General features: G+C 48.2%; 1 protein-coding gene across 1 annotated transcript; it reads right to left on the reverse strand.

The window, feature by feature from the left end:
- Positions 1-212: 212 nt before the first annotated feature.
- On the reverse strand, positions 213-49,178 carry LOC141974881 (alpha-2-macroglobulin-like protein 1). The gene is made up of 37 exons (XM_074934915.1): positions 49,111-49,178; positions 46,206-46,389; positions 44,875-44,916; positions 44,254-44,398; positions 43,451-43,503; positions 41,640-41,660; positions 41,019-41,187; positions 40,250-40,334; positions 39,098-39,221; positions 37,465-37,579; positions 35,761-35,870; positions 34,556-34,720; positions 32,370-32,603; positions 31,802-31,865; positions 28,962-29,107; positions 28,580-28,726; positions 27,435-27,623; positions 23,581-23,695; positions 18,915-19,035; positions 18,061-18,286; positions 17,253-17,379; positions 17,003-17,124; positions 16,624-16,675; positions 16,162-16,245; positions 14,767-14,943; positions 13,891-13,972; positions 13,611-13,767; positions 10,756-10,830; positions 9,001-9,163; positions 6,344-6,549; positions 5,697-5,912; positions 3,855-3,979; positions 2,672-2,762; positions 1,763-1,831; positions 1,416-1,518; positions 729-770; positions 213-238 (listed from the first exon to the last, which is right to left on the reverse strand). The coding sequence occupies exons 1-37, from the start codon at positions 49,176-49,178 to the stop codon at positions 213-215; spliced, it is 4,440 nt and encodes a 1,479-aa protein (XP_074791016.1).
- Positions 49,179-71,290: the final 22,112 nt, after the last annotated feature.

A 71,290-nucleotide genomic window follows, 5' to 3' on the forward strand; every position in this document is an offset into this window, starting at 1 on the left:
ATTTGGCTCTCCTGGGTTACAGCCCAGTTCCACACTATTGTACCTCAAGTCAGGTTTCCCCTTGAGAAGATGGGTGCAGATCAAAAGAAGGAGAGAAAGCAAAGGGGACCAGAAATGAGCCTCGCAGGAAAAGGAGGCCAAAGCGGGAAAGTTCTTCCCCTACCAGCGGTGATGCCCAGGTTGAGGAATTCAGGGCCCAGAGCCAGAGGGCTTTACTGGGAATCCTCCTTCTTGACATCTGCAGAACAAAAGAATAAGAACATCCACGATGCTGGATGAATTTAAAGGACTCGGGGAATGAGATACTCTGTCTTCGCTAATATCCATCTGGCCAGTTCCAGTCCTGGGCTAAGTTGGGATGGTGTGGGACTGCATCGTTAAAGTGGATTGGAAATGGGGGACATAGTCTTTCATCTCTAGGTGGCATGTTCAGATCCAGCCCATTAACCAGGTCTCAGGGGCTTGGATACAGATCCCATAACGTCTCCATCACTGGTTGAAATTCAGTCCAACATCAGAGAGGACTGAATGGCTAGGGTCATGCAGGAATGAGATGTGGAGCTTTGCACCGCTAGGGTACACATCATATGGGGAAACTGAGCAAAAGGAGGTGCAGTGATGTGTCCAGTGGCAGAGCAAGGAATAGTACACATTTGTTCTACTTCCGGTTCCCTGCTCTAATCACTCAATATGCTGCCCCTGCGGGGGTGTATCCATGCCATACCTACCTGAGCTGCAGGGGGCGTTGTATTCTGTAATCACACTGTCACCTGTACGAGGGAGGATAATTTGCTGTGAAATGCAGAACTGCTCAAGACCCCAAGCTTGCACCCCTTTAGGACAGCAATCCCTAGTGACTTCAGTTCCCTGCCACATTCTCTTCAGTGCCTAGATGGCAGGACAAGCATCTTCCCAACATCCCTTGGGAAAGGAGACTAATCAATGGTCACTGGGGTGACGACAATACTCATGAGAGGCATAAATTTAAATTCTGCCTCCTGATTGGTCAGGGTTTGCAAGGTTAAAGGCCCCTTTAAATGTAAAGTCCCATTCCTGTCTCATTAAACAAAAGCCGAATATTGCCAGGAGACCTGAGGAGCTGGAGGTGACAGAGCAGATTAACGAAGAAGCTCCATTTGTACAGAGACCTGAGTTAAGAGCCAGAGCAGGCCACAACTGCATCAAGTTTGGTTTTCTCCACATCACAAAACCAACATGGTGACAGCCTGCCTGCGCTCAAGAGAGGAACAGGACATGATCAAGGCATTATGCAAGTCAAGTCTGGGAGGTTGTATGTGAGGGCCCCAGGACTGGAATAACAGCGGGGCTGCAAGGCAGGATGGAGAGGAAGGGACAGAGCTGTGTGTGCGGGCAGAGGAAAGGGTGGTGATTTATATCTGATAGAAAGATCCTACCTGGTTGGTAATAATCATAGACCGTCACTGTTGCTGGCTTCAGGTTCTGCACTTCGATCTCTTGTTTCACTGAGATGGTGAAGCTGAGCGGAGACTTGTCCAGCTACAGAAGGACAGTGAAGGGAATGGGAAGATTATGATCATGCTCACCCCATCCCCAATCCCAACTGTATCTCTCCCACCCCCAAGAAATTCCCCTCCGCAGAGTCTCCGCAGAGTCAGGTCTCCCATTCACTCTTTCCTGCTCGCCCTTAGCCCGAGCTGTACCCACCACCCTGTGCACCCTGGTTGTCTCATGGGCACTCGCCGACTGCAGGTTGAACTGATAGAGCCTGCACTGCACTCACCTCCTCCAGGTAGATGGTGACCTCACCGGGCTGGACCTCTGTCTTCTTCACCAGGGGCATCTTCTCCAGCTGCCAGGGAGCAGGAGAGATGAGCGCAGTTTAGCATCAGCTCATTGGGCTTTATTGTGAGCTCACACATGCCAGTGTGAATGAGGTGTCCATGGTGTTACATAGGTGTAAAACTGCAATGAGTGACATCACAGCCAGGCCCAATGAATCTCATGGCCCTGGCCTATGGAGGGTGTGACACTTTAGAGCCTCTCCCTCCTCCATGCCCCCCGGCCTCCCATGACTGTATTTCGCAGATCCCTTTGCTCCATTAGATAAACAAATTCTGCCTCATGGATGGGGGAGGGGGCAGCAAGTTTTCCAGCACAGGAGAGTGTGCTGGAAAACTTGCTGCCCCCCCCCCCATCCATGAGGCAGAATGTGGCCTCCCTGATTACGACAGCACTGGGTTTGCAGTGAGAACATAGGATACAAGGTGAGGGCCTCTGTCAGGTTTAGAACATACCCCCATAAATAAATGCAGCCCAGCTCGATCTCTTCAGCAGGAGCACACAACAGAGCTTCCTGGTTTCCTTCTGATATAGTGTAACTGCCTTGGACTCAGTGTTGCCTCAGGATAAATCCCTAGACATTGTGACAGACCGCATGGCAATGCTGACTTTCGGAGATACACTGGGACGTGTCGTGCTGCAACTCCTTTGGACTCAATGTTGCCTCATGATGTAACTGAGAATATGGCCCCTCTCTGTGTTTAGTGGGGTCTCAATACACAGTAGGTATCATGGGTGTAAATCTCTCCATAAACCATCCTGAAGGGCTGGTGGTTTCTGACTGAGCCATGCATGGAACATAGGGTCCCCATATGATCAGGGAAGGACTGTTGGGGTAGAGACATCTCACCTTCTTCATGGACTTCTTCATGGGGACGAACCCCGAGAGCATTGTCGCCTCTATCAGGGCCATGTTGCTGCTCTCTCGATCTCCGACGTAGCTGAAGGAAGATGGGAGAGAAGGTGCAATGAGGGGGACGGTCAGTGTAGCAGTCCTTGGAGTGGGTGATGAACACCCCCTATCACCCAGTTCTGGAAAAGGTGACCCTGGTTACAGGGTAAAAATGGGATCCCTGCACCAGACACAGGCTGGTTCCACCCTGACATGGCAACCAATCGTCCCCTCCAGCCAATGGAAGAGAGAGCAAGAAACCCCTCCCTCCTACTCTCTACCCTGCCTGATCAGTGTGGGAGAGGGTTTGTCCATTTTGAAGTAACATTGGTCAGTCAGGGTTTGTGTTTCACTCTCCCCCATCCCAGTCTCCATTTCCCAGGGACGGGGTCACCAAGCAAGAGGTGATAAGAGATCTTAGGCTCCATAGCTGGTGACAGGCCTGGTCCCCAGCCCCTTGCCTCTTGCCATCTGGCCTCAGGAGGGAGAACGGTTGAAGCTGTTTGAGGTCAGAGCAGCCAGTAGTCTCAGGAGCATGGGAAATACGGACCAGGATACTCCCCATCCAGCAGATTGAGGGTGGGGGGAACTGGACTTCCCCCTCCCTCCACGTGTTCCCTCTCTTCCCCAGTGCTCTCATGGTTCTCAGACAGCAGCGGGGTTGCTTGAGGACTCCCCTGAACAGCAGTGTCCTGCCTATAGACTCTGGGCTGCTCCAGCCCGTGCTGCCATAAGCTTGCAGCAGGAGGGGAGCTCCTGCTCCTAGAGGCCCATTACAAGCGTGATGCTCTTTGCTCAGGGCCCCAAGAGCTGCTTCATGCTGACTGAAATCTCTGGGAGGTTACTTGAGACCCTCAGCATGATGCAAATTGCCGCCTTCTCCTAAGTAAAAGGAAATCTGCAGCTGCTGTCCCCTACGCACACCCCCCGCCCCAGTTCTGAACACATTACAAGGGCTGACGTGATATGGGAGAAGCAGGGGAAGAGGAGAAGGTCAGGCAGTGCATCTCAGGCCCCACTGCCATAGAGTTCCATTGGGTAGCTTTTCACAGGGTTGCCAATGTGCTGGCCCCAGCCCTGTTGCAAAAAAGGGAGCCAGGGGAGAGACCCTCAGGAAGCAGTGCAGGCAGGGATCCCGTACCTGACTTGCACATTGAGGTCAAAGTATTTCCTGGCAGCATGGTTGCACTCCTCAGGTGCCGTCTTCACATCCAGGACAAAGGTCGCTTTGCTCTCTGGGGGAGGGACATTATAGCGCAGCGTCGTCTGGGGGGAAGAATTTGTCTATGTAGTGCCCTGGGGGCTCGCTACGTAAACAGACCCATCTACACCACAGGCTTCTCACTGGTTTGTGCCAGCTGGTACCTGGCTGACCCCACACAAGGGTTTGTGTCCATATACAACATGGTTAACCTATGGAGCCAAATACATCCCTGGCATAAGGCCTTTGACTTCAATGATTACACCAAGGATAACTCTGTGGTGAAGCTGCCCATGAGCCTGGCTTTGCACAGCTGTCAGATGGTAGCCGGGGTCGAAGGAGATAGGCAGGACTAACTGTGTTAGTGGATCAGGCATTGTTGCAGCCATGTTGGTCCCAGGATATTAGAGACAAGGTGGGTGAGGTAATATCTTTTATAGGAAATTAGGTTGGTATCATTAGGTTGCTCAGGGGTGTGAAAAATCCACACCCCTGAGCAATGCAGGTAAACGGATCTAAGCCCCGGTGTAGACAGTGCTACATCAATGGGAGAATGCTCCTGTTGACATAGGTACTGCATCTCAGGGCGAAGGAGTGCCTACGCTGACAGGGGAACCTTTCCTGTCCATGTAGGTAGCGTCTTCACTGACACGCTACAGCAACGCAGCTGTAGTGTTAAGTGCAGACAAGCCCTCATAGTGTCAGCTAAATACAAGAAGGAATTGATAGTTTAGCATAAGTAGTTAACACATATTTCAAGGGACCATTCAAGGTGAAGTGGCCAGTGAACACCTCTCCAGTCATAGGTGGGAAAGGAGAAGAAAAAAACGGAGTGGGGGGAGGAATTAAGGATTATAGATTGTTGTAATGAGGCATAAATCTAGTATTTGGATTCAATGTTTGTTTTTTTAGCATCTAGCAAAGTTATGAATTTCAGCTCCCAGGCTCATCTTCAGAACGTGTTGTGCAGGTTTCCTTTGAGGACAAGGACTGAGAGGTCAGATACGGAGTGACTGCTTTGTGAAAAATGGTTTCCCACGAGTGTTAGGGTGTTTTGTCTTTTATCGTCTTCCTTGTGAGTTCATTCGAGAGTGTAGTGATTGACTGGTTTCACCCACATAGTTGTTATTGGGGCATTTAGTGCACTGGATGAGGTACAAAACGTGTTGTGATAGCCATATGTAGGACCCCGGGATCTTGAAAGGTGTGTTGTGGGAGTGCTACACAACTAAAGATACTATCTCACCCACCTGGTCTCTCTCAGTGTATCAGGGTTAGACAGCATTCCTCCATTCCCCATCTCTGTAAAGGATGACATCCCCAAGGGCCATGCACCATTGGAAAGGTAGACACAGTCCTCAGCCCCATCAGCAGTTACAAGGATTACTGGGACTTGATGCAGGACCCACGGGTGAAATTATATGGCCTGTGTTCTTCAGGAGGTTTATCATAGCTGCATAGAATCGAGGAATAAAGAACTGCTCATATTCACCCACAACACACCAGGGCACAACATAATAGTTGTGGATGGGCCAGCAGGGCTGACACATGCTCCTGCAGGGAAATGATGTCGTGTGGAGGCACTCAAGCCATGTTCGCTGTAACTACCTCAAGTGAGCATGCCAAAGCCCCCTGAGGCTCAACCTTTAGCATAGACAGGGTCAAAGGCAGACCCAGACACAGAATAAAGACCGAGAGATACACAGAGTGAGTTGGGCCAAATCCTGCTCCCTTGGGAGTCAGTGGCAAAACTCCTATTGACTCCAATGGGCCATCACTCACCTGCACATACACACAGCCATTCCCGACTGCCTGCACCACGTACTCCCCTGGGACTTGCTGGAGAGATGCCTGCTGCAGCACCAGCTGGTTATTCTTATCTACATGGAACTCCTGCTGGGAACCCTCCTTGGATTTCACCGTCACCTTTACCCCTTCTGCCTCGTGGTACGTCAGGGCTGCGTATCTGGCCAAGGCCTGAAGGGCAACCACTGTGTCCTGGGGAAAGAGAGACAGGCACCTTGCTGTGTGTGTTGCTTCTTTGCAATCAAGAGTCAAAGCTTTGGAATGAGGGGGTCTGTGCGCTGTGGGGCACTCGCACCAGCATGCACACTCCAGCCCTGCCATGTGGTGAGATCCGCACCCCTTTCAGCACCAGTACCAAGATTCCAACTCTCAGCTCCCAAACAAAAAAGATCTACATCATCCAGGCCACAAGCTGCCAGATTCCCACCCCCAGCCCTCATTACAGTGTGATCCTCACCACAGGTCACCAGCATGGGGATTGACACTCCAATCCTCCAAGCACTGCAAGTTACTTGTAACCCCCCCACCTTTAGGGTTTCATTGCCAGGTTAGACTCATGGCCCCTGATTCCCAAGCATGCAGTGTCTCTCTCTCCCTCCATTTCTGAGGGAGCTGGGTGGTACCTGAGTGGAGATAAAGCCCCCATAGGGGTTCCGTTGATTGGTGAGCCAGCGCACAATCTGGGAGGTAGCTGTGATTTCTGCAGCTGACACCTCTGGTTTGGAAATGTGAGCTAGGAGGATGTAGGCCACAGTCTCAATTGATGACAAAGAATCTTCCATCACCTCTTCAGAGGAGTCCTCATCTTTTGCCTGGGACAGGTACCCTCCTGAGGGGGGAGGGAAAGAGTGACAGAGAACATACGTCTGACAGAACAGCAGCTCACTATGTTCTGGAGCCCCCCAGGGGCTGAGGGTCCACTTCCCACCTGCCTGGGGCACTTCCTATTGCAGTGACTGTAGCTCCTCCTGAACCTCTTGTTATTACATTGCACACTGCTGGGCCTGGTTTCACTTGTCCCTTGAGAGCACCGATCCGTTCACTTCCAGGGCCACACAGGTAGCTGCTCTGGACCCAAATCCAGATGATAGTGGCCTTTCAACAGAGGGTTGTTTGTATTAAAGTGCAGTTCTCTGAACAGTGACTACGTGAAAATGGCCCCTTCTCACTCAGGAGCTTTGCTTCATGACTTCAGTGGTAACAACAACACGTTTTTCATCCCCATCGGCCCTGCAGAGCCAGCATGGCTCAGACAGAGAGAGCAGGATTCCAGTTCTTCTCGGGCAGCCATGGAATTATTGAGTAAGGTCTCTTCAGGGACACGAGAGCAAACCCACAAAAGATTAGGGAGCTGCCCTGGCATCAGCGAGGGCAGAGTTTGTCTCACTGGACCTTCGTAGCAGATGATGATGTGGGAGAAGGAAAGGGCCCAGCTTGACTCTCAGAGCCAAGAGGGTGTTTGCAGGGCTGGCAGCTCAAAACAAAAACTTTGACATGGAACCCATTTAATGCTTAATCACTGAGAGACAGACATGGGAACCTACAATGCGAACAGTAGAGTCATTATTCAGAGCAGGCCATGCACTTTAAGAAAGAGAGAAAAAAGAATAAAAAAGCTTTTACAGTGACTCGTTTAGGTGAAGGCTGTGCAGACCTCACGACGACAAGCTAGAAAACAGAGCTAGAAAGGGCGGAAGCTGGTAGCTCTCTGGGCCACATTGTGGTCTCAGGGTACGTCTGCACCACAATTAAACATGGGCGGCTTGCCTGGGTCAGCTGACTCGAGCTCGCAGGGCTCAGAGTGTGGGTCTGTAAAACTATTGTGTAAATGTTTGGGCTTGGGCTGGAGCCCAGGCTCTGGGACCCTCTCACCTTGTGAAGTCCCAGAGCTCAGGCTGGCTGTTTTATTGTAAAGCCCAGTAGCCTAAGTCCCTCTTACCAGCTCTCCCCTCACTTCTAAGGAACGCTTCAAGAACTCCATGTGGGTAAGGTAAGAATATGTGGAATCTGGTAACACCTATATCTGGACATCGTTAACTGGAGGGTCTTTGGGGTCAGTAACTATAGTCACACCTCGGCCAAGACATGGAATTTGATTTTAAACTAACAGAACCCACCAGAGATTTTAATCAGCCTGTAGTCCATATAACAACACATCCCCAGAGTGATTTCCATGTGGCCTTTGTTCACACGGAAAGGACAGAATCCTAAGGAGCTGACCCTGCAATGCGCAGAGTACCCTGGCCACCATTAAAGTTGATGAAAGTTGAGGGCCCTCTCTACCTTCTAATCTCCACTTTCTAACCTGACGTTTTCATTCAGGCAAACCTCCCACTGGCTTCACTGAGCATTTGACGGAGCAAAGACTACATAAAAACCAAGTAAAGACAATATGGTTTGGCCCACTGACTCTAGGTACTGTAATTTGCTTAATTATATTTATATGGGATATTTACCATGGCAACAAATAATGTTCTGGCATGAAAGATTAGTGATTAGTTACTTCCAAGGTGACACAAGCAGAACAGTCTTTCCATGAAGCAGCAAAGGGTTTTCTGGAGCCGATACAACTCATCTGACCCACAGTTTATCTCTGAGGTCTTTCAGTAAGAGGCTCTGGCTTCAACTACTTGGGTGCCAATTGTAATTATCGTCATTAAGTGAACAGAAACCACCAGCGAGTGAAACCAAGGGAGGAAGAGAAAAAAAGGTTCGGTTTCAGGACAGCAGTGGATACAGCCCTCAAATGTAGTCTAAGGTCTCTAAAGATTACCCGGGGAGCACTAAAATGCTTGGATAGACTAGGCAGAATACACAGTCAGAGAGCTAGGATTTTCTCCTCTCACATCTGTTTGACTCCAGTGTAACTCCATTGTTCTCGGTGGAGGTACTCCCAATTTAGTTCAGTCCAAATGAAGCTGAATGTGCCTGTTGCTATTTAATTATATGGTGTATATTTACAGTGTGCCACATCCTGTAAATTCAGTTCTTTATTTGGTTCTTACTGGGTGGGATTTTCAGAAGAGCCTAATCAGGAACACAGAAGTCTAACTGAAATTCTCCAGCTCTTAGTCCTTACTCAGGCAGAACTCTCACTGACTTCACCTCAACGGGGGGTTTGCCCAACGAATAGCAAAACAAACTGAATAACGACCTCAGGATTTGGCCCACGGATACCCCAGGAAGTTGCCAGTGCTCAGAACTTGTCAGGATCAGGTGTTACCAACAGCCAGAGTAATTTTCTTTGGGAACAAGTAGCTACTAAAAGAAGCCACCATACCAGGTTTGCCAGCCTGTTGGTCTAATGGTTCCAGGAGCTGCTGCCTTGTCTCCATGTCCTTGGCCAGTGTGAAGACATAAGCCATCAAGGCCTGGGCGTAGGTGCTGTTCACATCATGTGATGCCTTCTTGAGGCAGAGTAAAGCGTCATCCACCATTGTGCCCTTAGAAAGGAACATGAAGGCGGTTAGGCCACGTATAGCTTCCAGGAATTGTTCTCAATCCCCCGGTCATGCTAATACATCTAACGAACATGTCCATGGAAGGATCTCCCCTCACGGCCCTGAGTAAAGCTTGGAAACAACTGAAGCAGAGTATGTCTCTGTTGGAGTTGGAGGTGTAATTTCCTATTTGGGTAGACATATTCTTACTAGCTCTCATTGAGCGAGCACACCAAAAATAGCAGTGTCGTAGCCAAAGAGGCATGAGTGGTGTCCAAGTCCGTATCTTGGGTTTCAGGTGGGATCACATGTGGAGCATACGCAGATTGCTGCCCATGTCGCCACGGCAACACTTCTATTTTTAGTGCACTAGCTTGATCAGAGCCAGCCAGGTATGTCTGCTCGAGCTGGGAATCATACCCCGAGCTCCACGTAGACATACCCAGAGACACTGCAGAAAAAGAATCATCCTGGGTTTTCCACGAGAAGCATTGTAACCTGGGACAGGACTCTGGCCGTGTGTGGTCACTTCTGTACAGCATTCATGTCAGGTGGATGTACCCAGTAATGCTCCTGGAAAAAAGTTTTCAAACCTGCATGTCTAAGATGAGGCTCCTAAATAGAAATGACCTTATTTTCAGAGGCACTGAGCACTCACTGTGCCCTTTGAAGTCAATGGGAGTGATGGGAGTACTGTAGCTTGGAAAACTGAGCTTTTTTTTATTAAGGACCCTAACTTTCAGCACCCAGGTTTGGAAGTTCTGTTGGCTGGCTCTTTAATATTGAGTCAGAGGGCCAGATTTTCACGCCATCATTAACTGAGTTTCGGGTTTTGTATCTGCAGTTTTACGGGCACATTTGAAGATCTGAGCACCTGACTGAAGCCAGTAGCTAGATGTTTAAATGATAGCCGAACGTGCACCCCCACATAACTGTAGGTAAAAACTATACTTCTGATTATTTACACTACAATTTACAGGTGCGAGAATGAAAGCCAGTGCATGACAATCTGGCCCATGGCCTATTAATTCCAGCCTCCCAATAATGTAGGATACTAACAGTTCCCATATTTAATTAAGGTATTTCTCAAGGAAGCGTGGCTCAGATATTGCATCTTGCATTGGGTAGGTGGATACTATTTGTATGATATTTCCCAAGGAAGTTTGACTCACACACAGAGTCTGGTTTCCAGTGAGGGCCCTGCTGTTTATTAGGGATAGGGGGATTTCTTTTGGCTAAAGCACAGGACTGTGAGATAAGGCCACTGCAGTCATGTCCTGACTCTGATCAGATTATCTTGGTCCTCCAGTCCCATGGTGACAATCAGCAGCTTTGGGGGGAAATGAGAACCTGGGACTTTGAATTTCACACAAAATCCACCAAGCAGGGGATTGGCAGATTCTTCCCCAAAGAGATGCTCTTCAGGTCTGGATCACCAGCCCTTTGCTTTCTCCATACTGGTGACGTACAAAGCAGAAGTGAAATGGCAGTGGATTTCTCCAACTCGGGCCGACCATTCCCTGTACTCTGGGGCTCTGGAAGGAGGACGGGTGGAGGGTTCCCCCAACTCCTGTGAACATTCAGGAGCTACTCACATTCTTCTCCAGGTGGAGCTCCAGCAGCGCGGCAGTGATGTAAGCTGTCAGCGAGATCTCATCATCCACACCACCCTGTGGGGTGCACAGAGAGGCAGGAGAAAGAGGTGAAACAAGAGCAGAGGGGGCATGCATTACTTCCTTGCCATGTGGAAAGTGCTTCCAGACATTCCTCAGTAAGAGACAAGGAAAGCTCTGTCAGATTAACGGTAGTGCAGAGGATGTGTCTCAGAGCTTTGGCTTCTTCTTTACTCATCCTAGGTGCATAGACAGCCCCAGGCACATATAGAGGAGGACATTCAGATCTGCTTCTCAGGAGAGGGAGTTGGGGAGGCTCAGTTAGATGGACAAAGAAGGTTTAAGGCTCAGCTCTATTATTTATGAGCCTAGCAAATCTCCAAGCTGCAACTGATGGAGCATTGTGTGATTCTTTGGAGCCAAATCCTTTCTGGGATCCCAGAGACCAAGAAAATCCAAAGGGCTCATGATTCAGGGAGATCAGGACCTAGTATTGAGATAAGGCCTCTGCACCCCCTCTCATTAACCTCTCTGGCTAACGATTTCTCTAGCCCAATTTGCAGAGCATGAAAATGTGGCCACAGTGCAGGTTGCTTCTCACTGTTCGCACTTAGGATTGAAGAATCCCATGCACCGCTACAGACTAGGGACTGAATGGCTAGGCAGCAGTTCTGCAGAAAAGGACCTAGGGGTTATAGTGGATGAGAAGCTGGATCTGAGTCAACAGTGTGCCGTTGTTGCCAAGAAGGCCAATGGCATTTTGGGCTGTATAAGTAGGGGCATTGCCAGCAGATCGACGGACGTGATCGTTCCCCTCTATTGGACATTGGTGAGGCCTCATCTGGAGTACTGTGTCCAGTTTTGGGCCCCACACTACAAGAAGGATACGAACAAGTTGGAAAGTGTCCAGCGGAGGGCAACAAAAATGTTTAGGAGACTGGAACACATGACTTATGAGGAGAGGCTGAGGGAACTGGGATTGTTTAGTCTGCGGAAGAGAAGAATGAGGGGGGATTTGATAGCTGCTTTCAACTACCTGAAAGGGGGTTCCAAAGAGGATGAATCTAGACTGTTCTCAGTGGTAGCAGATGATAGAACGAGGAGTAATGGTGTCAAGTTGCAGTGGGGGAGGTTTAGGTTGGATATTAGGAAAAACTTTTTCACTAGGAGGGTGGTGAAGCACTGGAATGTGTTACCTAGAGAGGTGGTGGAATCGACTTCCTTTGAGGTTTTTAAGGTCAGGCTTGACAAAGCCCTGGCTGGGATGATTTAGTTGGGGATTGGTCCTGCTTTGAGCAGGGGTTGGACTAGATGACCTCCTGAGGTCCCTTCCAACCCTGATATTCTATGATTCTATGCTTGGTGGGCTGGTGTGTGCCTATCTCTAACCTGTAGAGCGACAATGAGCCTTGCGAAGCCTAAAGGGGAATACTCGTGTTGCCAGTGGAGTTGGGAGCTGACCCATGGCAGGCACAGACAAGGCTTCCTCACACTAAGGGCAGGTGGTAGAGAGATGCCTCACAACCCTGTATACTCCGGGAAGCGTCACAGCAATATATGCCTTACAGGAGGTTCTGCTTCCTCTTGGGGACATATTGGGAAAGGAGATTGGAGACTTAGATCTCTTTGTGGCTGGGTGCAGCCACCCTTCCTGAAACACCAGACAGCAGAAAGGGAACTTCCCGCTCAGGTCTCTCCCAGTGTAAAGGAACAAGGCAGGGCTGAGCCTGCAGGGCCAATCTGGCATTCAGAGGAAAGCCAGGGAATGTGACAGTTACAGTTCCATGGTACTCAGAGAGGGAAAGTGGAGCTCCCCATCTTGTTGATAGAAAGCTGGCTTGGAGCCTGAGCTGCGCCTTTTCTCTCTGACAGACTCAAGGAACTCTAGCTGATTAGAAAAAACTTTCGCATCTTTTGTTACAAGCTGCGCACAGTAAGGGCCAGATTCTCCTCTCAGTGAGACCAGCACGAATCTGCAGTAACTCACTCCACTAATATCAATGCAGGGGCTCCACACTCACGCGGGAGTAAACGAGAGTAAAACCCAGGTTTAAGGCTCAGGCAATACTGCCTCAGGGGGGAAAAACTCACTTTGCACAAGGCTTATTTGCTGCTTCACTCCACCAATTTGCAGTCAGTTGTTCTACTGCAAGTGCAGTTCTACTCTGAAAAGTGACTGTGTAAAAATGTCCCTTTCTTCGACCGGCTTCCTGTGTGTCCTCAGTCAGAACTGCTGGCTTTGATGCCTTCTTCTGCTGGCCCTGCAGAGCTAGCATAGCCCAGAGAGAGAACTGGGCTCTATTCCTGCCTGTGTGTCATCAGCAGAATGGTTTTTCTCAGTCTCTATCATTTACAGCCATGCAAACTTAATGAAAAGGGTCTGCACAGGTGTCAATGAGAATTCAATGTGCTCTGCAGAACCTTTATGGCAGGTGATGATGTGAGAGAAGAAAAGAGCCCAGATTGACCCTCTGAGCCTAGGCTGGGCTTTCTGAGGTATTCGTTAGAAAAAGTATCTTTATTTTGTAAACAGAGCCCATTTGATGTGGATTCTCCCAGAGACAATGAACATGGTACCCCATGGTGCCATTCTGATAGTCACTTTTCAGATTCAGAGGTGATCCCCTGAGGAGATCCAGAGGAGATCAAAGCAGTAAGGGAGAGGACACTGATGTTATAACACACTCATTTCAATTACCATTCATTCTAGCTAGCAATGTGGTGGGAGAGTGTTTCCCTGTGGCAAGTGGGAGCAGAGAGCTGTTCTGTGGGCACTGCCAGGGATCCAGCTCTCCTCCCCACTACTGGGGCTTCTCCCACTCCTCCAGTGTCCATACCTTCAGGGCATTGTTGAAGAGCTTCCCCACACTCTGGAAGCAGCCGCTGGGCAGCTGGTTCTGTCCCAGCCAGCGGACAGCATCCTGTATGTGCTGCTCATCGATGTACAGGTAGGAGCTGGCCTGGCCGAAGGACCGGGCCACAAAAGCCGTCAGCCTGCAAACAGAGAGCAGAGGAGAGAGGATTTTTGTATCTATTGGCCTCAGAAGCAGGAAGGTTCATACCATTCATACTCCTGGCCATGGGTGTGGCTGGATGGCCCCAGTTCTGCTCACTTACCAGGTGTTGCCCTCAGCATCGCGCTTCCCAAAGGCACTGTAGGAGCCATTGTCGTGTTTGTAGAGCAGCTGGCGCTGGTAACCTGGGGAGACAGGAGGAATGGGGATGGTCTCTCAATCCTGAGGTTCTTGCAGCACCCCCTGGATTATAGCCCGGCTGTGGAATGGCACCGGATTGCCTCACACCTACAGCGAGCAGCTCGTTCCCTATCAGATCCTGGCAGCTTGAACAGGTGCCTGAGCCTTAGCACACCTCACTGGAGAAGCAAACTCTTTTTCAAAACGCATTTAAATCTGATTTCCCCCAAAGGGCTGGTCGGTACCATGCACTGTTGAGGTAACCCTTGGGTGTGGAAGACCCTGGTGCAACGATCTAAGCCCTGGTTTGATCTCTAGCTGTGAGCAAAAAAATGTTGCCAGAACATGTGAATTTTCAGAAAAGCTGATTTTCTTCCTGGTGGCTGTATCTCAGGAACCCCTTGGTCAAATGGCCCCAAATTTGGATCTCTGCCCTTACACCAAATCCCCAAGATGTACACCAGTTTTCAAGGCAATCTGCTTAACTGTATGGATTTTAGAGCACTTAGAACAGTCAAGCTTTAAGCAGGAAGCTGGTCTTAATTTTAACTATAGAGGACTTGTCATTCTGTATAACTGCTGCTTGTTAGAAAGCATGGTCTTTCCTTCCATGAGGCTTATTCCTTGTGGCATCTTGTTATGGAACAGATCCCCACAGTTCTCCCAATGCCCCTCAGTCCTGCCCTGCAGCCCTGCTATTCCAGTCTTGGGCTCCCCACACAGCTCAGCCAATGCCCCTCAGCCATGATGTAGAGCATCTTCCTTATACCAGAGGAGGAGAAAGAAGGGCACTCCTTACCAGTCTTCATGAATTCCAGTGCCTTGTTTCTAATCTCTGGTGTAGCCTGTTTTGTCTTCTCCAAGTATTGGAGTACAAAGATGTTTGGAGCAAACATGACCATGTTCTGTTCACCACAGCCAAAGGGCAAACGAAGTAGCTGGTGTAAGTTCTGTAAGGCTGTGCCCATGATATCCCCTGGAGGTTGAGGATGGAGAGAAAACCTGTGAGATCAGCTCTATCACCCAGTGTTGTTCCTCACACTTCTAAACCATGAAGGGAATCTGGATGTGCCCTGACATACCATCACGGAACTGGGAGTTGATAATTGCTCTCTCTATGGACCTGGTGCGGCTCTCCCCTGGAATACTGAGTTTAGCTCTGGACACCATGGCCCAGGTCCTCAGAGGTACATGGGCTCCCAACTTCCACTGATTTTGAAGCAAGTTAGGGGCCTAAATACCTTTGAGAATCTGGGCCCAGAGCACAAATAATACACCAATACTCTGCAGGGAATTTAGTGAAAAGCAGGGGTGGATGCAGCCTCTGGTTGAGGGGATGCACTATCCTAAACTGCTGAGAGGCAGAACACCCCACTCTGGCACCCCAATCCTAATGCCAGCCTGGTGCAGAGGGGAGGCCACCAGAGGGAGCGGGGCTGGAGCCCAAGCCAGCCCTGCACTCCTCCCACAGCGGCAACTCCTGCCCAGCTCTCTGCTTTGGGCGTCATGACCTGGGAGTGGGCCCAGCTTCGTGGGACAGGAGCTACCACTGCAGGGTGAGTGTGGGGCAACTCGCTCTCCAAACCACATTCCACCCCAGGACCCCCCACTCCAGACCAGGCCAGGAGAAGTGTATGTTTGCCTGTTTTCCCACCCTGGTTTTCACGATTTCTGTGGGTGCAGTTGAACCCATGAACCCACACGAGAGCAGCCCCTGGAGAAAGAAATACACTAATTATGGGGCTTGAGGGATTATTTATAAGGAGATACTAAAAGAACTAAATCTGCAATAACTAAGGAGAGTGGGCAGATGAAAACCCTCTACAGTTATCTGCAGGGTGAGAGGATTTATTTGTGGCAGGGATTGCCAGAGACTGAAACTGGGATGAAATTTGAGCAAAGCGTGGATTTCTCAGGCTTGGTTTCAAGAAATCTTTCCTAATGTTAAGATCTGTGGCATGGTCTCCCCAAAAGACTGCCTTTCCCGGTCCAACCACTGGGGGTTCTTTTCATTCTGAATAGTTCTTCCGGGAGGGCGGCGGCTCCAGAAAAGGATTTTGTTTTTTTGTATAGCTTTCAGGGGCAATAAGCTTCAGCCATGTCTGACAGAGGCCTTGGGTTGGTGCAGCATTAGTGCCAGAGGCTGCATGAGATCTTCCCCCTGGGAGCGAGGAAATAGGGAAAGGGTCTTCACCAATGACAGAGACAGTGGCTCGGCCTGATCCTTCCAAGACTCCTTCTGGTAGCTTCAGGGAAACTTCATCAGTAACTGGATCCTCTGAGAGAGAGGAAACCCAAGAATTAACATTGTGGGAGATTGGGGAAAGTGGGAATCATGGGCCCAACACAGCAAGAGGAGGCGCCACTCAGAGAGTGTGAAGAAGGAAGAGACTAAACGTGATAGTGAAGACCCTGGCAGCATGATCTGCCCATACAAACAGCATGCGCTTCTCACCCCGGGCAGCTGCTCCTCACAGCACTGAGTGCAATGGCAACATGGGCATGGTACTCATGCCCGAGAGCGCCTCTCTCTCGGAAAGAGATGGTGCTCTCAGTGCTTACTTTCTGAACAGTTGTCTCCACTATTTGGGGCCCTGAAATAACACAGAAGACTCCATTACAAGCCTTAGCAATCAGGGGACTAGTCCATCCATACCTGTAGCACACAGGAAGACATTGTGAGTCTTCTCTTCGAGGACACCACCCGGCTATGGAAGGAAAAGGAGTGTGAGTCTGAAAGGAGATGATAGAAAGGCAAACCGCTGTCCCAGTGCCAGCCTGTCTGTGCCTGCGGGGGGGCTACTCACCCCCGATATCTCATTTCCCCTCCGTAATCCTGCTGCCTGAGTGCCATTGTACCAGTGCCAGAGGGGAACTAATCTCTCCCCACCACCTCATTTTCCCTCCCTGAACATGCTGCCCTGTGCTGGTCTATCTGTGCTTGAGGGGCTGATGTCCCCCTGGAGCCCCACTTCCCTCTCTGACCATACTGTCCCAGGGCTGGACCCTCCTGTTGCCTTTGAAGCCTGACTGACCTTCACGAGCAGGGCTTGTATCACAGTGTCGGTCCGTCCCCGTGGGGGGGTCACAGCGATCTCATTGCCACACAGCTCATGTGACTCCAGTGCCTCGGTGCTCACGGTGACATTCACCTTGCCTGGGGAGGCGACAGGAGAGCATCACTGAGGGCTCACAGCCAAGACTGGCAAAGGGGAGGGGGCGGGAGAGACACATGGGGAAACAGATGGACATTCAGATTTCCCACTGCCCTCTCAACTGCCTCACCCAGTTTGGTGGCTGTCACGTTCCAGGAGAAGGTCTTAGCTTCATTGGCGCAGAGGCAGCTGGTGTATTGGCAGCCTGTGCAAGACTCCACCTGGAGCTCCAGAGACTCTGCCAGGCTGGTGTGCACCTGAGCATGAGGGGAACAAACGCACGGGCAGCATGTTAGTCCTGGGCAGCCATAGGTGCAGGAAGTAGGGGCTTGGGGGATGCTGCAGCATCCCCAGATTTTGCGCCCAGGGTCCCAGCTGCTGGCCCTGTGTCCCGGCCACCCAGGTTCCCAGCCACCGACCCCGCACCCCTGCTGCCTGGGGTCCCGGCTGCCGGTCCCGCTACTGCCTGGGGGTCACTGCCAACCCTGGGTCCTGCTCGGCCACTGGTCCCGCTCAGCCGCCAGCCCCAAGCCCGGGGGCTTGCTGCTGGCCTAGGGTCCTGCTCAGCCACAGCTTCCCAGCCGCCGGCCCCACATGCAGGATCCTGGCCGCCTTACTCCTGGCCGCCTTACCCCTTCCCAGAGCCACGGCCTTGCTCCCTGTGCCAGCTCTAGGGGGCTGTGAGGGCGTGGATACGGGTAAGAGGGGTGCATCTCAGCACCCCCACTCCAAAAAGTGTTCCAGCGCCATTGTGGGAACCTGGCAGCTGTTTAAGGGAGAAGGAACCTCTGGTACTATGAGGCATCAATCTGCATGGTGTGAACCAGATGTGCAGGACCAGGGCACTTCAGAGCCTAGTGTACTCAGTCTCTGGATGAAGAGCTGTGGGTACGTCCTTGTCAGGGCACATGGGGTCGCGTAGGGTGGAGAGCACTCACCTGGATACAGTCCTTCAGGTAGTTGAAGATGGTGGCCTTCAGGGTGAAGGTCTCTTCCCGGACCACAGAGTATGGCAGCGTCACATCCACAAAGAAGGGCTGGAAGACCCTGAACTTGGCCGGCTGTGAGAGTCCAAAGCCACTATCCGCAATGCAGAACATGTCGGCTTGCCACTCTGTGATGGTGTCAGGAGCAGTGGCCTGGAGAGATGCCTTTCCTTCCTCACTGCAGAATGGATAGAGACAGCAGATCCTTCAGCATCACCACAAGCCAGACTGGGGCAGCCAGTGCACTGGAGAATGGGGCATGGAGCCTTTCACCTCTAGGGCACTGGTTTCCATCCAGTGCCAGCTCAGGGGCATTGGTCGACTCAGGGGGATAGGGCAATTGGGTACAAAACCTTTCATCTCTAGGGCACCAGTTTCTTTAATGCAAATTATTTCACATAGATCTCTTCATAAACCCCCAAATAAAAGACAGGGAGCAGAGACTGGGGAGGGAGGAACTGAATTGTTTCCCCCATTTTGAAGACTCAAAGAGGTCGCTAAATGTTTCAGTCAAATTTTGGGTGCCTGTTGTGTATGTGTGACTATGATATATTGCTTGGGAAACGTGAGCAGCCCGCTGGGTATAGACAGAAGCTTCCACTTCCTACAGTGGCACCATACAAATAATGAAGATAGGGATTTTCCAGCAAAGGCTTCTCCTCAGCCCCTATGCTGGAGGAGTATTTGAATCCCATCATGAGGCACTGCGAAGTGAGGCGCAGCACCCTCTGGAGATGGCAGAGGGTTTCATGCTCAGGGATCACCAGTGATTTTCTTCCGAGGTGGACCTGTGGGGGGTCACTCACCCAACAGGGACCAGATCCCAGATCCAGGTCTCTGGAAAATGTGTCCGTGGTTTTGTCTTCCTTTCCTTCTCGGGGCTTGGCGCCACACCAGCATGTGGCTGAGGAACAGGCAAGGGAATGACTGTGGAGAGTAAAGGGGCAGGTCAGTAAAGATGTACGGGCTACTGTGTTTAGTGTTTCAGGGGGAGATTTTCTCCTCAGTCACAGACAGCCCAGCACTTGGACATCAAGTTCTGGCAGAGGAGAGGGGTGTGTGAGGGCATCAGCCCCTCAGTAGGACAGTCTGACACCAGGACAATGACTTCAAGGGTCGGTCACAAAGAGATTGGCATATCGGGGAGCCATTCTAGTACCTATGGCTGTTTGCGTGGTTTGGACAAAGTGTTTGTTGTTGGATGTAAAATTGTTATGGGTGAGGATGAAATGGATGAGTTTGGAGATGTGTTTGAGGTGGATATCTGAGCAGTGTCCATTGTCCTGTAAATATTTGAGGAAGTCTGCTATGCTGTCATTGTGAGGAATGCTAGTGTGTAGGGAGGTGACATCCGTGGCGACAAGGATGCTGTTCTGTGGGATGTAGTTAATGTTGTTGAGTTTCTGGAGGAAGTCACAGAATCATAGAATATCAGGGCTGGAAGAGACCTCAGGAGCTCATCTAGTCCAACCCCCTGCTCAAAGCAGGACCAATCCCCAACTAAATCATCCCAGCTAGGGCTTTGTCAAGCCTGGCCTTAAAAACTTCAAAGGAAGGAGATTCCACCACCTCCCTAGGTAACGCATTCCAGTGCGTCACCACCCTCCTAGTGAAAAAGTTTTTCCTAATATCCAGCCTAAACCTCCCCCACTGCAACTTGAGACCATTACTCCTCGTTCTGTCATCTGCTACCACTGAGAACAGTCTAGATTCATCCTCTTTGGAACCCCCTTTCAGGTAGTTGAAAGCAGCTATCAAATCCCCCCTCATTCTTCTCTTCCGCAGACTAAACAATCCCAGTTCCCTCAGCCGCTCCTCAAAGTCATGTGTTCCAGTCCCCTAATCATTTTTGTTGCCCTCTGCTGGACACTTTCCAATTTTTCCACATCCTTCTTGTAGTGTGGGGCCCAAAACTGGACACAGTACTCCAGATGAGGCCTCACCAATGTCGAATAGAGGAGAATGATCACGTCCCTCAATCTGCTGGCAATGCCCCTACTTATACAGCACCCATTGCCATTGGCCTTCTTGGCAACAAGGGCACACTGTTGACTTAGATCCAGCTTCTCATCCTCTGTAACCCTGAGGTCCTTTTCTGCAGAACTGCTGCCGAGCCATTCGGTCCCTAGTCTGTAGCGGTGCATGGGATTCTTCCGTCCTAAGTGCAGGACTCTGTACTTGTCCTTGTTGAACCTCATCAGATTTCTTTTGGCCCAATCCTCTAATTTGTCTAGATCCCTCTGTATCTACCACTCCTCCCAGTTTAGTGTCATCTGCAAACTTGCTGAGGGTGCAATCCACACCATCCTCCAGATCATTTATGAAGATACTGAACAAAACCGGCCCCAGAACCGACCCTTGGGGCACTCCACTTGATACCAGCTGCCAACTAGACATGGAGCCTTTGATCACTACCCGTTGAGCCCGACAATCTAGCCAGCTTTCTATCCACCTTATAGTCCATTCACCCAGCCCATAGTTCTTTAACTTGCTGGCAAGAATATTGTGGGAGACCGTGTCAAAAGCTTTGCTAAAGTCAAGGAATAACATGTCCACTGCTTTCCCGTCATCCACAGAGCCAGTTATCTCGTCATAGAAGGCAATTAGATTAGTCAGGCATGACTAGCCCTTGGTGAATCCATGCTGACTCTTCCTGATCACTTTCCTCTCCTCTAAGTGCTTCAGAATTGATTCTTTGAGGACCTGCTCCATGATTTTTCCAGGGACTGAGGTGAGGCTGACTGGCCTGTAGTTCCCCGGATCCTCCTTCTTCCCTTTTTTAAAGATGGGCACTACATTAGCCTTTTTCCAGTTGCCCGGGACCTCCCCCGATCGCCATGAGTTTTCAAAGATAATGGCCAATGGCTCTGCAATCACATCTGCCAACTCCTTTAGCGCTCTTGGATGCAGCGCATCCAGCCCCATGGTCTTGTGCTCGTCCAGCTTTTCTAAATAGTCCTGAACTACTTCTTTCTCCACAGAGGGCTGGTCACCTCCTCCCCATGCTGTGCTGCACAGTGCAGTAGTCTGGGAGCTGACCTTGTTCGTGAAGACAGAGGCAAAAAAGCATTGAGTACATTCGCTTTTTCCACATCTTCTGTCACTAAGTTGCTTTCCTGACTCAGTTAGGGGCCCACACTTTCCTTGACTTTCTTCTTGTTGCTAACATACCTGAAGAAATCCTTCTTGTTACTCTTAACATCTGTTGCTAGCTGCAACTCCAAGTGTGATTTGGCCTTCCTGATTTCAGTCCTGCATCCCCGAGCAATATTTTTATACTCTTCCCTGGTCATTTGTCCAATCTTCCACTTCTTGTAAGCTTCTTTTTTGTGTTCAAGATCAGCAAGGATTTCACTGTTAAGCCAAGCTGGTCGCCTGCCATATTTACTATTCTTTCTACACACAGGGATGGTTTATCCCTGTAACCTCAATAAGGATTCTTTAAAATACAGCCAGCTGTTAAGTCGGTTGTGTCCTGGAGGAAGGTGGCCCTTTGAGTGGTTTGAGGATGGTTTCTATGAGTCCCGATATTCCATCAGTAAGAGTGCCATGGCCACATATAATGGGTCTGCCTTGGTTCCCTTGTTCGTGTATCTTGGGAAGCACGTAGAACATCCCTGGGGTGGGTTCGTGCGGGGATGGAGTTTGTAGAGTTTTTCTTGGAGTTGTCTGGGGAAGGATTTAATGATATCCTTAAATTCATGGGTACATTGTGGTGTGAGGTGTTCTTTGAGTTCATAATAGTAGATAGTGTCAGAGAGTTGTTGGTTGGCCATGTTAACATAATGAATAGGGCCCCACCAAATTAACGGACATGAAAAATGCATCACAGACCATGAAATCTGGTCTCCCCCAGTGAAATCTGGTTTTTTTGTGTGCTTTTACCCTGTACTATGCAGATTTCATGGGGCAGACCAGCATTTATCAAATTGGGGATCCTGTCCCAAAAGGGAGTTGCAAGAGGGGTCAGAAGGTTATTTTAGGGGGACCGCAGTATTGCCACCCTTATTTCTGTGCTACTGGTGGTGGGGCGCCGCCTCCAGAGCTGAGGGCCCGGCCACCAGCTGCTGCTCTCTGGCCACCCAGCTCTGAAGGCGGCTCCCCACCAGCAGCAGCACAGAAGTAAGGGTGGCAATACCAGACCAGGCCACCCTGACTTCTGCGCTGCTGCCTTCAGAGCTGGGCGGCCGGAGAACGGAGGCTGCTGACTGAGGGCCCAGCTCTGCAGGCAGCAGTGCAGAAGTAAAAGTGGCAAAACCACACCATGACATCCTTACTTCTGCCCTGCTACTGGTGACAGCTCTGCCTTCAGACCTGGGCTCCCGGCCAGCAACTGCCGTTCTTCAGCTGCCCAGCTCTGAAGGCAGCACCGACAGCAGCAGCAGCGCAGAAGTAAGGGTAGCAGCACCGCAACCTCCCCCAACCTTGCTACTCCTCCAACTCCTTTTTGGGTCAGGACCCCTACAATTACTCCACCATGACATTTCAGATTTCAATATCTGAACCATGACATTTACGATGTTTAAAATCTTATGACTGTGAAATTGACCAAAATGGACCGTGAATTTGATAGGGCCCTAATAATCAACATGGTTAAGGACTATGCTGGCTTCCTCTTTGTCTGCCTGTTCATCCACTATCTCGTGGTTAGATTTCAGATACTGTATAGCTTTCCTCTTGATGGTGGAGACATTGTGGTGGATGTGATGTTTGTTAAGTACTTCACAGTCATTTTTTTCCTGGAACAATCAATGTCATGATCAAGAGTATGGTTTTGTCCGCTCTGTGGTGTCCAGTCAGATGATTCTTTTTTCTTACAGTTGTTGGAGGGGACATGGTAATTGTGAGTTGTGTCATCATTATTATGAAGGAATTCTTCGAGGTGGAGTTGGCAGAAGAAGTCTTCTAATTCTCCACATGTTAGTATGGTATCAGGTTCTGTGATGGTGCAGAAGTTCAGTCCCTTAGAGAGAACAGATAATTCAGCTTTAGTTAAGGGCAGTCTTTAGTTAAGGGCAGTCTTGATAAATTGATGATATTCAGGTAGAGTTCATGTGGTGGGTACTGGTGCCATGGTTTCTCCCGGAGGTGGTGTTCTGTGTGTTGTGGAGTAGTTGTAATTGGTGTTGTAATTAGTTGTAATTTTTTGTGTTGGATAGAGTTTGTTAGACTTCTGGTGGTGTTCACGGTGTTGTGTGATTCAGAAGCCACAAGAACCCACGCAGAGCAGCAATGTTTATAAGTAGTTGGCCTTGCATGTTGCACATAGTTAATAAACATAGTTAGCTGGACCCCTCTTTGCCCATATGGGTCCTTCATAGTATGGTTTTTTGTGTATAGAACAAAAGATGCAAGAGGGAAGGCTGCGGCAGCAGGTTCAGAGAGGAGAAAGGGGTGTGTGAGGTGGGGATTAGCCTCCCTCAGTCAGACACATTCTGGCAGAGAGTCGGCAGAAGACTATTCAGTTCTCACCATTATCACTGTCCTGGGTTCTGGCAGTGTGCAAAATTCTTCTCTTGTAGGTTGGCCGTTCACAGGAAACGGGCTTCTTCACTTTGGTGTTGGTTAAAATTTTCATTCTCAATTGCTGTAGAAAATGGAGAGAACAAAAAAATGATCAATAGGAGGGAAGGGGGAACAATGAAAGAAAAACCATCACAGCAAATTCTAATTAGTGAGACTGTGGCAGCCAAAGTGTTGCAAAATTCTGTATGTTCATATAGAATCCAAATTTCACATTGTCAGGCCCAGGAAAATGTATGACAAAGTGCAGACAAATTTGTGATAAATATTGGAGCTGATTCTTCTCTCTCATGGGAGTAAATCAAGTTCAGCTCTACCTAAGTCAATGGAATTACCCAGGTTTTACCCTGATAACAATGAGCTCAGAATCAGCTCCACTAAATCTATTAAAAAACAATTCATGAACAAAATCAACTTTACTATGTTATAAATCTGTTCAAAAGTTGGACCGTGCAGTATCGGAACACCAGGCCAGACTCTAGGATTTTTATGCAATTTATTACTCAGTCCTAACTCATGGAAAACTCCCATGGAAGTTACTGGCAACTTATCTGAATAGGGGCTTAACTAAGCATGTGGCGCAATGGTTTGAATAAGGATTCCAGGGTTTGACCCCAGGAGAGGATGAAATGTTGGGCTGAATGCACACCTGGTAAGTCCAACGGACATGGATGTGACTCCACTGGATGTGACATCCCTTCAGGAGGGATGAATTTCAATCTTTATGTGTAACAGTCGCTTTTATACATGACAAAACCGAGTAGTTATTGCACAACTCCTCTAGTTATGTAATAACCTTTTGAGAAGTGCCTTAACCATTCATGTAAGGTATAAGCATCTGTAGAGTATATACGTTCCTGCCAAGTTAGAGTCTTGCCATTTGGTACACAGTCATTCATTATGGGTCATTGTGAACAGAGAAAAATCCTCGATTTGAAAGGTCATTTTCCCACCACTACTCCTCCAAAGATCATTATTCTTGGGTTGTTTGTTTTTTCTTGTTATTGAGGATTCTGGGTAGCGTAGTCCAAAGGCATTTCCTGTATTATAAATCTTAGACTGTCCTGTGAAGCCTTTGGTATAAGTCACTATCACAAGTGGGATTCTGCTTTTGCTGAAGTCACCTGCAAAACTCATTTACTGCAATGGGCATTTTGCCCTTGTAAAAGACCATTCACACATCACTGGAAAAACACAGCAAGATTTGGGAGGAGAATCCCTTGCAATGAAACCATAATTCCCATCTCTGTTCTTTCCTCATGTTCCGAACCTCACCTCTGACAGTGGCGTAGGCTGGAGAGGTCATAGAATCATAGAAAAGTAGGACTGGAAGGGACCTTGAAAGGTCATCTAGTCCAGCCCCCTGTGCCGAGGCAGGACCAAGTAAACCTAGATCATCCCTGACAGGTGTTTGTCTAACCTGTTCTTAAAAACCTCCAATGATGGAGATTCCACAACCTCCCTTGGAAGCTTATTCCAGGGCTTAACTATCCTTAGAGTTAGAAAGTTTTTCTCCCTTGCTGCAGAAAGCCCATTACTTTTTTCCCTTCCTTAAGGGGACACAGAGAACAACTCATCACCGTTCTCTTTGTAACAGCCCTTAACATATTTGAAGACTGTGATCAGTTCCCGCCTCAGTCTTCTCGTCCCTACAATAAACATGCCCAAGTCTTTCGACCTTTTCTCACAGGTCAGGTTTTCTAAACCTTTTCTTGTTTTTGCTGCTCTCCTCTGGACTCCCTCCAATTTGTCCACATCTTTCCTAAAGTGTGGTGCCCAGCATCAAACACAGTGCTCCAGCTGAAGCCTCACCAGTGCTAAGCAGAGCGGGACAATTGCTTCCTGTGTCTGACCTACCACACTGCTCTTGATACACCCCAGAATGATATTAGCCTTTTTAGCAACTGCATCATGGTGTTGACTCATATTCAGCTTGTGATCCACTGTAGCTTCCCCCACCACTTGAAAGGGTAAGAGGGGGACCCTGCTGCAGCCCCCACAACCCAGGCTGGGGGTGAAGAGCCCCAGTAGCAGCAGAGGTGAGTCTAGGGGAGGCACCGCTGATGGGCAGATTGGAAAGCAAGAGGCAGAACTGATTTGAGGTCTGAGCCAATGGGAGGTGGGGGCTACAGGGCAGAACTGAAGAGGACTGGGGGACTGAATTGACGGGGGCTGGGCAGATGCACTTCAGTTTATTTTCCCTCTGTTTAGCGTTGTGCCATGTCTTTAGCTTAGAAACTTTTCATTTACGTTTAAACACACTGGAGCTAGACTGGATTGATGCATTTCAATGTACAGTGGTACACTTCTAATCAGGCACTTGATCAGATCCTTATGCAACATAAAGTGATCCAGTAACTGAGTGCGGCGCCGTACTTTTCTGGGGGGAAAAAATAGCATGAGCGAGTGTCAACTAAATTTCTGGCAATGAGAAAGGAAAATTAGAGGGCTGTTCATTTCTTTTGAGTTTAACTTCTAATTTTAATGGCATAGTTTGAACAGAATTAATATTAATAGCATGCTGTTTTAATAGCACAACAGCGTATTTGTATAGCTATTTGTTTGCCATATTTTGTTGGAATATTTTCTTCCAGCACTTTTAACCTTTTATTCTACGATTAATAAATACGATCTGGCACACCACTCTTGGAAGGTTGCGACCCCTGTCTGGTGGCAGGCTCACTAAAGAGCAAACACCTGACGGGCCCTTTGGCCCTGGAGGTCACCCTTTTACTGCCAAGATTTGGACACAGCCTTATCCGGCCCACTGGAAAATGTAAGTGAATACCACTGCTGTAGGGAATTCACTATTTAAAGACATACATCACCATGTGTATTACTACCAATAGGTGACAGGTTTCAGAGTAGCAGCAATGTTAGTCTGTATCCACAAAAAGAAAAGCAGGACTTGCGGCACCTTAGAGACTAACAAATTTATTTGAGCATAAGCTTTCGTGGGCTACAGCTCACTTCATCGGATGCATTCAGTGGAAAATACAGTGGGGAGATTTATATACACAGAGAACATGAAACAATGGGTGTTACCATACACTCTGTAACAAGAGTGATCAGGTAAGGTGAGCTATTACCAGCAGGAGAGCGGTGCCGGGGCCGGGGGGGGGACCTTTTGTAGTGATAATCAAGATGAGCCATTTCCAGCAGTTGACAAGAACATGTGAGGAACAGTGTGGGGGGGGAGGGGGAATAAACATGGGGAAATAGTTTTACTTTGTGTAATGACCCATCCACTCCCAGTCTTTATTCAAGCCTAAGTTAATTGTATCCAGTTTGCAAATTAATTCCAATTCAGCAGTCACTCGTTGGAGTTTGTTTTTGAAGTTTTTTTGTTGAAGAATTGCCACTTTTAGGTCTGTAATTGAGTGACCAAAGAGATTGAAGTGTTCTCCGACTGGTTTTTGGATGTTATAATTCTTGACATCTGATTTGTGTCCATTTATTCATCACCAATAGGTGATGGACTTAAAATGGTTTAGTTTGTTTTAACTTTCATTCAGCTTTACAACTGATATACCACATTTCAAAACCGGGCCTGAAATAACCGCGGGAATTTAAAAATAGAGTGTTTGGCTTTGAGCAGTGGTAAAACAGCAAAGGGAAGGACCCCCAAACTATAAGAACCCTGGGCCCCCATCAAACTTAATTCGGTCCTGGGAACAGAGGATTGTTAGCAAATCTCACAATTCTAGTTTTCCTTACAAACTCCCATGTATGTACAATACGCCATACCAGTGACCAATACAGGCTTAGGAGAAGTTTTGTGCAGGAGCAAAGAAGGTACCCACCTTAAACAGACTATAGACATCAGCTTCACTTTGATACCAGGGAGCTCCCATCAAGGAGCGTCTGTTCCGGGGGGTGGGGAGGAGGGGAAAGACAGGGGGGAGACAAGGATATGGCTCAAAGTCTTCCAAACGATAAGGAAATCCTCGGCCGCCAATCATATAATCCTCTTCAGATCCCAGCTCATACACCTGGAATGGGAAAACAGAGGTTACTGCACTGAACTGATGTGTGTGAGAGTGTGTGTGTGTGAGAGAAAGAGAGAGAGAGAGAACCATAGTCCTCTACCAGCAAGGAGCAAGACAGCTCAACTTTTGCATCATAGGCCCCATACTACTAAAAGCTCATGGCAATTCTCCTTTCCCTCAAGACCTCTTGGAGCAGGGAGATCTAAATTCTACCCCTGTTACCAGCATGAAGTTTTGAGTAGCCACAGTCTGCAGCACAGTGCCAAAGAACGTCGTGGGTAGCACAGGTTTGTTACTCTAGGATACTATTTTGCCCATCTCCAAAGCTTTTCACACATGGGCCTCACAGAAGCATATGAGCATCAGTGAATTAAGTCTCACAACCCGCATACCAGATGAAAGGGAAACTGAGGCACAGAGCGATGTAGTGACCCAAGGGCCAAGGTCACCCAGCAAGTCAGTGGCAGAACTTGGACTAGAACCCAAGAGTCCTGGCTCCCAGCCCCTTGATATAACCATTGGCCCAGACCCCCTCATGGCAGAGAAATGTGGCATAGGTGAAACAGCAGGAGATGCCACATTGGGCAAGCAGAGGGCCAGCAGCAAACCCACTGCCAAACCACACCTTCCCTGGAGGGAGCTCCCACTGCTCCTGTGAAGCTGCCCCTTCCATCTCTCTGCCTGCTGCCCCCACAGCCTTCGTTCCACGGGTGGCCCCTGGAGCAGCCATTGTGGGAACAAGGAGGAATCAGCCACCTGCCTGGCAAGGGGACAGAGTGAGATAAAGGTCTGTTGGCAACCAGTGCATAATGTAAGGGGTCAGAGAAGCTGGTGGTGGCTGGGTGCACCCACCTCATGTGACTGCCCTGTTCCAGTACATCAGAGTTCTCCTCTGGCCTGGTACCTCCTGCGGGGTTAGTCTGGCCAGGGTGTGGCTGGGACAGAGCAGGTTTACTCACACTCTTTGGTGTCATGACTCTATCATCCTTCAGGAGGACGCTCTTGTCCACGGCACGGATGGAGCACAGGGAGCCAGGGTCGGCCTTCAGGTGCAGATTGACCTTCGACCCTGGGAGGTCCTCCTCCTCTGAGAAACCCAGTGTCACCTATGGGAGGAGACAGGATGGGTTTATCAAATGGAAGAGGGGCACAAGACAATGAGGGTGTATGAGCCACGAGCGACAGAGAGGGAGAGAGAGACTGGGAGAGGGAGGGAGAGTGGGAGAGAGCCTGCTAGAAACACAGACAGAAGGGCACAGGGATTGTCGAGTGTATGTCATCCCAGCCAGATCGCCCCTCTGCCACATATCCCATTTCCCCCACTTCCTGGGCGACACTCACCTTGTGTTTGAAGCATTTGCTGACTGTGAACACGTCCACATCGGCTGCCACCTCTCCATCAGTGAATATGGCGTAAAGCAAAAGCCTGGCAGAGGGTGCAAGTTCAGAGCTGATGGGCAGAGTCAATGAGAAGGAGCCCTTCAGTGCTGTATGAAGGAGTGGGAAGCAAAGGATTATTTAGATCCATGTGAAACAGAAAAAAAGGGTGGAACTTACTGTTGCTGGATGTTATTGAGGCAGAGGATTTCATGGTTCCTGCATGTGGTGTGACACTGGCAGACCAGTGCCAACTAATGCCAAGGCCACAGGTCTCACTGAACACTGACAAATGCACAGCTGGAAACTAGTTTGGCTTACCTGAGGGTTAGTATTGTTAAAATAGATACTAGAGTTATAAGAATGTGTTTAGTGTTTAGATTTTATGGAATGTTTGTAGGATCCTGCATGTATTAATCCTACTTATAATATCTGTATTCCATGGTATAAAGATAGATTGAGTGTTTGCATTATAAACCTCTCTAATTGTGTAACTCACTGTGATGGGGCATCTGCCCCACATTGGCAGAAAGGGGGTTAAAAGCAGCCCTAGGGAGGCTGCGCAGGAGGTAGCCAATCATAGAAGGGCTAATAAGAGAAGCCAATCAGGGCCGGGCTGGCCTGTATAAGAAGGGCTGCAGAACAGCACAGGGTCAGTTACTCCCTGGAGCTTGAGAAGGGAAGAGGACTGACTGCCTTGCAGGTGAAGGGTAGCAAGCACCCTGGGCAAAGCAGTGCTGCAGACAGAGACCTAGGGACCTAAAGGCAGCTCCTGGCAGGCTGCACAGATCTGCAGACTGAGGCCCTGATACAAGGGCAAGGAGGGTGCTGGGGCCACTGAAGGAAGTGGCTAGATGGTGGACTGCAGGTCCCCTGGAAGGGGGGAACATGGAGTGTGACACAGCTGGAGGGCAGTGTTATGAAGAAGATGCCTCACTCCTGGGAGTGACATGGGTCCAGGAACAGAGATGACAGTGGATGAGACACCACCAGCAGAGAGTGTAGTGCTAGTTCCCCAGAGAGCCAGCAGGAGGCACCGCAGTGGTGAGTTGCACCCTGTCACACTCACCAAACAGGAAAAGAAGCACTAATTAAGGTAAACTGCTTGTCCTGCACACAGTATGGCCCACTGAAGTCAAATGAGGCATTGTGTAGCACCAAAGGACAGAGACCTTGTTGATTCCATTTCTTACTCCCTCCAGGAAGAGGAAACCTGCGTATGAACTCATCCCATCAGCTTGGATTCTGGTACAAAGGGGATAAAAATCCCTGACAAGGAGAAACCAGTCCTTTTATGCTCTCTGGGTTCAGAGAGGCAAAGATTCCTAAACATTAGCAAGAGATCCCCATGCTGCTTGGCATGGGTCAGCCCTAGCGAACATCTAGAGCTGTTTATTATAGAAGATATTACCTTTTTAAATTTAAGATTGTAACTCATGTGTGTTTCCAGTTTTAACCTAGTAAATAACTTTCTTTTCTTAGTTAATACATTTAAGTTCATTTATGACAGGATTAGCTATAGACATTGTCTTTGGTTTGAGATCTGATCACAACTGATGTGGGGTAAGTGACTACTCCTTTGGGACTAGGAGTAATCTGAATATTATTGTGACTATCAGTCTATCTTGCCACCCAGGCAAGCTGGACTAAGGGGACTGTCTGACTCCATGGTCAGACTATTACAGGGCTTTGGGAGTTCACACCTGCTACTGGCTTGGTGAAATCTAATCACAGAACATACTACCAGTTTGGGGTGTTTGCCCTGTTTTTTGGCAGTCTGCCCTGAGGTTAGCACTCAGGGCCGGTGCAACCACTAGGTGAACTAGGCAGTCACCTAGGGCACCAAGTGGTTGGGGGCAGCCAAAAGTGCGCTCCAGGGAGGTGGTGGAGTGGAGGTGAGCTGGGGCAGAGGGGCGCAGGGAGGGCCCACTGCAGCAAGTAACTGGGGGTGGGGGCGGCGCTCCCTGCCTCAGCTCACCTCTTCTCCACCTCCTCCTCTGAGCGTGCTGCCCCGCTCTGCTTCTCTCCCTCCCAGGCTTGCGTGCCAAACAGCTGATTGGTGTTGCAAGCCTGGGAGGTGGGAGAAGCGGTGGCATGCTCGGGGAGGAGGTGGAGCAGAGGTGAGCTGGGGCGGGGAGTTGCTGCACGGCTCCCCAGGCTGGGGGGGGGGGGAGTTGCTGCACGGCTCCCCGAGGGGGTGGTGGGGAGCCTCGAGGTGGGGGGTGGCACCTCAGGCAGGGGGGGTGCAAGGTGGATGTTTCTCCTAGGGCAAAAACATCCTTGCACTGGCCCTGGCCACACTAGACAGTGTGACATGTGGATAAGAACAGAGACCTTCACCAGGATAAAATTGACACCCCCCCCCACCCCCGATATACTGACCCCTCATTGTCTCAGGGTCAGTAAACCTTCCTCCCTCATGGAAGACTGCTGAACAGGTGAGGTGTGAGTTTTATGCCTCTCTATGACAGCATCTGCCATGGGCCAGTCAAGGAATCATAGAAACATAGGATGGGAAGGGACCTCAAGAAGTCATTTAGTCCATCCCCCTGCACCAAGGCAGGGCCAAGTATACCTAGAGCATCCCTGACAGGTGTTTGTCCAACCTGTTCTTAAAAACCTCCCATAATGGGGAGGATACTAGACTAGAAAGACCAAGGCAGCAGGTGGGATGCTGGACTAGATTGTCCATAGCCTGGTGTGGCTGGAGCCTGCCTACCATACTAAGATGTCCCAATAGCCTGATCCATTATGATGATTTCCATGGAGTTTATTTCATGTGCATCTTGGGTTTTTCCACTTACTCTCATCCTGGCCAACTGGCACCTGCGTCTGTCCACTGAGAACGATCCTGCCTCCTGAGACAACCTGCGGAGGAGATAGAACAGCCTTTCAGGGGGCCAGGGTTCTGAGAAGAGAAAATGCAGAGCAGAGAGAGAGACTGGAAGAGACAGTCACAGGTGCTTTATCTTTAAACTGTTAATGGACAAGGGACCAGCTGCCTCAGATTTCCTCTGAACAATGGGACCCGTGGGAAATCCAAGGCCAGGCTGCCAAGGTGCTCACCTGGCAGCCATGCCTTCCGGTATCACCCACAGAGTCAGGCCAGACTGGCAACAGGGGAAAATAGCCTGTCCCCCAAGGCTGGCTCAAGACATTCCTAGCTGGATGAGCTACCTGGGTTGGCTGTCAAATGCTGTGGGGCTGGGAGGCTGGCGAGGGGGATTTCGGAGACATGCATTCCAGGTAGCGAGACATCTATGAAGACAAGCGTAAAATGAAACCCACAAATTGGCCTATAGACCCATAAATAGTTACCCCTCTTGCATGCCACTGTTGTAGAAATGTGATCCAATTGCCCTGGGTGCTCACCAAATAATAGAAATCCACATGATCTGCCCCAGGGTCCAGCTCATTCCGGTCCAAGATATAATCCACCCGCACTTCCTGTTCCTGGTCGCAGGGCAGCTCCTCCTCCACCTGCTGGATCTCTAGGAAGCTGTTGCTCTCGGAGTAGAAAGGTTTCAGCCAGTTGAAAGCCTCCTGGTGCACTATTGCAATGGTGTGGAGATCCCCCTCGGTTATGTTCACAATGGAGTATCTGCCCTTCAGAGCAAAAATGCATGGCAGGCTGTCAGAATTAACCAATGAAGGAGCCTACAAATGTGGGAAATACTCAGTGCGATCACCAGAGTTATATGTCCAGGGCCCCATGTAATCCACAGAGGCAGAAATTACAGCAGAATTGAACTCCAGAATATGAGCTTCCTTTTTCTTTTCAATTCTGTTTTGATCACTCGATTTCAGAGAACTTAAATGTGAACTGCATGCAGTCAGTAATACCTGCCTGAGTCTGCAGACAGCCAGAGAGGTATGAACTGCCTGTTCGTTGCAATAATGTGTTAACTCGGAAACCTACAGATAACAGTTACAGGACAACATTGTTAGCTGGATATTTCTGCAGTGAAATAGTTAATGTACTTGTCCGAGAATCCCAGCCTGCCTTCTGCACCTCCCCAGGTGCCAAAAGTCCCAGTTATCCCCTGCTCAACTGCCCAAACCTCTAGCTTTCTCTAACATCTATAATGCAACTATGTGTCCTCAGTACCATAATACGCAGCAGATTGAAAAATGAAAGTTATGAGGCAGAGTAAAATAAATTGAATTTAATATGAAAACAATGTTACCCCTTTTGACCCAAGCAGCTAGCCAAAAATGTGGAGTCTTGTAGTCTATTCCGGTGGGGAGCACAAACTGGAGTCAGGCATTTCTTTGATGCAATGTTTTGTGTTTACAAGGAATGTACAAAGTCCAGTTTCTCTGAACACAGGAGGAACCAAACTACAGGAAATACTTTCCTTGCTCACAGCCCCAAATCTTTTAGCCAGAATCCAACCCAACACCTTTCTCTAGACTTCTCCCAGGGCCGCCACTCCATGATCGGTCCAGGCTACGTCTGTAGCCTCCTTCTCTGCCTGTTTCTATCAGTTTCTTGGCTCTTGTTCCTGCTTCTCTCTCCCACACACACACGTCTCCCCAAAACCGTACCCAGCAAAGCTCTCCATCCACATAGTTGTAATTCCTGGGCAAAGTGATAGATGCCTTTGTTTTGGGAGTGATGTGGGCCTGCATTTTGGGTTAGGCCCACTATTGTTTCTTCTTTGAACCCAAACAAAGGGCGTTCGTTAACCTCACCAGTTTCAGCAAGGTTAAACCCAGGCTATAACAATGAATGACATGGGCTACTCCAGGGGTTGCATTATTCATCCTCAATATTTACGTCAAGCAAAGCTTCCATGTCTAAAAATGACCTGCAGCTGCCCTGATATTTCCAGCTGTCTGCCCCAAAGTGCTGGAGGAAGCAAAGGGGCCACACCACAGAACTTAGGCCCAGGCTGCAGAGCACTTGATGCTTTGCACATAGAATACATAGCCATGCTACTGGGAACAGGCTATGGAGACTTTCACCGGGAAGTCATTGGTTGCAGTGTCAGGGGAACAGAACAGAGCCAGAGTGTCAGGGAAGACAATGTTGAGCACTTCAGTTGTAGAGCACTGGTTCCAATCCAGCTCCCAGGCTGTGGGGAATGGATGGCAGTGGGGGATCAGGAAAGGGGCTTTGGCACATATACCTCTGGGACACTGGTGCCCATCCAGTGACAGGTATGTAGGTGATAGCATTTCTTAAAATACATCTTAAAATCTGCCTCAGAAGCAATGAGAGTAAAGGATATTGCCAAGGTTACAAATAGTGGAGGGAAACGGGAGACTGAAGAGGGAGATATAATTGTACTTAAGGAGGCTCCTCCTGCCCAAGGGAAGCACTTCCTTTGTTGGGACATTGGGCTGAATTGTTGCGATGGAGCTACGAGTCTTCCTGGTCAAGGCAGGCAGCTAACAGGAAGGGCTCATTAAAGCTGCCAAGGAAGGCAGAGCAGAGCAACGTGCAGTACTGGGAGCCGGGAGTCCAAGGGTCCACAGCCTGCTTCCACTTCCTCTGATCTTTCTTCAGATCCCCCCCTAGCTCTGACCCTGCTTTGTCCACCTTTGTGACTCACCCTCAGAGAAACCAGAGTATTGTTCCATTTCGCAGTGTCTAGTGAGAAGTGGACTTCGCCCTTCTCATCTGTGACGTATGGCAGGTGCGTCTCCACATCATTGACATCCACAGTCAAGTAGACAGTGTGGTTTTTGATGGGAACATCATTGATGGTAAAGCACATCTGCAGAGAAGAAAGGGAAATAAACACGACCTGTTCCAATAATCGCTGTGCTTGGGGGGGTTGGGAGACATGATACCCTCTACGTGCTGGAAATCAGGCGAGTTCTGGCACTTAATACTAACCCTTTCCACATAAAGGCTCAAAGTGCTTGATAGGTTACAGGCAGAATATAAGGGTCCTAATGTCCATTGCTGAAACAACATCAGCAGCAGAGTAACAATATGCAGGAGTTTTGGACAAGAAGGAAAGGGAGAGACTACTGGGGGCATTTTAAGGACAAGAAAGATAATTATCTTGGCTACAGAGTTTAACACATCTTTTCCTTTGCATAATAGTACAGAGTTAGTCCTTAAAGATTGGAAATGGTTAGGACTTCAATTTTAAATCTCATCTGAAACTCCAGCAGCACAATTCTTCCTAGCCCACACTGGGGCATTAGGTCCGTACTGACCCAGAGGGGAAAGTATCCCCTATTGAGCCACCCACACCACCTGCTGCAGTACCATGCTCTCTAGCACCACACTAGGGCATTGGGGTCAGAAGTGATTGCTGTCAAATCACTACACAGTCGTCTATGCTAGGCCTGACGTGACTGTGCAAAGACCTTTCTAAAGATAACACCATCCCCTGCATGTATGTTCTTACAGAGACAGATCTTTAAGAGCAGAAGAGTACATCACTCTTGGAGAATGTTGAGAAATGCTCCTACAAGCACTCCAGAGACCACAGAATCCATCTTCCAAACAGTTAACTCCCCATACTTGGTGACTAGGCTAGGAGAGAGGAGGGAATGTGTGTGTGTGTGGGGGGGGGGGATGTCAGAATTTCTCATAAAGGTGGACAGAGAGGATCCAATCCTCAGCTGGCATAAATCAGCATAGCGCCATTGACTTCAATGGAGCAACACCAATTTACACCAGCTGAGCATTTTCCACATAGTTTATTTCCAGCAATATTATTCTTGCCTCTCCCCCATGCCTGCCTCCCAAGTATGAAGAGGTGTCACTGCCTTGGGAAGGGAAGGGGGGAATGTGTGTTACCTTTCCCATGTATGGAAATCCAAGTTTGTAAAAGGGGTTGAGATTGACAAAGTTCACCTCCACCATCTTGGTAGCGATAGCAGCTGAGACTATTCCCATGTTCGTGGCTCCTGGGTGGAGAGAGGAGACATCTGTTAAATGCTGACTCATTTGTTAAGCACTCCGCACTAGAGGAGACAAAAAATAAGGCAAGTGTCCTCCCCATGAAGCAAAAAGAAAAGGAGTACTTGTGGCACCTTAGAGACTAACCAATTTATTTGAGCATAAGCTTTCGTGAGCTACAGCTCACTTCATCGGATGCAGCTCATGAAAGCTTATGCTCAAATAAATTGGATAGTCTCTAAGGTGCCACAAGTACTCCTTTTCTTTTTGCCAATACAGACTAACACGGCTGTTACTTTGAAACCTCCCCATGAAGCTTACAGTCAAAATGTTAGCTACATAACAAGCCTGAGCCACATCCATATGGACATTGAGACTTGAACCCACAACTTTCAGCACCAGCCACTATTACTAGAGCCAAAGGAGCAGCTCTGTTATTTGGGGGTAGGGAGGAGGCTGCTCTGGTTACTGCAGCCAGCCACTATGGGGAGACTTTGTCACACCAACTAAGGCAGTTGATTACTGGCTGATAAGATGCACTGGGAGAGCCAAGGGACTGTGTTACTTTAGTAAAATATGTCAAGCTCTGCTTACTCTCCCATGTCTTCCCTCCCATGTGCAGTTGGCCTGGAGAGGACTTATGACTGATGAAGGTTAGTGTTTGAAGACCATGCAGAAGAAGCAAGTCTTCAGGAGGGACCTGACTGAGGAGCGGGTTGGGAGGCAATCAGACTGGGATTGGGATGTTATTCCAAGCACAGGGGACAGCACGGAGAAAGGCATGGAGATGGCAGAGGGGGGACGTGGAGGGCTCAGACAGAACAAAGAAAGACACAATAGGAGATGATGTCAGAGATGTAGGCTGGGGTGGAGCTGTGTCAAGCCCTGAAGGCAGGGGAGAAAAGCTAGCGCTCGATACAGTGCGCAAGGGGCAGCTGGTGGGGGTTTGGAGCGTGGCATGCTATGGTCTGATTGATGGATGAGGAGGCATTTGGGGCAGATTAGAAGAAAACAGCGTTGGTATTGGGGATGCCAGAGAGCAGAAGAAGGACAGGAATATGTGAACAAGACTACCTAGTCCTTAGCATAGGAACTTATCAAAGAGACTGTGGTGAGGGACTAATTGTGGGGGAAAGACTCTTATGCCTGACTGGGGACATAGGGATAAGAGGCTGCTTAGCCTACGGCTAGCTATGGTTCTGTGGCTGATTGAGAGTCACGTTTTGTGGAGCTGGAGCTTACTTTAGTGACTGGCTGGTGACTGTTGGACACTCTTTGGGGAACTAAGAAATCTAGTGAGCAGGGAGCCTAGAAAGAGGAATTCTAATCACGGGTATGGCAGAAGACTAGTGACTCCTAATACACAACATAACCAAGACACAATGGAATTCAGTCCCCCTGAAGATACCAGAAACTGGAAGTGGCTGAGGCTTGGCTGAAAGATCCGAGGTTAAAAACAACCTGTACTGGAAATGGAGAAGTGTGGAGGGAACCAAACACAAATGCAGTTAGTCAAGGGTTTCACGGCAAAAGAGTAGCACAGGCCGCTAGCTATGTCTCCCCTCTCCTCTTCCCCTCCTGGCGTCCTCCCCTCCCCCGCACCTGTTCCTTCTTCTTCCAGTTCTGCTGCAATGAAAAAAGAGCTCCCGTAGGCAGTGCTGTTTACTTCTAGGTCATCCATATCTACTGTAAAATTGGCACAACCTTTCTTGTTCGTCTGGGGACATAGATGGAGAGAGAGAGAGAGAGAGAGAAAGAAAGATGCGTGAGCGAGGCTGTGGTTTATAGATGTTGGGTAGTCTTAAAAATCCTCCCCTCTGTCCCATGACTGCTTAAAAGTTCAAAACCATGTACATCTTATCAAACCCATGGTGGACTCCTCACTTAGGGAGAGGAGAAATGGCATTGATTAGACAGGCACTGATGAATGATATATCCATGGCTGCAGACAAAAGGTATGTTTATTAGAGAAATCACACACATCCCTAGAGAGAACTGGGACTAAACCCCATGACCTTAGCTGTAAAAACACAGGCTTTGACAACTTGAGCTAGGCCGAGCTCAGCCAGCTAGTATTGGTAGAGGGTCTTTCCTATTCTCTGCCTGTTGTACATAATAGTTTAGTCTCTTAAGGCCAAAATACTTTGGTTCCAGTACAGTTGTTGAGCTTAGTGTGTGTGTGCTGGGTGGTGTTGGTGGCCTTTGATATACAGGACATCAGACTAAATGATCTGGTGATCCCGTCTGGCCTAGGAAATCTCTGACCCTCTCTGAGGGTATGTTCAGCCCCTCCGATGCAGAAGAGAGGGCAAAATAGTATTGTTATTGTGCTCTGTGTCTAACACACATGGTTTTGCTCCTGTTAACCCTGCAGAGCTCTTACAGCAGAGAGCTGGAATCCAACCTGCCTTGTGCCTCATTGGCAGAATTGTGATGGGGTTCCAGCTGCAGAGCCTTTACAGCTGGTTGGGTTGTTAGTGCTGCAAAGACCCAGTTGGACTTTCAGGTCTCAGCTTTGAGTACTGACATTTAGAAAATCCTCGTTTGACTTGTAGATTGAGTGAGGAGGATCTGGAGTCATTGGGAGAAGAATATGGAACAAATTGTGTATGGGGGTTAGCTATGAAGCATCCAGTGCTGGCCCCTGTCAGAACCAGGATACCAGACAGCCGAGATAGATCAATAATCTGTTTGATTATGGGAGGAAACAGACCTCTGGAATAGATGGAATAATTGGTGGTCTGATCTGGTTTAATGAGGGGTGAGCTGCGAGAGACCAGTGATCTGCTTCCATGGGATATGACGGAGGGTACTGGAAGAAGAAATTCCTCCTGTGGGATAGTGCTGCATGTTCTAGAGGGCTTAGCAAACACAGACATTCTGTTTCCAGGCTGTTGGTCCATTTACTTCCCTAATCCTGTCTCCCAAGAAATGAGACCTCACCCATGTCCAATTACTCAGGTCAAGCCAGCCCTACAATACTTCCCCCCGCCAACCATTCAGCATTGGCTTCTGTCAGATATGGGAGACAGGAGGAGCAGGACCAGTGCTTTAATGTAGTAATTCAGGTGGCAAGATAACAGGACAGATCTATTTATGATCTGCTTCGGTGAGGCAGGAGAAATAATAATCAGACTAGCTGGACCAGGGCACATTAGAAATGCCTAGATACATTAGATGGACCGACATTCTGTTCTTGGAGGTGACTGTCATCTCCCCTTCCTCATCTGCTCACCTGGCTCATATACTCCCCAATTCTCATAGACAATATCCTGTTTTCTTCTTGTTTAAGGAGATCCATCAGGCTCCAAGTCAAAGTGACCTTTATCTTCCCCTGAACAGGTTTCCCATAGGTGTACCTGGATCAGAAGGACAGAAAACACTGACAGATGTATCAGATAGTTCAGCAAAAAGAGTAGAATGAAGGGCACTAGCAACCCCTTCCGAGGGAGAAGATGGATATTAAAAGTGTCTACCTCTCCAGCCACTGCACCCCCTTTGAAATAAGGAAGAGGGCCTGAGATGTCTGCAGGATATACACCCCTGGAGGTCACCTCACTTGCACTGTATCCTCTTTTAATGGGGAACAGGGTCTGTATGAAAGGATCCTCCCCAATCAGTATCTCCACTGAGGTCTGGGCTTTCCCCACGTAGCCCTTGTGGCAGAGCTAGTCGGCAGTTCTGTCAGAATGTTTTGTTGATGGAAAATTCACTTTCTGCAAATAAAGGCATTTTCTGTGGAAAATTTTCAATTGTCAGGAAAATTTTGATTTTTCCACTGGAAAGTCATTCCCAGCATTTTGGCTCCCACACTTCTTTGCAGCCCCCATGGCAAGCTGCCAGGGGCAGCCTTCCAGGGTCCTGCTCCCCAACTCCAGAGACACCTGCTAGGTGGACTGCTGCAGACCTGGGGTTACCAGGGTTTCCAAGCTTCTGGCTTGTCAGCAGCCCAGAAGCCCTGGGAGACCCAATTTCCAAGCTCCCAGCATCTCCAAGCTGTCTGGATCCCTATCTGGCAGGTTGTCAGGGCTCAGGGCAGCGTGGGGAGTCTTGGAAACGTTTCAAAATGGTCAAAACCACATTTGGAAGCTGTGGTTCTGTGGTAAATTCAGATTGTTTTTGTTCTGTTTTGGAACAATGGTGTGGGGTTTTTTTTTGTTTTTTTAAATTCAGGAATTCCAGGTTCCGAACACCTCTACTTTATGCCTCTTCAGACATGTCTAATGATTGGGTGTTGGAGGAATCTTTTCCTTGCTGTGATTTGGGCCCCCACCACTAGGAGAGAGAAGACACCACTGGAGGACCTTACATTCCTGCCAGTACATTGGCAGCAAGAGGCCACTCTCTGATGTGGGGGATGGGACAGCGACAGAGCAGTGCCACTCACCTGCCACAAACCGTGAACTGAAATTCCTCTTCTGAAGTGGTGACCAGTGGTGGAACGTTAAACACCAGCTCAAACTTGGGCAGCTCTGCAGAAGAGTGTTGGGAAGGGGGGCAGGTTGAGAGCATAAGCCAAATAGGGGAACTCACCCTCTGCATCCACAGCATAATCTCTGAAACACTGACCCAGCACTAGATGGATATGGAGAGTAACTCACCCTTAGGAGGGAATGGGTACCATCAGGCCAGGGGTCCCATGGAGAGAGCAGTTGAGGGGTGGAAGGGAGCCGGAAGTCAGGACTGAGTTAACATGGTGACTGAATTCTGCCTCACTCCCAGGAGACTGGGATCCCTCCAGACTAGGGGAGCACCGATTGTGTGAAAGCAAAGCCCTGGCCTGAATGAACATGGAGACTAAATTGCTGGAGGAGCTGTCAGCACAGGGCTAGGGCCCCATGGTGGAGGTCTGTGCACTGGTACATATGTGTAGTTGGAGCTCAGGACTGAATGCACTTTGGAGCTGAATTCCACTCTCTCTCTCCAGGGTGGGACTGGGGTGCCACCAGGGGAGCAGTGTGGGGCTGGGTGAGTGAAGCACAGGATGGAAAGCACTAAGGACTGGATTGGGGGAGGGGACTCTGTACCCCAAAACTGAAGTTTACCTAAGTGGAGAAATCTAATGAATAGAAACATGGACTCTAGCAGGGAGGCTCCCATTACAGACTTCATTCCCCAGCTCCTAATGCTGTCTCACACTTCCTTCCAAGACTAACCATATTCCTCCACCTTGAAGGTTGCCTCAAGCCCTCGAGGCATATCCTTGTCCACTTTGATGGTGTATTTCCCCATGGCTGCTTCAGAGGCCAAGGGGAAGGACAGATCCACAATGCCTTGTCTTGGCTTCACGTCCACCCACTGGCTAATCCGGTTCCCATTGGGATCCTGTGCAGGAACACACATGCATAATCACATGTGTTCAGATATGCACTGCTGCGAACAGTCATGTATGCATGCACAGCCTCTCAGAAGCACAGTCACACACACACAGAATGAGTGAGGACAATACCAGGGATCACAGCCCCATGCATTGCCCCGATGCACAGGCTGTCTGAGGCGGTCACAGCCCACCCTGAGTCTCCTCATCCTCTTTGGGGTTTTTTTGGATAGCTGGACATTCCCCTCATTTACTGTTGCTTCAAGTCATGCCTCTACTTTCGCCCTGGGCCATTAACTGCTGGTAACACTGCAGGGGCAGGGTGTTGGGGCAGGGTACAGCCAAGATGCAGATATCTTATCTCTGATGTAGCAATTTAGGGCATGGCGCCCTCCTGGAGTACAAAGGGCATGATGGAGCAGAGAAGAAAGCTCCCAGATGTCAGCTCCTGGTCACTCACCTGCAACAGCACCAGGGGATACTGCAAAACACAAGAGAGAAACAACATCACTGTTACGTAGAGAGCAACAACATCCACGTGCCCCAGCATCATTAACACCCAGCCAGTGGCCCCACCTCAGGAGAGCCTGCCCCTAAACTCAGGCCCAAACAGTCCCCATTTCACACCAAGGTCTCTGCTCCCTTTGCCACAGGAATGGAGGGGCTGGGGAGGTGACCCCCAGAGGTGTGTTCCCCATGGAGTCCCAGGCCCTGTTGTGGTCATTGCACCGACAAATGTACCCTAATTGTGAGCTCAACTGTGAAGTGATTCAGGCACTGTGTTAAGATCATGCTTGGTAAACAAGACAGTGAGACCGAAAATCAATGAACCAAAATTGGTATGTTGGAAATTGGGCCTAACTGGTGGACAGAATAATAGGGGAGAGGCTATTCTACCCCTTGCTCCCTTTTGGAGAGAAAAATTGGTGACTGGAGTGAGCTTCACCATCATGGCTGCCATCCTCACTGTCCCCTGGGACCCTGGACCTTCTTTATTCTAATCCTGAGAGATGTCCTAACCAGAGTGGGACAAAAAGGGAAGCCAGATGACACCGTCACATCTACCAGCATCAGCTAAATCCCAAACAGAACCTAGGATGTGAGACTTTGTCACACAACCCCCACCCCCAGTGCCCTGCCCCCTTTGTGTGCTCTTTTCCTTGCCTACCTTATTTCTTCTCTTTCCTACCCCTCTCCTCATGGCACTGAGTCACAGAGCACAGGTCAGCTGACTCAGGCTTGCAGGGCTCTGGCTCATGGGCTAAAAATAGCAATGTAGACATTCAGCTCAGGCTGTAGCCTCATCCTCTACACAGGGTCTCAAAGCCTGGGCTCTAGCCCAAGCCTGAGTGTCTACATTGCAGTTTTATGACCCCACAGGCCAAGCCCTGTGAGCCCGAATCAGCTGACCCGGGCCAGCTGTGGGCCTAACTGGTGGACAGAATAACTGGTGGCTGTTTCACGGGTCTTTTATTGCAGCATAGAAACACCCTCAGAGTCTGGCTTAACTGGCCAAGACTGTATCTTTTGCAGTACTGCTGTAAGCCTGTGACCAGAAAGAGGCAACTAAAAGCCTGATGTTGATAAAAGTTTGCCAGGTCTTGGGAGTGGCTGACAAACCCACGTGCCATGCCTGTGTTTTTCCAGCAGTGAGGTTGCAAGTGAAAGTCAACCTCGGAGACAGAAGCTGCATTTTCTGTCTTTGCTGGTCTTTTCTCTTCTTAACAACAGCAGCAGCAACAGCTCCAGCCCATTTCAACTAACTTCTCTTTTCCCCCCAAAAGAACAGCTATTACCATCTTTGATGCTACCTAAAAGCCTGTCAGAAGGGGAGTTTCCTTCTAAAAACTCTCTACAGCTAAAGGGAAAGGGAACAAGGGATATTATTTAAATGAAAGCCTTACTTAATACTTTACATTTAAAATGCATTAACTGTCTTTCCTTCTTTTCTGGATCTTTAATGAAAGGTTAGCTGGATTTTTAATGGTGTGTGCCTTGGTAATAAGCAAGGTGTCCGTATGCCAAACTCTGAACCTTGTTTGACACTGATTATGCTAACACCTTCGACTCTCTGGGCCCCTTTATTCCAGTTAAATTAAAACAATAGGAGCTATCCCAGCCCTGTTCTCTGTTAATAGGGAGCACACGGGGCAGGTTAGGTGTCTCTCACAAGTGTAATTCCTGTGCGTATCACTCTGTTTATCTGCTGAGACTTGGCACATTCAGCACACTGATGGCCCCTACTTCCTGGAAAGCCAGAGGGATACTCACCACTTTATCTATGGCCTTAAAATCCTCATCAAGGGTCACAATTCGAAACTTCACTGAAGAAATACAGAAAGCACAGCAAGTTACTCAGTGTGCAACAGACCCCTGGATAGCTCTGTACCTCCCTTCCTATTCTCAGATATCCTCTCCCTGTTCTTATCCTCAGAGCTACTGACCCTTTCCTGAAGACCCCCTGCAATAACACACTTCTGCCTATGATGGTTTATATGCAGATGAGGCTTGGTAAACTCATTACATGTGTCCTGGCATAATAATAATAATAATTTAATTTAATTTATTTAATTATTATTATAAAACAGCAACTCTTCTTGGCCCCTCCCACCTGTTGTCTGTCTGGTCTATTTAAACTGTAAACTTTTGAGGGCAGGGACTGTCTCTCACTGTGTGCTTCCCCAGCAGCCAATACAATGACATCTGGTGTGGTGTTTCTAGGTGCTGCTCTAATACAGACCATAATAATACTCTGGCAAAAGCTCCAGCGGATGTCCCATGACCTGAGTAGCCATGGCCTTTCTTTCAGGTCCCACCTGAGAGATAGTACTTCCACCACCATAGTGCCCCTGAGCACCACACTGGGGCACTGGGGACAGTGCTGACTCAGAGGAGAGAGCATCTTGTAGTGACACTCCCACCCCACTCCCTGCAGCACCTGGTGACTTAGGGATCTGTTTTTCCTCAGGCCCTATCCAGCATAGCTTGTTATATCTGAGGAGATCACCATCCCCTGCTGTGGACAGCCACCGAGTCCCCACCCCCAAGCTCCATGTGCCTCTTGCCGTTTGTACCTGTCTCTCCAGGTTTATAGAAGGGCTTGTCTGTGTCTATGACAATCCTTGCATTCTGTCCTCTCACCAGCACCTTCTTGCGGCCCTCGTAGCTCACCCTCTCCCCCCTGTGGATCACTGCATGCACAGAGGCCACTTCATCTGCCTGAGAGATGCAAAAGAAACTGGCGCCTCAGTGGCAGGACTGAGAACCGGAGGCCACTTTGTGTGGGGAAGCTACTCTGCCTACCCACCCAGGGTAGGTCCTAGGAGACAGGCCTTTATCTGCCATCTCCTATGTTCCCAGGAGATGATGGATTAAAACAAATCCCCATTCCTCCTATCTCTCTCATCCTCCCCCTCCATAGGCTTTTTCCTCCTCCTCTTCTCCCTCCCATACCCATTCTCGGGCTCCCCTTCTTCCCCTTTGCCCCTCCTCTGCCCATCCTTCTCCTATTGTCAAGGTCCCCATTTTCCCTCCTCCTCCTTTTCCCCTGTCTCATCCCAGCCTCCATATCTTCTCCTCCTCCCTCCATTTAGCTGCGCTAGTCCCCGGGAGTGTGTGTGTGTGTGTGTGGGGGGGGGGGGATTGGAGCCCTCTGGTTTGTGGGAACAAAGGGGGTTGGGAGATGTGAGACTTACTGGTTCGTTAAACTGTTTTTCCCTAGGAACGAAGGCTGGCACCTGCAGAATGGGGGTGGGGTGGGTGAGTTGAGGCAAGAGGAAAAAAGAAAACAAATACATCAGTGAGATTTTATTTCTCACACACCAGGATGGTAAATGGCCCCAGAGCTAAACAACCCCAAAACTGCAGGACATTGGAGATCTGGATCCAAATTCTGTGGCTGGAGCCCATTTCTAGCCAACCTGATCCTAAAAGGAAACATTTGGAAGGATAAGGAGCAAGAGGGGGCATGGTGGGAGGTGGTGCAGTGATGATCTTGTTGTAGGGTTGCACCACTTGAAGACCAACCTGTAAAATGGACCCTGCAGACAGTATTCTTGGACTAAGAGAGGCCTTGTGTAGTCTGATGTGGAGCCAACTAACACAGCACTGGAAAGACTATTATACTATACACAGTTCAGTGCACCTCAGCACCAGGGTGATATCAATAAAGCCCAGGGACATCCAGTGACGAGCACCACAAATGGTTAGAGAGCAGTTCTACTCTGAAAAATGACTCTGTAAGAATGACTTTGTTGGGCTCCATGTTTATCGTCTCTCAGACTAGCTCAAAGGGACTCAGTTTCCAAGTAGAAAGGTCTTTTCTAATTGCATACGCCCCCTGGGCTCTGAGAGTCATGCTGGGCTTTTTCCCCTTCACCCACATCATCACCTGCAATAAGGCTCTGCAATGAGAACTTAGTAATTCTTTTGTTGATACACAGATCAGACCAGACTCCTGCTCCCTCTCACTGGGCTGACTCTGTGGGAAGAACAGGAGTGAAAGGGAGCAAAACCAATGTGTCAGGAGAGTCAGGAACCATGACCCTGAATGCACATAGAAGCTCATGTGTTACTGGGTAGGAAGGGAACCATTTTACCTAATCACATTTTAGGGCAGAACCACACTCTAAACAAACTAGAGTGACTGATTTATGAGGAAAGAGGAAAATAACTGAGTCTATGTGCATCAGATTGGTTAATGAACTACTGATGCTTGAACAGTGTAAACACCAAGGAAGAAGGGGTCTGGTTTTCCTGCAGGGTTTAACTAGGATTAAATGGCATGAAACTGAGCAAAGTAGTAAATTTTGGTTTAAATAATGGAAATCCTTTCTAGTCTGTTAGACTGTTGGGTGCTCTGCCCAGGGGTGGTAGGGATGGACTGAACCTGCTTGGTTAGAGAACTCAGGGTAGCATCGCACACAGCAGTGGAGTGTAGCATAGAGTGCACTAGGGGCAGAGGACTCATTTCTGACTTGGAGGCAAGAGTGCTCCCTATAGAATCAGGAGCAGCACCTGAGCTCACCTTGAAGCTGATGCACTCAAAGATTCCTGGCTTCTCCACATCCTTCTCCACCAGGGTGTGATTCTGGGTTTGCATCTCCAAGGTGACAGCCAGGTGGACAGTCTCAGGGAGGGAGCTGAGGTGGATGCAGACCTTCTCATGGCCAGGATGGTGAATGATGGCTGGGATTACTACCACATAGTAACTAGGAGGAGAGAGAGGAGATGGGGAAATGGGGGATGGGGAATTCAGTGTCTCAGGTGGGCAGGCCAAGGGAGGACCTCTCTACTTCTCCAGCATGGACCAGAGAGATTTTATAGACCCTGAGTGGAGGAACTTGTGGTACACTTCCCTTCCCATCCCAGCAGGAGGCAGTGTGCCAAGTATGGAATCAGAGCATGGCACAATACACTGGCATAGATCTATCATACCCAGGAGATGGGTGTCTGATTCAGGGCAGGAGCAGTCTAGCCCAGTGTATGCAGACTTTTCCAGTTGCACCCCCCTTACCATTCACAGAATTTGTCGTGCCCCCCCCCCCCGCCACTACTTGTAATTTGAAGTAGTCCCTTACTTCTGTGCTGCTGCTGGCGGCAGTGCTGCCTTCAGATATGGGTGGCCGGAGAGCAGCTGCTGCCGGCCAGGGCATTCACGTTGTTTGCGGTGTGGGAGGACTATTGTTTTAATCCCACTCCCGTCCCGTCCCCACTCTAATTTTAGCCTGCTCCTGCTATTATGGCACTGGGTCCTGTGGGACCCACGGGATCCCAGTTTCTTCCTCCTCCCACCCCCCAAGAACTTCTTGCCACTCCACCCTCCTCCCCCAGTTTACACATCACTGCTCTAGTCCATTCCTTAGGTCCTCATAAAAAAAAAGTAAGAGGACCAAAAAATGCCACCATGCTTAAGCAGCAGAGTTAAAGAGGGGATTAGAGGCAAAAATGCATCATTTAAAAATTGGAAATCAAATCCTAATGAGAAAAATAGAAAGGAACGGTGGCAATTCAAGTGTAAAAGTAAAATTAGGTGAGCCAAGAAAGAAATTGAAGAACAGCTAGCTAAGAACACAAAATCTAACAGCAAAACAATTTTTCAGTAGATCAGAAGCAGGAAGCCTGAAGGCCACTGGATGATCACAGGTGCTAAAGGAGCACTCAAGGAAGACAAGGCCATTGTGGGGAAGCTAAATGAATTTTTTGCATCAGTCTTCACAGCAGAGGATGTGAGGGAGATCGCCACACCTTAGCCATTCTTTTTAGGTGACAAATCTGAGGAACTGTCCCAGATTGAGGTGTTGATAAAGGAGGTTTTGAAACAAATTGATAAATTAAACAGAAATAAGACACCAGGACTAGGTGGTATTCGCCCAATAGTTTTGAAGGAATTCAAATATGAAATTGCAGAATTACTAACTGTGGTATGTAACCTATTCCTTAAATCAGCCTCTGTACCAAATGACTGGAGGATACATTAACACTTATTTTTAAAGAAGGCTCCAGAAGTGATCCTGGCAATTACAGACTGGTAAGCCTAACTTCAGTACCGGGTAAACTGGTTAAAATTACAGTAAAGAACAAAGTTATCAGACACATAGATGAAAACAATATGTTGGGGAAGAGTCAATACGGCTTTTGTAAAGGGAAAAAATGTCTCATCAATCTATTGCTTTAGAATGCTTTGAGGGACAACAAGCATGTGGACAAGGGTGATCCAGTCAATATAGTGTATTTGGACTTTCAGAAAGATTTTGACAAGGTCCCAAACCAAAAGTTCTTAAGCAAAGTAAGCTGTCATGGGATAAGAGGGAAGGTCATTTCATGGATCAATAGCTGGTTAAAAGATAGGAATCAAAGGGCAGGAATAATTGTTCAGTTTTCAGAAGGGAGAGGGGAATGGAGCTGAGTCCCCCAAGGGTCTGTACTGGGACCAGTGCTGTTCAACATATTCATAAATGATCTGGAAAAGGGGTGAACTGTGAGGTGGCAAAATTTTCAGATGATATAAAATTACTCAAGATAGTTAAGTTCAAAGCTGACTGTAAGCTGGGTGATGAGGTGACAAAATGGCAAACTAAATTAAATATTGATAAGTGCAAAGTAGTGCACATTGGAAAATAATCCCAACTATATATACAAAATAATGGGGTCTAAATTAGCTGTTAACGCTCAAGAAAGAGATATTGGCATCATTGTGGATAGTTCCCTGAAAACATCCACTCAATGTGCAGCAGCATTCAAAAAAAGCTAACAGTGTTAGGAACCATTAGGAAAGGGATAAATAATAAAACAGAAAATATCATAATGCCACTATATAAATCCCTGGTACACCCACATCTTGAATACGGCATGTAGATCTGGTTGCCCCATCTCAAAAAAGATATACTAGAATTGGAAAGGTGCAAAGAAGGACAATGAAAATGATTAAGGGAATGGAACTGGTTCCATGTGAGGAAAGATTAATAAGACTGGGACTTTTCAGCTTAGAAAAGAGACAGCTAAGGGGGGATATGATAGAGGTCTATAAAATCATGAATGGTGTGAAAAAAGGGAACAAGGCCAACACCAAAGATCTCATTTTCAGGGCCATGACCAGGGTGGGCCAAGTGGGGCAGCCACCCAGGGTACAAGGCTGCGGAGGTGGAAAAATGACCAAAAAAACCCCCCCAAAACCCCAAAAGGTGGCGCAAATATGCTTGCTTGCCCTGGATGCTAAAATGCCTGGTTACAGCTGTGCTCATTTTCATAGGTGCTAAGCATCCACAACTCCTGTTAAAGTCACTGGGAGCTGCAGATGCTTGGCACCTCTGAAAATAAGGCCCACAGTAGCTCAGCTCCTGGAATCTAGCCAATTCAGCCACCTCCCCTCCTCTCCCCACAATGACTTTTTTGTCTACTGAGCCCCAGCAAACAAAAGTGGAAAACCTTACGGATTCAGAGTTTCTGGAGCTGCAATTGGGAGCAGAGCCAGGGCCCAGAGGAGCGATACTCCCTGCATTGCTTGGGCTGGGACGCACAGCTGGTGAGATCCACACTTAAATCAAGAGCAGCTGGCTATCGACTCCAGGGGTTGAGTTCTAAATATCACCACACAGACTCCTAAGTCCAAAGGGTGCTTGACCCATAGGGTACAGGGAAATCATCTCCCCTGGGCTAATTACATTGCCAATATTTACCCACCTCCACTAGGAACTTGGCAAAGGCCACATATGACCAGACCTCCTCCTACCCCATTCTGGAATGTGTCTGTGACCAAATGTGTAAAAAGTCTTTGATAATGACTTATGGATCTCATCCCTGAGCTGGCGAGCTGTAATACAGACTGAGTAGGTATAATGGGAGTAAGAATCTTCACATGTGTCTGGCACGGCACGTGACTATAGCATGCAGTGAAAGTTAAGGTTGTACACCAGTCCCTATCCCCTGTTCTCAGCTCTTCTGCAGGGGGAAGGCATCTTGAGTGCAGCCACTGTCCATTCACCTCCACAACAATCCACCTCATCCCCACCTCAGGGAGACAGCACCTTTAGATCCGCTGCAGGCTGTCATCTATCTCGCCACTCCCCTCTGTCACAGATCTGATCAGGCTGCCTCTGTTGGCAGCCCACCAGGTTGCTGTGAGGAGACAGTGGCTGCATCCCTGGGTGTTTTAATCCCCCAGAGGCTGAACAGAAGCCCAGGCACTATTGCAGTTTTGGATCCCTAGGTACATTCTTAGTAAGGGATTCCCTCTCCTGCAGTGTATTCTGGGAGGTTTTTTATCTCTTTCCTCTGAAGCATCTGGCCATGGCTGGTGATGGGACACTGGGCAGGGTGGGCCAGCGATTCTGAGGTGGCACCGAGCATTCTCTCTCTCAGGTACTGGGCTGGCTGGGTCTTGCTCACATGCTCAGGGTCTAACCACTCACCATGTGTGGAGTTGGGAAGGAATTTCCCCCCAGATTAGTGGGGACCTTGCAGGGGAGGAAGTTTGCCTTCCTCTGCAGGGCGTGAGTGCTGGTCACTTGCTGGGATTATTCGGGTATAGCTCACTTAATCATTTCCCTGCCACAGCCTCAGTCCCTCCTATTCTCTGCCTGTAGCACATAATAGTCTAGTCTCCTGTGGGTCTCATTTATTTGGGTCTCATTTCAGTTTTGGGGCTTAGTGTATGGGTGCTGTGTGGTGTCAGTGGCCTGCGTGGTGCAGGAGGTCAGACTCAGTGATCTAATGGTCCCTTCTGGCCTTAAACTCTGTGACTCAGTAGCCCTCTGTCTAGCACCCCATCCTGAGAGCTAGAAACATGTGGCCCAGCTGCCATCCCTGAGCTCAGTGCTGCCTCCTCAGACGCCCCACAGCTTAAACGCATCCTCATTCAGAATCTTGCCCAAAGGTGTGAGCCTTCTGTGTTACCTCTTCAGGGGGCATTGCACAGGTGTGGCACATAGCGCACGGACACTCTACATCGGGTTCTAACACCGTTGCTCTTCACTTCTGCAATAAAGCATGAGAGTAGAGATCACTTAGAAAACAACACACACACTGAAGACAGTGTCCCTCACTAGCTCACCCTTCCCTGGGGAGTCCTTGGGGAACTCCCTGTATTCAGGTAGGTGGGGTACCCCCGGCCTCATCTGGTTCCTGCACCTGCTTCCCTCAACTTAAACTGGTGGAAAATGGCCAAATTGTCACTACCCTGTGACGTTGCATCCCATAAGGCTTTATGGAAATATGCTTATGAATGTATATATAACATACCTGGGATATGTTTTATGCTACATATACCATGTAACATATCTCTGAAAAGGTTGTAATCTACTCGATCTATTCATCCTATTTGTATGCATGCATCATTTTTGTATTCGAAGTTATGAATATTGGCTGAGTACTGGTTTGATTTTAAGTAGCCTTGGGCAGCTTCTTTAGAAAGGAATTTGCAAGTTAAGTGCCCAATCAAGAAACACTTAATGGACAATGGATCTTGGAAGGCTCCAATCCACATAAGAAGTCTGCTTGAGGACGTTCAAGATAGCATGTGAACCATGGCTGCTACCTGTAAGTTCTGAGTCATGCATGGACATGTGACTTGCCCATGTGACTCCAAAACTCCATATTGTAGCTGGGATTATACACAGGGGGAGGGAGGGGTGTCCACCCACAAGAGAAAGTCTATTTAAACCCCTGAGAGACCCCTCCATTTTGTCTTCAGCTGGCTCAAGAGATAGCTTCTCCACCGCCAAAGGATACCTGAAGGAAACTGGAACAAAGGACAGTAACCATGGGGGTGTGACTGATTGCTGGACCTGGACAAGAGGGAGACTAGTCTGTAAAAGGAAGCTTACTGGAACACCTCTGAAGGTGAGGTTTTATCTGTATTCAGTTTTCTTACTGTATTAGGCATAGACTTGTGTGTTTTATTTTGTTTTGCTTGGTAATTCACTGTGTTCTCTCTGTTATCACTTGAAACCACTTAAATCCTACTTTTTGTATTTAATAAAATCACTTTTTACTTATTAATTAACCCAGAGTATGTATTAATACCGGGGGGGGGGGCAAACAGCTGTGCATATCTCTCTATCAATGTTATAGAGGGCAAACATTTTATAAGTTTACCCTGTATAAGCTTTATACAGGGTAAAATGGATTTATTTGGGGTTTGGACCCCCATTGGGAGTTGGGCATCTGAGTCTTGGAGACAGGAACACTTCTTACGCTGCTTTCACTAAAGCCTGCAGTTTGTGGGATGTGGTTCAGACCTGGGTCTGTTTGTAGCCGGCAAGCATGTCCGGCACAACCAGGCAGGGCTCTGGAGTCCCAAATTGGCAGGGAAAGCCAGAGCAGAAGTAGTCTTGGCACATCAGTTGGCAGTTTCCAAGAGGGTTTCTGTGATCCAACCCGTCACATCCCCCCCATGCACAAGGCTGCTCCAATCCTTTATAACCTTCCAGTCTCCTCTGTCAGACCACTTCTTGATCAGCCTCGACAAGTCTCCTACCAGTAGCTTTGTTACTAGGTGACCTCTCCCCGTGAAGCAAGTGAGTCCCTTATCTAGCCTGTTTGTATTTCAATGGACTTAATGACCCTCTTTTCTCAGCCCTATGCCACTGCCCTGTTGGGACATTAGTCCAAAATGGAGGTGAAGAGGCAACAGAGTGGGTAAAGAACCGCACATCCAAAATGGAGTTCTGCCGTCTGCCACAGATACCAGGGTCTAGGTGGGCTCTCCCCTGACACCTAGTGATGAGCTGAGGGGAAAGACTTCAAGAGCAGACTGTATTTGCATAGACACACTTACTCTGCCTAGATGTGCAGCAGAGGAAGCTGCTTTGCCAAAGTGATCAATTTTGGCTGCTTATGGGTTACAAATCACTGAAGCATTTGAATGCAGGGGTAATGAAATGTCGTTATCCTTATTGTATGAGTAAAGGACAGTGGAACTACACTTAGCATATATGGATGAAAGGGGTCACCTTACGCTGACCCTTACTTGGTAAGGAGGGGGTAGGGGTGCCAAAGCCCAGTGAGGCTGGGCGTGGTGTTGCTGAATGAGTTTTGGGGGTACTATTTGACACACACCTCTCTTTAGTGTTTAAAGACAGCTGATCAGACTCACTTGTGAGTCCTTGTTGCTGTTTAGTGATTACTAGAGCTGATAGTCCTGGTGAGCAAGTCTAGCAGGGTTAAGCCTCAGGCCAGGTCTGGAGATACTGTTGCAGTGAAAGGCACTGCAGAGCCTGTACAAGTGGTGAGGTTTCCTGTTATCTGCTGAGCTCACGAGCAGTGGGGTTAAGTGGTAGAACCTCAGACTGGGCGCTGCAGAAGTAGAAGCAAGCAGTAGTGATAATAATGGCAGAGAGACCGCGCCAGTGGCCACCGAGAAAGTAGCAGTAGTTGTGAGCCATTTGCAGAAGGCATTACTTGATCCCTGCCCCCTCAGGGGTGGGAGGTGAATGCAGGGGAATGCATCTCTGAACTCTGGGTCTTCGCTGACCAAGGACAGACAACTGGGAGTGGGGCATAGTGCAAGGAGTGGCATGTTAAAGGAACCTTTGTTCCTTGGACTTTCACACCACAAGGTGAGAAACTGAGGCAAAGGACACTGCCCAGCGTACGGTGGGATGGATGTTGCTTATGGTCACATGCTTTTGAATCTTTGTTGTGGTGTTTTCCCAGATTAATGCTGGCTCCCCTTTTCCCTTTTAATCAAAGTTTTCTTTCGTTACACAGACTCAGTGCTTGTGAGAGGGGAAGTATTGCCTCTTAGAGGTGCCCAGGAATGCTGTTTAGTTTCCCCAGTGTACTGGGTGGGGCTCAAGCCGGTTCTGGTTTGTGTTGGAAAGAGGAACCCAGCCCTTGTTGCTGCGGACTGCATCTGGCAGAATGGTTCCAAACAGAATAATTCATATGTCGTACAGATTCCCCAAATCGTCACACCAACTCATCACCACTCGTCCACCTAGACTAGCTTCACTGCTGCCTCCCTCTGCCCATCCACAAGAGCCACTCCCATGGTGTGGCCTGCCTATCCTTCCATATCAGTCAAACTTTCAACTACACTGCAGGGCCTTTCTACCAACCCCACTCTAAGAGACTGAGGGACTTAGTTCTCTGCCTTCTATTTACTCCTGGTTAAATCAGTGTCTAGGCTTTACTCTGACATAGTGTGTGTGTGTGCGTGTAGTAACCACTCCCTGTACCCATGGCCTGATATAGCAGACCCACATTGACGTTTAAACCAGCTCAGAAGGGCAGATCAATATATGGGCTCTAAGCACTGTACGTCCGTGACCCTGAGGCATATCAGTGTCCTGGCATCATTTTATGCAGACTCAGATGATTCTAGACTTCATGCTTCCCTCAATGAGTGGCTGAACTAGTGGGATAGGGTGGACAGTCATCAGCCCTTGATCTGCTGCAGAAACCTTCCCCCTGGCTCCCTTTCTCTGGTTAGTCACTCTATCAGGGTGTGACGTTAGGAGTGTAATATATCACATTGAAAGGTGACAGGGCCAGAAAGAGTTAATTGACTCCCAGACTGACCCCACCCATGGCCGAACTTCAGAGACTGGTTAGGAAGAGATGTAAATGAATAGAGCTTTGAAATGCAGCCTGTATTGTTAGAGATAGAAGAGTAGCTGTTTGCTCAGGTCTTGTGATGTAAGCAAACAACTCTTGTCTATGGCTATAGCTTTGATTCAAAGATCAAAAAAGGAATATTAACATTTAAGAAGACACTTGAGTGAAATAGTATTATTGTCTATGTCTCTTTGAAGGTTGTGCTAACCTGTATCAGAACTGTTTAATGGATAAATTATCCTGTGCTAATTGCCATGATGTTTGGGAGAAGGAAAGTTAAGCCTATTGTTTTCTCAAGCCAAAAGGCTGCGGAAATGTATAAAAACCTTGGGATACTATCCTTCTTCATCTCAGATCTGCTTTGGGTTTCAAGAAGGGGAAACCTTAAGCCATAAGGATTAAGATCCCCAGTCACTGACTGGAGTCACCTGAATATGGACATTGGACTATAACCTATGGACTATTTCTAAAAGGACTTCTAGCAAATACAGGCTCCTCTCTGCTATGTACCTGAACCTCAAGAATTGAATTCAAGTCTGTCTGGATATTGATCTTTTAACCAACACTCTCTCTTTTCTTTTTTAATAAATTTTAGTTTAGTTAATAAGGATTGACTATAAGCATGTATTTGGGGTAAGATCTAAGTTATTATTTGATCTGGGTCTGGGGCTTGGCCCTTTGGGGTCAGGAGAACCTTTTCTTTTATATGATGAAATAAGATTTTCAGAATTTATCATCATACGTTTGCCATGTGTGTCTGGATGGAGGCCTGAGGCTGGGCACTTTAAGGGAACTGCATTATTTGGACTTCTGAGTAACCAGTGAGATAATAAGAAGTTGTTTTGTGCTGGCTTGGTAAATCTAAGTATTGGAATATCCACCAGCGTTTGGGGTTTGTCTGCCCCATTTTGTTTACAGTGCACCCTAATTGAGTGACCTCAGCTGGCTCCCACAGGCAGCACCATCACACTGGGGGAAAGAGAAAGGAAGTATAATAAGAAGGTAAACTCCCTTCTTCCTTCTGGTCAGGACTGAGGGGTGTCAGCAGAGCTGTGTAGGGAGCCAGGACTGGAATAGCTGGGGGGCTGAAGGGCAGGATTGGGGTTTCATTAAGACATAAAAACTTTACCCCTTTATTTCCATTTGTCTGAGCTTTCACTTGTGTTAATTTTCTTTAGAAAGAAAAATAGTACTGAACCAATTCAGCTCTGGATGAATTTTCCCCACTGTTCTTTTAATAAATACACCCTTTAATAACACTAGTGGAGCTCCTGCTGTGTCTCCAGCTGCCACTAATGGTGCAAGGAAGTAAAGAACAGAGCAGACATCTTCCCACAGAAGCACTAGCAAACCCAGCAAAAGCCTTGAAGTGAGTGAGCCTAGGATGTGGGTTTGTAAATATTGTCTTAGCAGTGTTCACCTGGCCACTTCCCAGTGGCAGTCATATGCCACCTGATTTCTACCCTTTGGATTAAAAGCAAAGAGCCAGATACAGATACCTTAACAGGGAGGGACATGGGTGGTGCTTCAGTGTAGACTGAGAGCAGGGGGAGAAGTAGAAGAGCCAGAGAAGGAGAGGTGTAGACCAGGAACACATCCCTGTAGTCTGATTCCTCCAGAACTCAGATATGAAGAGCACAGCTCTCCTGTGGAGCTGTGTCCTCCTCCTGCCTCTCACAGCTGGAACCTCTGCAATGACCTAAGAGCCCTGGTTGTTTCATGTCTATATGCTGATTAGTGGGGAATGCGTCAGAGTGGGGGATTCTATAGTGGCAAATGCTTGTTATGGGATTCGTGGGACCAAAGGGGTATTTCCATATGGTGTTTGATCTACTCTGTTTCATTCAGTCCTGGGCCTCCGTTTGCTGCATTGCTCTGGCTCACTGGAGTTTCTTTGGCTTCCTGCGTCCTGGGAAACCTCGCATAGGCAGCAGTTCTGCGGGAAGATCCAAGTCAGCGCCTATCCTGCCAGGTGTCTGTGTGTGTTTCACTCAGACCTGCCAACATTCCACACACTTTACTGTGGTCCAGGAAACATTTTATTCTGGGTTGTGCTATTCTCCCCAGAGCCACAAGTCACCATTTAAATCTCCAACCGGGACACTTAGATGTCGCAGCTCAGCAAGTCTCTTAGCCAACTTTAATGGGAACACAAAGCTTAGTTCTGCCTGCTTTTCATGGTCCTGCTATAATTGATTGGCTTTGTGTAGCTGCGGTCACCCTCTGGAGAGCCCTGAGAGGGAGACTTTTGTGTAAATCTGAACAGAAACACAGCTCTGCTTGCATTACAGAAGAAAAAAAACACATTGGGTCTCAGCCAGTGCAAGATCATTTCCTACTGTGCGTCATCTGGCATATTGGCCAGTTTAGTATTAAATGTTCCAAGCACTGCTATCCCTTCCCCTGGGAGACCAGCCCACAACCTGCTGTACCTCACTGTTCGATAAGATTCTGCTGTCATTCAGTCTAAAATCTCCTTTAATAGAGTCTTGCATGCTTCTAATACTCTTAGCTTTGACAAGTTGCCAGCTGTCCCTTATGAGTGCTAATGCTCGCTTCATCAAAGCAGGATTCAGATTGACTGATGAAACATGCTTACTAAGAACATAAGAACAGCCATACTGGGTCAGACCAAAGGTCCATCTAGCCCAGTATCCTCTCTTCCGACAGTGGCCAATGCCAGGTGCCCCAGAGGGAATGAACAGAACAGGTAATCATCCAGTGATCCATCCCCTGTCACCCATTCCCAGCTTCTGGCAAACAGAGGCTAGGGACACCGTCCCTGCCCATCCTGGCTAATAGCCATTGATGGGCCTATCCTCCATGAATGTATCTTGTTCTTTTTTGAACCCTGTTCTAGTCTTGGCCTTCACAACATCCTCTGGCAAAGAGTTCCACAGACTGACTGTGTTGTGTGAAGAAATACTTCCTTTTGTTTAAAACCTGCTGCCTATTGATTTCATTGGGTGACCCCGAGTTCATGTGTTAGAGAAGGAGTAAATAACACTTCCTTATTCACTTTCTCCACACCAGTCATGATTTTACAGACTGCAATCATATCCCCCCTTAGTCGTCTCTTTTCCAAGCTGAAGTCCCAGTCTTATTAATCTCTCCTCATATGGAAGCTGTTCCATACCCCTAATCATTTTTGTTTCCCTTTTCTGAACCTTTTCCAATTCCAATATATCTTTTTTGAGATGGGACAACCACATCTGCACGCAGTATTCAAGATGTGGGCGTACCATGGATTTATAATTCTCTTGGGGGGAAAATGCCATGCAATCTTTGAATGACATAGGTAGCCAAGAGTAGGACTTTGGTTTTACATCTCGTGCTAAGGACTGATTCAATAATGCTTGGGGGCGGGGGTGGAGGGGGAGATTCCAAATAAACAGAGGTCACAAAGGGATTACGTGATCCAGTAAATCAATGCAATAGCTCCTGTTTGCACATCTGCTTCGCATAGCCCAGAGAGAAGAGGGCCATGAATGCCACCACTGTAGCAGAACAAAAAAAAAACCCATCACAAACAGAGAGAGCCATTCTCAGCTCATCTCTGTAGATACTGGTAATAACTGGATGCCAGTTCCTGAGGCTGATGCCACACAGGATACCAGCTCACTCCTGCTTGGGTATTAAGCCACAATGTAAAAGCTGCCATATTCAAACTGACCAATGGTCCAGCTTCTCATATACCTGGCCTTCACTAGTACAAGCTGGGACCAGTATCTCTCCTACTGCCCCAAATCTATCTATTGGCCCATCTAGTCTGATAGAGGTAACTGGGAGGCATTAAGGCTAAGAGAAGCGTCATCAAATCTGATTCTTTTTGTGAGATGTGGCCTAGTTTTAGGTACGACAGATCTAACAATGGCATTCAATACTGGTTGAATTAAACCTATGAATGGTTTATGCAGGATTGTGTCCTTCACCATGGGGAGGGTTACCACAGCTCCTCCAAGAACTAAAAACAGTGGGAGGTGATTAAGGCAAATCACTGCAAGAGAGTTGCAGCTCCCTGGAGTGGTTTGCATAGACTGGTTCAGGCTGCGTTTTCCAGAGACTAGAGATAAAGAAGGGCCTTTTGGTATAAGAGAATGAGTTTGAACTGAGCTTGGACTTTCTTAGCTTGGACCTTCTTTCCGGTCCAGCAAACAGGGCCTTCTGTCCATGGGGAAGGGTTGGAAAGACTGTTGCCTATTAGTGCCCCATAAGGCTGATGAGTGACCTCTGGTGAGCTGTTAGCATGTCTATAGAAACTTTGATTGTTTCTGTGTTTTCTCTGTAATGTTTTGTCCTTAGAAAGAGCAGGGTGGTAACTTATAACTGCTGGCAATATGCTGGTCACAGGCCTTGGGGAGAAAGCATAGCGCTGGCACTAGCCTCTAGGGAGACTGGCTTCTGGGGGTATCATAGGGCAGAATAGGGAGCTGGGCAGCCATAACCCCCACCCCAGTCAGAAAGGAGAGAAATGCGGGTCTCCACCCAAGAGAGGTGATGGCTGGGAGTTGGAAATCATAAGTGGGTGCCCTTGTGGGACCCTGGAGGGGGAATACAGGTGCAGTTACCCTGACACTGTGATAGATGGTTCCCATACATCAGGTGGCAGGATGTTGGGCTCCACAGACCAACAGTAAGATCCAGTATGACAGGAGGCCAGACACCAAACCAAACAAGCCAGTGATGAAAGGCAAGCATGGTCCAGAGGATAAGGCACTGGACTGGGACTCTGTAGACCTGTGTTGTATTCCAAGCTTTATTCCAAGCTGTATTCCGACCTGCTGTGTGACCTTGGACAAGTCTCTTCCCCCTCGGTCAGTTTCTGTTTGCCCTCCCACCCTGTGCCTGTCTTGTCTGTTCAGATGGTAAGCTCTTTGGGGTAGGGATTGTCTCTTACTATAAGTTTGTGCAGGGCCTAGCACAATGCCCCCCACTGACTGGGGCCTTCTAGGCACTACTACTGTAGTACAAATAAATAAAATAATAATAAAGAGCAGGGGTTTAGGTTTATTAGGAGCTAGGGGAAACTTTTGGGAAAGGGGGAGCCTATACAGGAAGGATGGGCTCCACTAAACGAAAATGGAACCAGATTGCTGGCATTTAAAAGTAAAAAGGTTGTTGAGCAGTTTTTAAACTAAGGGCTGGGGGGAAAGCTGACAGGTGCGGAGAAGCACGTGGTTCGGACAGAGACATCCTTTGGGGAGGATCTATTAATGGAGATTCTCTATGTCCTAGTAAGGAGGAGAGGATGGAAGGTGATAAAATACAGGTAGGATCTGATGAGAAACAGTCAAATGAAAAAAAGACCCATTCAATTACATCGTGTAATGGCAGACAGCTACAAAGTGACAAGTTTTTAAAGTGCTTATATACAAATGCTAGAAGTCTAAATAATAAGATAGGTGAACTAGAATGCCTCATATTAAATGAGGAGATTGATATAATAGGCATCACAGAAACTTGTTGGAATACTCAATGGGACACAGTAATACCAAGGTACAAAATATATCAGAAGGACAGAACAGGTCATGCTGGTAGGGGAGTGGCACTATATATGAAAGAAAACATAGAATCAAATGAAAAATCTTAAATGAACCAAACGGTACCATAGAAGCTCTATGGATAGTAATTCCATGCTATAATAAGAAGAATATAGCAGTAGGGATATATTACCGATCACCTGACCAGGATGGTGCTAGTGACTGTGAAATGCTCAGGGAGATTAGAGAGGCTATAAAAATAAAAAACTCAATAATAATGGGGGATTTCAACTAGAAACCTTAGAACGGGATGCAGAGATAAAGTTTCTTGGCACCTTAAATGACTGCTTCTTGGAGCAGCTAGTCCTGGAATCCACAATAGGAGAGGCAATTCTTCATTTAGTCCTAATTGGAGCACCGGATCTGGTCCAAGAAGTGATTATAGCTGGACCGCTTGGTAATAGTGACCATAATATAATTAAATTTAACATCCCTGTGGCGAGGAAAACACCACAGTGGCCCAACACCTTAGCATTTAATTTCAGAAAGGGGGAACTACACAAAAATGAAGTTAGTTAATCAGAAATTAAAAGGTACAGCGCCAAAAGTGAAATCCCTGCAAGCTGCATGGAAACTTTTTAAAGACACCATAATAGAGGCTCAACTTAAATGTATACCCCAAATTAAAAAAAAACATAGTAAGAGAACAAAAAAGTGCCACCGTGGCTAAACAAAGTAAAAGAAGCAGTGAGAGGCAAAAAGGCATCCTTTAAAAAGTGGAAATTAAATCCTAGTGAGGAAAATAGAAAGGAGCATAAACTCTGGCAAATGAAGTATAAAAATATAATTAGGAAGGCCAAAAAAGAATTTGAAGAACAACAAAGACTCAAAAAGTAATAACAATTTTTTTAAGTACATCAGAAGCAAGAAGCCTGCTAAACAACCAGTGGGGCCACTAGATGATTGAGATGCTAAAGGAGAACTCAAGGACGATAAGGCCATTGCAGAGAAACTAAACTAATTCTTTGCATTGGTCTTCACGGCTGAGGATGTGAGGAAGATTCCCAAACCTGAGCCATTCTTTTTAGGTGACAAATCTGAGGAACTTTCCCAGATTGAGCTCTCATTAGGAGGAGGTTTTGGAACAAATTAATAAACTAGACAGTAATAAGTCACCGGGACCAGAGGGTATTCACCCAAGAGATTCTGAAGGAACTCAAATGTGAAATTACAGAGCTACTAACTGTAGTTTGTAACCTATCATTTAAATCAGCTTCTGTACCAAATGACTGGAGGATAGCTAATCTGACACCAATTTTTAAAAAGGGCTCCCGAAGTGATCCCGGCGCTTACAGGCTGGAGAGCCTGCCTTCAGTACTGGGCAAAGTGGTTGAAACATATAGTGAAGACAGGGCTGGCTCCAGGCGCAGCGAAGGAAGCAAGTGCCTGGGGCAGCCAATAGTAAGGGGCGGCACTCCCTCCGTCATCGGGGTGGCACGTCCGGTTCTTCGGCGGCAATTCGGCGACAAGCCCTGCAGTCCCTCTCTTCCTCTTCGGCGGCAGCTCAACCAGGCTTGTTTTTTTATTTTTTTCCCTTCGCCGCTTGGGGCAGCAAAAAAGTTGGAGCCGGCCCTGAGTAAAGAACAAAATTGTCAGACACATAGATGAACATAATTTGTTGGGGAAGAGTCAACATGGTTTTTGTAAAGGGAAATCATGCATCACCAGTCTCCTCGAATTCTTTGAGGGGGTCAATAAGCATGTAGACAAGGGGGATCCAATGGAAATAGTGTACTTAGATTTTCAGAAAGCCTTTGACAATGTCCCTCACGAAAGGCTCTTAAAAAAAGTAAGCTGTCATGGGATAAGAGGGAAGGTCCTTTCATGGATCAGTAACTAGTCAAAAGGTAGAAAACAAAGGGTAGGAATAAATGGTCAGTTTTCAGAATGGAGAGAGGTAAATAGTGGTTTCCTCCACGGGCCTGCACTGGGCCGAGTCCTATTCAACATATTCATAAATGATCTGGAAAAAGGGGTAAACAGTGTGGTGGCAAAATTTGCAGATGATACAAAACTACTCAAGATAGTTAAGTCCCAGGCAGACTGCGAAGAGCTACAAAAGAATCTCTCAGAACTGAGTGACTGGGTAACAAAGTGGCAGATGAAATTCAATGTTGATATATGTAAAGTAATGTACACTGGAAAGCATAATCCCAACTATACATATAAAATGATGGGGTCTAAATTAGCTGTTACCATTCAAGAAAGAGATCTTGGTGTCATTGTGGATAGTTCTCTGAAAACATCCACTCAATCTGCAGCGGCAGTCAAAAAAGCAAACAATGTTGGGACTCATTAAGAAAGGGATAAATAATAAGACAGAAAATATCACGTTGCCTCTATATAAATCCATGGTACGCCCACATCTTGAATACTGTGTGTAGATGTGGTTGTCCCATCTCAAAAAAGATATATCGGAGCTGAAAAAGGTTCAGAAAAGGGCAACAAAAATTATTAGGGATATTGAACGGCTGCCATATGAGGAGATATTAAGAAGACTGGGACTTTTCAGCTTGGAAAAGAGATGACTAAGGGGGGATATGATAGAGGTCTATAAAATCATGACTGGTGTGGAGAAAGTAAATCAGAAAGTGTTGTTTATTCCTTCTCATAACACAAGAACTAGGGGTCACCAAATGAAATTAATAGGCAGCAGGTTTAAACAAACAAAAGGAAGTATTTTTTTCATACAATGCACAGTCAACTGGTGGAACTCCTTGCCAGAGGATGTTGTGAAGGCCAAGACTATAACATGATTCAATAAATAACTAGCTAAGTTCATGGAGGATAGGTCCATCAATGGTTATTAGCCAGGATGGGCAGGGATGGTGTCTCCAACCTCTGTTTGCCAGAAGCTGGGAATAGGCGACAGGGGATGGATCACTTGATGATTACCTGTTCTGTTCATTCCCTCTGGGGCACCTAGCACTGATCACTCTCAGAAGACAGGATACTGGGCTAGTTAGACCTTTGATCTGACCCAGTATGGCCGTTCTTATGAAAGCTAATCACAGGTAGGGCCTTTCTCTCTTATAGAAACTATGCAGTGGTGATACCAGCTCAACTCTTCTACCCCTCCTCAGAGACTGTCTGCATCCAGGTCAGCAGAGGTCAAGGGGTCCCAGTCCAAGTGACTGTAACTCTACAAACCAAAACAGGAATCAGACACTGATCACACGATCTGTCTACCAGCCCAGCTTCTTTGACTGCACCAGCTTCCAGGTGAGCAACAGAGAGACCATGTACTGCAGCTGCAAACACAGTAACATGGGGTTGGGAGAACACCTACTAGGTTCTCCTATTGCTGGAGGAGGTAGGCAAGGATTGTGTATGCAGACACCTCAGCCTTCCCCATGCACTCCTGCTTTTCCTCTTGACAGCTGTACAAATGCACATCAGTCCTGCACTGCAGTCCCCTGCTATTACAGTCCTGAGCTCCCGACCCACCACTGCCAACACCCCTTGATCCTGCTCTGAAGAGCTCTAATGGTGTAGCGGTCATCCCTCCTCCCCAGGTCGGAGGGAGGCCACACCGCCTCACGAGGTCGCTGGGATCACTGCCTCGTATAAGGGAAATTAGAACACCAGGTGTTAGTATCCCACCCCAACCATCCTAATGGGGTGAAACTCCAAACAGTCTATAGACTCTGGCCCTCAGGCAGGGCAGAGTTAAGGAGCAGGCTAGAGGCTCAGGCCCTCAGGCAGGGCAGAGCTCCAAACAGTCTAGGGGCTCAGGCCCTCAGGCAGGGAAGAGCACCACATAGTCCAGCATCATAGCTTTGGCGGACAGCAGATCAAGGCAGGCCTTTGGCCTTTTGTGGGGAGGCTGCCACCCCAGGGGTGGGGTTGGCAGCAGCAGCGTAGGGGGACCTGGGCCCCCCTGACTCCACCGGGTCCCAGCCCAGGGCCCAAACAGTGGAGGCGTGTTCTACCACTGGGTCAGCGGGGAATTTAGCCACAACATGCTAACTTGGATTCAGGCAGCAATGCAGCCAGACTAGAGTCAGCTGTCCCTGGGCTACTTCCTACTACCCCAGCATTTGGTACTCAGCTCTGTGGATGTCCTCGGCCTCCTCAGGGTAGGTAGCCAACGGCAGTCCCAGCAGCTCACCTGGGAATGCAGGCTCCTTTGGGGCAGGGTGTCCCTTGGCTCAGCAATGAAGTCAGCAGCAAGCAGGATGGATCTGTCTCCCTCACTGTCTCGGCTCCAACTGAGACGGAGGCTTCACCTTTTATACTGTCAGTCCTCCCAGCCCACTTCCAGTAGAAGGGGCGAGTCTGGTCTGGCTCCGGCCACCTGCGCACAAGGGGCAGCCCCTTCTCCTCTGGTTTGGAGGGATGCTACCTACAAGCACTTCCTTATTTTTCTTCACTTCTTAATAAAAGACTTTTTGTAAATGTAAGTGGGAGAATAGTCCTGCTCTTGTGGGGAACTTTCCTGGCTTCTGCACTACCCCTGTGAAGTGGGCTAGTAAAAGGATCTGAGTCCTCGCTCCCACTTCCTTTACCCAGTGGCCTCCCTGCCCTTGAGGACTCCCCTTCCACTCTCCTGTCTGGCAGAGTCCTCGTAACCCCAACAAGGCTGGGCCCAGGATTCCTGGGGGGCTCAACCCCCAACCCTGCTGTGGTCACCTAGGACAGGGGCTAGGGTGTCCCCACTCCAGGGTACTCTCTGCACTGGGCACTTCTCTGACTCACTGACCATTACATACAATTTAAAGCAAATGCAAGTTATTTAATCAACAATTAATTTTAAAAAGAATAAGGAAAAATGGGAAAGGTGAAAGGAAACACATCACCCCACTCTGTGGCAGGGAACATCACAAACAGTGTCTCTGGAATGTCAGGGCAGTTCACAGTCTGTTCCTTGTAAGTCCCAGGCCTTCTTCTCAGGCCCTGGCTGTGCTGCAGGGATGCTGTGGGTTGGACACTTGCTCTGGTGGTGGCCACACGCTCTCAGGCTCTAAGTGGTAGGACCCTTCTTCCCAATGTCGCCCCCGCCCTGTCGGGGCTACGATCCAAGCCTGGCCTGCAGAGCCCCTTGGCTGAGGCGTCTCCCTGTGCTGGGCCCGCTGCCCAGGGTCCCCCTCGCTCTCCCCAGCTGCTCACCGCACCCAGCTCCGGACTGCTCCAGCCCCAGCTCCACCACTCCGTCTCTGCTGCTCTGCCTCCAGCTCCCTGGGCTGCTTCTTTGGCCCCTCTGCCTCCGGTTGCTGCAGCTCTGCTCCCAGGACAGGTCTGCTCTGCAGGCTGCTTCTGTGACTCTGCTCCCAGCACTGACCTGCTTCCTGGGCTGCTTTTCTGGCCCCTCTGGCTCTGGTTGCTGCAGCTCTGCTCCCAGGACAGGTCTGCTCTCTCTGGGCTGTGCCTCTGGCTTTGGGGCTGCAGCTCTGCTCCCAGGACAGGGTCTGCTCTCTCTGGGCTGCTTTTCTGGTCCCTCTGGGGCTGGCACAGCTCTGCTCCCCAGCTCAGCTTGGGCCCCTGCTTTCTCCTTAGCTCAGCCCCACTCTGTCTGACGCAGGCAAATCCAGCTCACAGGGAGGATGGGACCTCCCTGGCCTCCTGACTCCCTGATTAGCCTGCCCGCCCTGTCATTCAGGCTGACCTGGAGCATTGGCCTCTCCCCATTGTTCCGGGGGGCTGTCAGTCTCAGGGTCCTGATTCCCCATCGACCCTTCCCCCTTTTTAGTACTGGGAGCTAGCAACTAAAACACCCCCACTGAATGTTAGTAAGGGGGCAACAGTCCCCTCACATAAAGAGTGTTGAGACCAGGATGAGACCAGCTGGAGCAAAAAAAGTCCTCCTCCTCCTCCTCATTATTATTATTATTATTATGTTTATTACCGAAACCCCTAGAATTCTGCCCATTAGCTATGATTGGTTTGTGACTCTGTCTGCAGGTCCCTTCTCCTGTGGGTAGTTCAGAGGAAATGGCCTTTGTTGAGGTCACAGGCTTCGGGGCTGGCTCAGAGTTTCAGGAGAGACAGAATGTCCTGATCAAGCCTGTGATGAAGAGGACCTTTGTACAGACGGACAAACCTGTGTACAAACCTGGACAGATAGGTAAGGACAGGTGTGGCCAGGGGCCTGGGAGAGAAAGCAGGAAATTCACCCTACCATCATGGCATATCCACCATCTCCCTTGACATGCAGCTAAGCAGGGCCTGGGTCACAGGCCAGGCTGATGTGCTGTCAGCACAGGCCACAACAGAGATGTCTCCCTCAGGTCCTCCAATGCCATATCTGCTTTGAGGATATTTGGGAACCCCCTCTGCTCCCCATCCCCAATGTTGCTGTAGCACTTGTTCAGCTCCATCAGTGCTAGCAATGATAAGAGTGCTAGTGTGGACAGGGCTTGGGTGTCTCTACTGATGTGTCAGGACAGATGACCTGGTGATAGCAATGTAAGTGGTCTGTCTATACTCGAGCTGCATAATTGCTAGCACTGGCAGAACTGCACCAGGGCTCGAGCCACAGCGCAAGGTTTCCCTAAGGCCCTCAGTGGAGGCAAGATCCAAATGACTCTCTCTTCAACAAAGAATTATGGCATTACAACCCCCACCATCGCAGCTCTCAGCACATCTCTAACCCATTCCACAGTCCCACCCGCAACTGCTGTCAATGGGGCAAAGTCGGTCACCCCAATATTGGGATTGCCTTTTGTCATAAAAATAAAGGGAAGGGTAAAACCCCTTTAAAATCCCTCCTGGCCAGAGGAAAAAATCCTCACCTGTAAAGGGTTAAGAAGCTAAAGGTAACCTTGCTGGCACCTGACCAAAATGACCAATGAGGAGACAAGATACTTTCAAAAGCTGGGAGGAGGGAAAAAAAACAAAGGGTCTGTGTCTCTGTGTGATGCTTTTGCTGGAGACAAAATAGGAATGGAGTCCTAGAATTTAGTAAGTAATCTAGCTAGGTATGTGTTAGATTATGATTTCTTTAAATGGCTGAGAAAATAGCTGTGCTGAATAGAATGAATATTCCTGTCTTTTTTGTAACTTAAGGTTTTGCCTAGAGGGATTCTCTGTTTTGAATCTAATTACCCTGTAAGGTATTCACCATCCTGATTTTACAGAGGTGATTCTTTTCTTTTTTTTTACTTCCATTAAAAGTCTTCTTGTAAGGAAACTGAATGCTTTTTCATTGTTCTAAGATCCAAGGGTTTGGGTCTGATTGGATTGGTGAGGATTTTTACCATACCTTCCCCAGGAAGTGGGGTGCAAGGGTTGGGAGGATTCTGGGGGGAAAGATGTGTCCAAACTCCGTTTTTTCAGGAACCCAGATAAAGTTTGGTGGTGGCAGCGGAAGTCCAAGGGCAAAGGGTAAAATAGTTTGTACCTTGGGGAAGTTTTAACCTAAGCTGGTAAAAGTAAGCTTAGGAGGTTTTCATGCAGGTCCCCACATCTGTACCCTAGAGTTCAGCTTTGCTCTGAGCAAGCTAACTATTGTGTTACTCTGCACCATTGCAGTGCCAGCATGAACAGCAAGTGGTGGCCTAGCAGATGCAATTAGTCCTGCCAGAGCAGCTTGGACAGCTCAGAGCACTGTCTCTGTCACCTGTCAGGTTACCTGCATGCAGGCCGGAGAGCAAGTGAGGAGGGCCTTGGCTCTGCCACTCCCTCCTCGATAAGCCAGGCATGCATCTTGATGTTCAGGATCCTTCTTTATTAGTCATTAATAACTATTATTAATAATTTGCGTGATTAAATTTCACCCAGTCCCTCTTTTTTTCCTTTGATTTGCAGTCAAGGCACGAATTGTAACCTTGGATCAGAACTTTATTGCCAGCAATGAATCGGTAAGACTGGGAGGAAAGAACCTTTAGAAGCACGAAACTGACCGGAGGCCAGGTCCAGGACCCCAGGGGTTAGTGTTCTGCACTGCCAGGAGAGCTCAGTAGCTCCAGTCCCTTGCTCATAGTTCAGTGATTCCAACCCCTCATCAGGCATGCCCAGCTCAGCCATGAAGCTGAGTCACTCAGAACCCGAAAGATTTCAAGGGAGATTTCTGGATGTTCAGTAGATCTGAAAATTTGGGGATGGGAATTTATTTCAGAAGCATCTAATCAATTGCTTTGTTGTTTCCTTTCCATAGCACCACCTGGTAGAGCTGCAGGTAAGCTGTGTTATTCTGAAAGATTTTAATGATCACGTTTTACCTTGAGGAAACAGGTGTTTTGGTGAGGAGGGAAGGAAGGAGCTACATGGGGACAGCCACATATGCCAAGACGCACAGTGACAGCCCCTGATTTCTTTCAGCTCCTCCCCTTGTCACCCACAACTTTGCAGGGAGGGTCTGGTATCCATTCAGGCATCTCTTCTTGAACCATGTCAATGACCGGTGAGTCTCACTGCACGGCAGCCAATTGGTTGGCAAACATTTCAAGAGTACCATGTACATTTTATCCTTGAGTATGTTGTGAAGTGGCTAATCATGAACCCCTCCTGCACTTGAGTTTCCTTAAGAAAATGGTGAACTTTATTTAACACAGAAACAGTGAAAGAGTTTGAGAGACTAATACTTCAATAAGACAAACAATAGAAGCTCCCTTTAGCAGCTCCCAGCTCTTCTCCTTATATTATCTTTTCTTTTTTTTTTCATAGTATGGACAAAATATGGGGCCTGACCACTTGAGCTAAAGAAGAATCGCTGTTAGCAACAAAAGGCTCATGATACCAGTTTAGAGCAGTTCTAACTCCAGTCAGTTGAGGGTCGTAGAGTGTGTACACCCATATCAGCACCCACTAGACAGTTTATTACGCTACAGAAACAGTTTCTTCTGAAACCTGTTTGAACATTTTAGAGCAATTTCTACAGACGTGGAGTTGTAACTAACTTTGCCCTTTCAGTAAGCATGGGAATGTCCCAGCATCTGGAACACAGCTGCTTCCAGTTTAGTCCATGTGCTTCCAAACCAGAACCTGGTAGCCCCTTAGTTGCTGGACTACGTTATTGCACGAAGCATGTAATACAGAGAACAATGGTGTAATAAACTGGCTCTATGTATGTGTGTGGGAGTGAGCTGAAGAGAGAGAATTCTACCTTCCATTGGATGGAACCAGAACTCATTTGTGTCATAGGCCCTGCACTGCTAGCAGCTAATGGAGATTTTCCTTTAGCTCATATTGGAGCAGGAGAATATGATTTCTATCCCTGATGCTTCTGTGAAGTTCCAAGGGCCCTGGTGTACATCATAATGATGACTGTTATTGGCAATAACCATCCCTTATTCCCATCTCTGCAGGACCCCAAAGGGAATTGCATTGGTCAGTGGTTGAACGTGACCCCATATCGAGGCATTGTGGATCTATCCTTCCCATTGGCTGCAGAAGCACCTTTAGGAGAATACACCATCAATATGCCTGGCCTCAAGAACACCTTCAATGTAGAGGAATATGGTAAGGGCCATTGTGGCAGGTATTTGAAGGGAGTAGGGAATGAGTGTGTTTCTTACAGACTCCTCCACCCTCAGAGGCTGGTACCCAATGTCTGGCTAGTGGCATCTCAGAGAACATGTAAGACATGAGCTAAGCATGTGGGATTGTGTCTCCCACTAGTGACTGGACCAGATAGAGCATGTGGACAAGGGGGATCCAGTGGAGATAGTGTATTTCAGAAAGCCTTTGACAATGTCCCTCACAAAAGGCTCTTAAGCAAAGTAAGCTGTCATGAGATAAGAGGGAAGGTCCTCTCACAGATAGGAAACACAGGGTAGGAATAAATGGTCAGTTTTCAGAATGGAGTAAGGCAAATAGTGGTGTCCCCCAGGGGTCTATACTGGGCCCAGTCCTATTCGACATATTCATAAATGATCTGGAAAAGGGGGTAAACAATGTGGTGGCAAAATTTGCAGATGATACAAAACTGCTCAAGATAGCATGACGGAGCAAGGCCAGATGGCTATAGAAAAGTAGTGGGAGATAGATATATTAGCTCCAGGCTAAACAAATCCCTGGTACCAGGTTAAGTGAAATGGAAGCTGCTCCAGGTCAATTAAGACACCTGGGGCCAATTAAGCCCTTTCCAGAAGGCAGGGAGAATGCTAGGTTGATTGGGCCACCTGAAGCCAATCAGGGGCTGGCTGAAACTAGTTAAAAGCCTCCCAGCCAGTCAGGTGGGTGTGCATGTCAGGAGCTGTGGAAGGAAGTTGCGCTGTTGGAGAGGCTGAGTAGTACACACCATATCAGGCACAAGGAAGGAGGCCCTGAGGTAAGGGTGAAGTGGAGCTTGAGGAAGTGAGGGCTGCTGTGGGGGAAGTAGCTCAGGGAATTGTACATGTCATGTTTCTAAAAGGTCAGCTATCATAGCTGATACAATTAGGGTCCCTGGGCTGGAGCCCGGAGTAGAGGGTGGGCCCAGGCTCCCCCCCCACCTTTGCCCCTGATTAATCACAGAGACTGGGAGACAACAGAGACTGTGCAAGGAAGGATAACTTCTCCTCACCTCCCTTGCTGGCTTATGATGAAAATGGCTCAGTAGACTGTGACCCTTGTCTCTAGGGAAAGAAGGGTTACGTGGAGGGTCACAGTGAGCCTCTGAGGCTAGCGAAATCCGCCAGGAAATGCGGGACCCACGGAGGCAAGGACAGAGCTTTGTCACAATAGTTAAGTCCCAGGCAGACTGCGAAGAGCTATAAAAGGATCTCTCAAAACTGGGTGACTGGGCAACAAAATGGCACATGAAATTCAGTGTTGATAAATGCAAAGTAATGCACATTGGAAAACATAATCCCAACTGTACGTATAAAATGATGGGGTGTAAATTAGCCGTTTTCACTCAAGAAAGAGATCTTGGCGTTGTTGTGGATGGTTCTCTGAAAACAACATCCACTCAATATGCAGCGGCAGTCAAGAAAGCGAACAGAATGTTGGGAATCATTAAGAAAGGGATAGATAATAAGACAGAAAATATCACGTTGCCTCTATATAAATCTATGGTTCGCCCACATCTTGAATACTGTGAGAAGATGTGATCGCCCCATCTCAGAAAAGATATATTGGAAAAGGTTCAGAAAAGGGCAACAAAAATGATTAGGGTAATGGAGCATCTGCCATATTAGGAGATATTAAGAAGACTGGGACTTTTCAGCTAGGAAAAAAGATGACAAAGGGGGGGGATATGATAGAGGTCTATAAAATCATGACTGGTGTGGAAGTAAAGTAAATAAGAAAGTGTTATTTACTCCTCATAACACAGAACTAGGGGTCCCCCAATGAAATTAATAGGCAGCAGGTTTAGAACAAACAAAAGGAAGTATTTTTTCACACAATGCACAGTCAACTGGTGGAACTCCTTGCCAGAGGATGCTGTGAAGGCCAAGACTATAACATTCATGGAGGATAGGCCCATCAATGGCTATTAGCCAGGATGGGCAGGGATAGTGTCACTAGCCTCTGTTTGCCAGAAGCTGGGAATGGGTGATGGGGTGGATCACTTGATGATTACCTGTTCTGTTCATTCCCTCTGGGGCACCTGGCATTGGCCACTGTTGGAAGACAGGATACTGGGCTAGAT

Source organism: Natator depressus, chromosome 1 (genome assembly GCF_965152275.1).
Source record: "Natator depressus isolate rNatDep1 chromosome 1, rNatDep2.hap1, whole genome shotgun sequence".
Lineage (NCBI taxonomy): Eukaryota > Metazoa > Chordata > Testudines > Cheloniidae > Natator > Natator depressus.

Coding starts and splice junctions, on each gene's coding strand:
- LOC141974881 (XM_074934915.1), bottom strand. CDS start 49,178: ATGCAGGGAGTATCGCTCCTCTGGGCCCTGGCTCTGCTCCCAATTGCA. Junction 41,188..41,639: donor ATCCCCTGGTGCTGTTGCAG/GTGAGTGACCAG, acceptor GTTCCTGCACAG/GATCCCAATGGGAACCGGAT. Junction 29,108..31,801: donor GCCAGTTGGCCAGGATGAGA/GTAAGTGGAAAA, acceptor TCCTTCATACAG/CACTGAAGGGCTCCTTCTCA.